The sequence below is a fragment of the Taurulus bubalis genome (assembly GCF_910589615.1).
Source record: "Taurulus bubalis genome assembly, chromosome: 9".
NCBI lineage: Eukaryota > Metazoa > Chordata > Actinopteri > Perciformes > Cottidae > Taurulus > Taurulus bubalis.
In genome coordinates, this window is record NC_136597.1 from 5,129,694 (window position 1) to 5,190,641 (window position 60,948).

The window sequence follows — 60,948 nt, forward strand, 5'->3', positions numbered from 1 at the left end:
AACAAACAAAAACGGTGCCAGACGGAGCGGCGTTAGACTCGCCAGTGGACCCGTTACCTAGCTATAAATTGGTGGAATCAAATATGTACAGTGTGTGTAAAAGAATGCTGATGTGAAATATTAGCAGTAAAAACAATCGGTTTGACTCAATCGGTCTAACTCGATCGGTCTAACACGGTGTAACGGTTCGTGCTATCGTCAGTGCAGCGGCCTTTCGCCTCTCCTAGAGCCGCCTTTCCCCCCAAGAGAGGCTTCAGGGGGGAGACCCGGGTTCGGAATCGAACCCGATGCTCTGATGTGAAAGGCAGGCGCACTAACCACTGAACCACAGCGTTAGACAAGAATCTATGTACCAATAGTGATATTTATATTTCATTTTTGGGTTTTCGCGCGACTCACTTAAAGTTCGTCACAGTAAACACAACTTTGCATACATGCAGCGTGGACTCTTGCCCTCCACCAGGGGCCGCTGCCTGCTGCTGATCTCAGGTCTGCTAAAACCCGATATGTTTTGGACATTTTACTGATGCAGCTGCACGGCCCCTTATAAAGGAAGGAAAGTCGTTGTGTTTTCATTTATTAATTAATTAATATTTTAGGGGTGGGGGGGATTAGTCGGCCCGCTATCTGTTCGCTGTCATTTTCACCATAGTTACACCAGAACGCGCCGCGCGAGCCGTTGTCTACCTGCTCAGACGCTTTCGTCAAGCCAGCCACTGCTAACCGAGACAAGACCGGAAGTTACGTAGTTTACCCGCGAAAACAACGTCCTGCCACTAAATGATTGAAGCCCGTTTACGGAACGAAACTATTTACTCTGAGTAGAAACACTGAGAGAGCTCTAGCTGTGAAATGGATGCTACAGACAACTTGGACTAAATGTTTGAATGTATAACATGTTTGTAGGGAAAAATATGCATTATGATATCATTATAATACGTGTAGGCCGACCCCAACCTCTGACCTCATGGTATCATGGCAAAATTATGAGAAGTTCAGAGAAGTGAAGCTCCACACATGATGGATACTACATTTCCCTTGATGCATATTAATAACAGTCTAAACATCCCTGTTTTTAAATTCAGTTTGGAACTGCTTTATTATAGAAATGTTTAGTCTCCACACCCTATAATAACCCTAATGACATCATCATGATCTTCCCAGACTAAAGAGCTGCTCAGTGCCACAGGCGACGTTATTCCCGTTGTTCTGTGAAAACAAGTCTTATTAGTCCTCTCTCCTCTCCGCTCCTCTCTTTTCATAACACTTTAATAAACGATCACGATCGACAGTGATGAAGCCGACATTACACTCACATTACGACCCAGTTTTCTACATTTTAAAAACATTTGAGAGTAATGAAATAGAGACACAGGCGCCCTTCAGTACCTCTACCAACCCAAAGCAGTTGCGCAACAGCTTCTGCTGCGGCTATTTAATATCTATTTATGCTTTTACCAATATACCAGGGCAAATTTGATTATAATATACATATTATTATCACTCAACAAAGTCACAACTATTTGCTGTCCTGGCTCCTCAATGATGGAATGAGCTCCACATTGACATCAGGGCAGCAGAAAGTCTCTACATCTTCCGCCTCAAACTAAAAACACATTGTTTTCGACTGTAGCTTGAATAAAGAAAATAGCACATCCATTCCCAGACAAATTCAACGCTTTTATTTTGAAGGCAGCACGAGCTGCTTTCCGGTATCGCATCTGCGTCTTGACGCAGCAGCCTGGCGCAGGCGAAGAGCGCTCTGCGGTCGCAGTAGGGACATCGGACTCCAAGCACAGAAACAGAGACGGGGAGACGCGGAGGGAACAATACAAATAGTAATAAAGGTGGTTGGTGTTGTAACTGTTGGACACCTCCAAGTCAGTACTGGTGTACCGATACGTTGATATCGATCCAATTATCAAGTGAATAGATCAATACGCATCATCTTTAGGAAACGCCTTTATTTTGAAATTCCAATTCGTCCGAGCCTTCCAGTGATAAAGCAGTCAAATCATATTTCAGATTCTTCCTGCAACTTGACAAAACTTTAACAGATTGTGTCTTATGGACATATTATATATATAATTTTAAACCCAGGCCAACCATGAAATAAATCCAAGCAAAATCGTGTCGTGGCAGACAGTGATAAAGAAAATGCATCGTTTGTCCAAAGAATCAGTCGAATAATATCATATTGTGAGAAAAAAGAAATCAAGAAGCAATAATTCACTCTCGACAGGCAGACTTCATCTAAATAAAAATCATTTATTTGTCATTAATATTATCATCATTCTATCTAGCGAGAGTCCACCATGCCACTGTCAGAACTGGAGTAGTGCTAAGACGTCCGTCTGACATGTCTGTCGGGGGAGAGGACTTGGACAGGCTCACATCGTGTTCATTCTCCATGCTGATGCAAACAGACAGGGGAAGATATAAAGGAGGGACAATACAGAGAGAGAGAGAGAGAGAGAGAGAAAGAGAGAGAGAGAGAGAGAGAAAGAAGAGAAGGGAACGAATTGTCTTTAAGAGTTAGTTTGTCCTTGTCGACCTACATGACACTGAGCTGGGGGCTGCTGGACAGGGAATCAGGACAAGCCAATCACTGATACAGAGGAGGGTGTGTGTGTGTGTGTGTGTGTGTGTGTGTGTGTGTGTGTGTGTGTGTGTGTGTGTGTGTGTGTGTGTGTGTGTGTGTGTGTGTGTCAGAGTTACTTTGATCCATTGTCACTGTACACCTGTCAAAAAGTTACTGCCACAACCGGATACAAAGCTGAGGAATCAAATAGCTTCGTTTTCTTCTTCTTCTTCTTCTTCCACATCTGGAGAGAGAAAAAGAAGGTACACCATTAAAAAAATTAAATAATCGGGACATTTAACATTACTTTTTTTCTTCTTTTTTTTTCTTGTCTCAGACAAAACAGGCCGGTGACGATTTGCTCGTGTGACACAGATCGGATTCCTGAGCATTGGGAAAGACTGAATCATTTTAGGGATTCTACCACCTAAATGTGCAAGTTGTCAAATGAAGTATACATTTTTCCAACGGTTACCTGTGTTTCATCGCGTCGTAGTGTTGCCACTGGATACCATGTTGTTGTCAGAGTTTGACAGAGACTGCTCCTTAATTACAGGGTCTGCAGAAGGAGAGAGAGGATCGGACATGTAGATTCTAAAATAGCTACAAGTGGCCAGCAGAGCGGTTATGAATGGAGGACCGGACCGAGGGGGTGAGAGAGAGTGTGTGTGTGTGTGTGTGTGTGTGTGTGTGTGTGTGTGTGTGTGTCTTGCTTACAGAAGTAAGGGTGCTCCATGGCCTCTGTGGCGGTCAGCCTCTGTTGGTGGTCGTAGCGTAGCAGCTTGTCCAGCAGGTCCAGAGCTTCAGGACTCACCAGGTGCTGGTTCTCCGTCTGCACAAACTGCTCCCAGCGCTTCCTGCTCTGCCTGCAGAGACACGGCGACAACCACCACCGCTGAGGGGACGTCTACTGAAGGCGCTGACCAATGTGAGCTCCTGTTCAGTTTTGTATTTTATCTATCTGGTTAATTAAAACGAGGTGATTTGCAGACATTCAGTGGCCGCAATCCAGTCTGTGTGAATTTTCCCGTCAATGGTTAGAGGGGAAAATCGACAGCGTACCTTTAAGAGTTTCCCTCCCAAGTTTCCCCTCATCACATTCCAAGGAAAAGGTGGACTAATGTTTGTTACTGCCACTGTGGTGCAGTTTAAACCCCACAGGCAGCGTCGTTGAGGATCTCATGATTTCATATTGTTCAAACCGATTTGTTCGGTACTAAAAGATCATTTCAAAATGCCATTTTCCAGAGTCAGAGGAGGTCACATGCAGCACTGAAAAATAACTGATTTAGGCGCTTACATTGTGTGACTTAGGGACTTTAGCGGGACCGGACACTTCTGATATTCGCGCCACGTCACTTTGCTGCCCCTCGGGATGTTTGTGCGAGAGCGTGATAGGAAAGTGGGAGTGGACTTACTGTCCCAGCAGGTCTTTGAAGCGCGGGTCCAGCTCAATGTGGTATTTGCGCAGGTAGCCGAACAGCTCGTCCGTCCCCAGGACTTTGGCAATTCGCACCAGCTATAAAAAAAAAAAAATTATAATAAAAAAGGAAACAAAAACACACAACGGATTAAACTCAAGAGTTCCACCTTGAAATATAATGAAATCGTTGTCACATTATGCAACATACTACACAGGAGGCTGAGAAGCCAGGCAGACATTTGGATTGGTTTTGTGTTTTTCCAGGAGGTGTAAAAAAAGAAATCAGTGATCTTCGCTCATCTGTCTCCTTCCACGTGAATGCTGCTGCCATCATTAGTGTCCAGGAGCCAGTCGGGGTGTAAAAAAGAAGTATCGAGGCATTATGGTCTGTGATGCGGAAGCGATTCACAGAAACACTTTGAGTTTTAGTTCACTGAAACTTGACTAAATCAAATTGGCTGGGGATGACTAAATATAATTCTTTTAAACCAATAACTCAACAGGACAATTGGCAAATGACTAAGACTAAAAAATATCAATTAAAAGGCTGACAAAACCAACACCAGTCGGAGCTGCAGGTGTGTGCCGGACGCACCTGGTCGTAGTTGTCTTGTCCATGGAAGAAAGGCTCTTTCTGAAAGATCATACTGGCCAGCATACAGCCCAAGCTCCACATGTCGAGGCTGTAATCATACATCTGAAACACAAGATCATCAAACAGCACTGCCGATGATGAAAACACAGACGTCAGAATTATCCATGTGTGCTGACAAACGTTCTCTCAAATGTAACTGGCAACGGGTTTTCTTAAACACACGCGTGTTTTTCTAGTGAAAGGTGTTTAAAGATGGGCTGGTTCAAAGTGTAGGGGGGTGTGTGTGTGTGTGTGTGTGTGTGTGTGTGTGTGTGTGTGTGTGTGTGTGTGTGTGTGTGTGTGTGTGTGTGTTACCTGGTAGTCCACCAGGAGTTCGGGGCCTTTGAAGTACCGTGATGCCACTCTGACGTTGTATTCCTGGGACGGGTGGTAGAACTCTGCTAAACCCCAGTCTATAAGGCGGAGCTAGAGAAACACACAATTCATCCTCATTCAAATTCACACAACATAAAACAATAATAATAATAATAATGTAGAGTGTTGTAATGTAAAGTGTAGCTTAACAGGTGAAACCTACCACCACGTTTGGTGAGAGAAACATGCAGTTAAAGGTGTGTGCGTGCGTGTGTGTGTGAAGCAGTCTGCAGGGTTAATCCACGTTTTAGCCTCATGCCCTCTGCTGGCTAAGGCTGGACGTGCACAAGGCTTTCTTGGCCAAGGTAACTGTATTTGGTGCCATATTTGGTAAAAAAAAAAGAATCTACAGCAATACTGCCCACCAGTTATAGTAACAGCCAGTCGTTATGGCTACTAGCATGGATGGAAATTATTCTGACTGTACTCGAACATTCCAGCGCCACCACATAAGAGCCAATGCTGAGGCATTACCAAGAAACCAAAACCTCCTCTTCAAATCGGGGAGAGTAAGGAAACTCTCTATTCTATTGTGAATAGAGCGCTGGGTGAGAGTGTGTGGGTTTGTGAAGACAAAAATAAACTATATGGGGCACCACCTACCGTTCTCAACTGGTGGTCGATCATCACATTGTGGGGTTTGACGTCACGGTGCATGATTCCCATACTGTGACAGTAGTCCAGAGCCTGGCAGACACACACACAGACACACACACATTATTAGACAAATATATAAAAGTGTGTGCGGTACACAGTATTTTTTTATTCCCAGGACCTTGCCAAAAATAGAGACTAATTGGGAAAATGTCTGATTCATGAGACTCAACTCTTTTTTTCCCTTAAAGAGGGGGGGGGGGGATCAATCTCAATTGGTCTCACCTTTAGTAGTTCATACATATAGAAACGGATATCATAATCCGTCAACTTCTGATACAACTCCTGTGGGAAAACCACATTTGTCAGAATTTAGGTTGAAATTAGAAATGAAAATATATATAAATGATTAAGCCACTACAACATGGGACGCCACAATCCCCCCAGGAAGCATGCAGAAGAGAGGCGATCCTTTCACCTTGAAGTCTGTGTTATTGATGCATTCAAAGACGAGCGCTGGAGTTCTGGACTGTGTCGCCACCACAGAGAGACCGAGAGGGAAGGGAGACGAGAAACAGTCAAACGAAACCAGCAAGAAAGCCCATTGGTAAAACTCTGTAAACTACATGGCAGAGAAATACACTTTAATGTCAGAGAAGACACTGTGGTCATTTTATTATGGATGCACAGAAACAATACATTAAAGTACGGGAGCCAAATAAAAAAATATTTGGAAAGAAAATAATAACAAACATCTTTACAAATGTCTTATGAGGAAGGAAATGCATTCAGCGTGTTTGTTGAACCTCAATACACAACAACCAGACAGCCGTTAGTGAGCCTACCACGGGGTCTTTGACCGTGTCCACCAGCCGGATGATGTTGGTGCCGCCTCGCAGGTTCTCCAGGATCTTGATCTCTCGCTTGATCTTCTTCTTCTTGACCGGCTAAAAAAAAATAAAAAAAAAAATAACATCAAGATGTAAATTCAGGGAGGTTTGTCCATGTGCTACACATCCTGACGTCATGTTCAAGGAACCTGCAGTTCACCGACATCTCATTTTGTAGTCATTTTTGTGCTCAATCCCAAAAAATGAATATGCTCAGTTTACCGGAAGACTAGACAGCGAATTGAACACTTGACCCCATTTACAGGTGGACACACACACACACACACACACACACACCTTCAGGATCTTGACCACCACCTTCTCGTTGTTGGTGATGTTGATGGCCTCAAACACCTCGCTGTACTTCCCTCTGCCCAGCTTGCGGACCAGCTGGTAGTCCTCCTGGTTGCTATGGGGACGGACAGAGACAACAGCGAGAGAGGACCAGTCACTCAGTGATGGGAGGAGAGAGGACCAGTCACTCAGTGATGGGAGCTGCTGCTGAGGTGCAATCACAGCTAGACGAACACTAACAGACACCAGTCTGGTCCCTCTGGTCACATGCACCCAGTAGCCGCGGTGGTCAGACGTCACATGCATGCAATGGGACAGAAATGTCCTCACTTCCAGTTGGGCACGTGGGCCTCGTAGTCCCAGTACTCCCGGCTCTTCAGGGTGTTGACGTCTGCGTACACACGGGACTTGCTACCGGCCACCGGACCCGGCATGGCGAGACCCGTGGCTGTGTCTGCTGGGGGAGGGAGTGGGGAGGGTCGACCGGTAACTGGATTTTGGCTGACCGGAGGAACACGGTGGGAAGGAAGGGGGGCTGAGAGAAGAAAAAAGGGGTGGAGAAAGGTGTCCGCCGGGGTTCGCCGCAATCACTGCCCGCCGCGCAGCGCCCCGTGGTCGGCGTGTCAGAAGCAGCAGCAGCTGGGAGACATCGGGGTGATGACGTGAAGAGCAAATGGACCCCTAAAAGTCCACCGAGGAGGAGGAGGAGGATGAAAGGGTGTCGGTGATTTAATTAAATATCACGGGTTAGAACTCTGATATAACGGTCGTTTCGGGCCCTAAATCCAAAACGTTAGGGGTCCAGAGTGAGCTATCAGTCAGCAGTTGAGACGGATCGGTAGCGGGGATGAGGATGAAGATGATGAATGAGGAGTGATGTTGTTAGCTAACGTTAGCCAGCGATGCTACTTCAGCACGGAGGTGTCGCACCGACGGGGAGCGCTGGGCGCCGCGCACCACCATCAGCGGAGCCCGCGTCATGTGCGACCGGCGGTGCGGGGGAGTGGCGACTCGTTGGGGGTAAAGGTGGGGTAGGAGGGCCCGGGACCGGTACTGGTACCGGTCGGACAGGGGCCCGGGGTCCTGGGGGTTCCTCTGCAGCCACAGACCTCCCCGGTGGTCGAGAGCGCAGGGGGAGGGAAGCGGATCGCGATTGAAGAGGAGCGAGCGAGCCGCCCGGATGTGAAGCCGCTGGCTGCCGGGGCGGAGAGGAGCGATGTCGCGCTGAGCCGCGACACAGCGACCCCTAGCGGGGAGGATGTGCGGGCGGAAATTGAAGGATTTATTTCTGAAAAGTGGTTTCTTTTTTGTGCGTTAAAAAATTAAATGTATTGTTATTATAAAAAGATTTGCCTGTTTTATCCATATTCTACTTTAATATTTCCCAAAACCATGACATAAACAAAAACATTGGATATTAGATTAGATACATATTACATGGTAATATGACGTATTGATCATTACAGTGCATTTAGAAACACTGTTCCAGATGTGTTTTTGTAAACATTTGTATTATTATTATTAATACATATTATAGACATTTTTAAAAATAACTAATTTTAACACTCAAAAGAACCACGTCATTTCTGCTTAAATAACCTCATAACTCGTGTTGGTTTATAAATGAAAAAAGGTTTTATTTGTTAGTGCTGTGTGTAATCGAATGCTACATACATACAGATAATCTTAGCATGAATGTACACAAACTGTACGTCGCCACAAAGTTTTTTTTCAGTTTTTTTTTTAGTTTTTCCCCCAACATCATTCACATAAACTACAGTACAATTTGAAAATTTAAAAAGTTTAAAAAAAAATTAAAAGCTATAAGAGGGAACAGTGCTGTGAAGAGGGGGGCATGAACAGAACACAGGAACTAACACAGCAAGCATGCAGAGAGCAAGAGACACCGGGGTCTGACGGGTTTATTCATGGGAACCGAGGATGTCAGTCAGGACTGCACCGAAACTGCCCACCGCCCCTGAAATCCCCAGTTAAAATGCCGATGGGGTGGGTTTATTGTATTTGTGCTTATACAGGAGATTTTCCTCTCCTTTCCCTGACTGCGTGTTGGACGTGGGATTTGAGCTTTTGAACCCAGAATTGATCCTCACCGTCCGTCAATGTTTCTCTGTAAAAAACACACAGGACAATCGCATTACTGACTGCTTTTTTGTTGTTGTTTTATATCATGCACATCAGATGCTGTATCAGCACCGATTGACAAGTCAAAAGTCCTTGAGCACTTGTCGTTCTTGGCAAATATGAACCCGCCGTTATTGATTCTGTGCGTGCCTTTGTCCTATTATTTAGCTTTCACGCCACCGCCCCACATAATTATTTATGTGGGGACTTCACTTCCTCTGCGAGTTGGCTTTACAAACCATGGGACCTTGTGAAAGCGGAGCAAAAAAAAAAAAAAAACACGGCCATCTGCCCCCTCCTCCCTCAATCCCAACCCAAGGCCCTGGTCTCTCCAACAAGGAATACAGATTTTCATATCAATTTATAGATTAACAATAATAAAAACTAATATATATATAAAAAACAAATGTGAAAACATAAAAATAAAAACACAGACAGTACTTCCTTAAATTGTTCTCAGATATAATGCCAGATTCAGAAGAAAATAATAATAAAAAAAAAAAAAACTGTGATGGCTGACCAACCACCCGGTGTGATGACGATGACGACGGAGTGAGACAGAAAGCAGGAGAGGAGGAAGAGGCAGAGAGGCTTTAAGGCTAAAACAAAAAGAAGTGCAAGCCAGAATAAGAAGAAATACGTCAGTCAGTCCCCCCCCTCATGCGCAACTACAATCTCTCGGCATTCGAAGGAGAGGAAGGTGTCATTCACTCCGGTAGAAAAACCCACTGCGACGGACGCAGCGTCACGCTCAACGCAACAAGAAACGGTATTCAGATTTCTTCCAAGACGTGGGAAATATTGAACACAGGCTCTCCCAGCAAAAACAGCTGAATGAAAAAGAAAAAAGGAAGAAAAAAAAAAAAAAAAAGGGTGCAGGTCTGCGTAAACATTTCTAATACAATTCTCTACAGTCTGAATTTCCCTGTTTGACAGAACACCGTTTACATTCACACACTCACACACGCATGCAGAGGGTGCTCTTTGAGATTCCCTGCAACAAATCGATACAATCACTACATGGACTACAAAAAAAAAAGGACTTTTCTTTTTCAAAACATTTCACGTGGTAGAAAGTAGCAAGAATACAAAAACAGTTCTCACATATTGTTTTTAAGAAAGACACGTTCTGACATTTCCAACTTGTCGGACTACGCACACACACGCACAGTATGTACAGGCTGAGCGATGGAGTGTAATGTTCCAAATTGGACATACTCAGTTCAAAGAAGTCTGCAGGAATATGACCATTATATTAGTCTGAAATATATATATATATATATATATTTTTGTTTAATATTTTTCTATACTGAAGGGTGAGATTAGCATCAATCATTAGGGTTTTTATTGATGGTTAACATCAGCTGGCTGGTTTGTTGACACTTTTGGGATCGCCTGCTGCTTCATACTGGTTTCGGTAATAACGGGAGCAGCCATAAAAAGCATGGCCCACACATACAGTCAGACATTTTATCATTGGAATTACTTCACTATGGGACAATAAATCCTCCCCCACCGTTTCCTTCACATACGTCGAGGAGTGTACTGACTACCGTATAAATAATATGTTCAAAAAGGTGCTAAATTGAAAAATTTAGATCTTATCATTTGCCTCCACGTGGCTCTCAACATGGCGGCGGCTTGCAGCCGACGGTGTTAACAGCGCAAACAGTGCCGACAGAGCTAATAGTGTTAACCCGAGGGGCCGGAGGGTGGGCGCTACGATTCCACGAGTTTGGAATGTTGCGGTCAGCTGTAACTGCCATACAGGTTCATTACTCCAGTATATCTTTATATCGCAAATAGTTGTTCGTTGCTATATTAACGCTTACAATTTTGAATTGAGCACCTTTCTAGAAATATTTGATTACTATTTAAAAAAGCAATGGCTTCGGTTTGGGCCCAAAAAGAGTCTTCACCCCGTCTCTGTATTACTGTGGGGAGATGAGAAACCAAAAAGCGTTTAGAAATCATCCTTCGGACGAAAGACAAATTAATGCAAGTACACGTGTGTCTGAGGGGTTTAGTCAAAACGTCCCCCAGTCTTCTGATACTGAAGCAGGAAGAGGAGGAAGCAAAAGAAAGCAAAGATGAGAGAATGACTGAGCGAGGGAGAAACTGAAGTGATGGGAGGAGACGTCATCAGAGATGAAGAGGGAGGAAAGAAAAACAAGGGAATGATGCCCCTCTAGTAGAACCCAGCAGCAAAGACAGTCCCTGGCCAAGTCAGTTCAGATGGATACTCAACGCTATTCATTCATTCAGTGAAAATTAAGGGTGGAAATGAGGAGGGATTGAATGCAATGTCAATAGCCTGGACTGTCCTGCAAAACGCGGAGATAGTTCGGCTGAATAAATAGCCTACGGTAGGGCGGCCCAGAGGACAGCGGTTTGGGGGGAGGACTTGTCTGTTCAAAAGTCTTGGAGGATTTATAAGCACTGGGGCACTGGGTAGCCCCCTCCCTCGGCGGTGTGCTGCACTGTGTGGTCCTGTAAAGAGCCCAAGTCGCTGAAGCGCTCGCCGCACCAGACACACTTGAACTGGCCCTCCCTGGAGTGCGTGTTCTGGTGTTTGATCATGTGCTCGCGCTGTTTGAAGCCCTTGTTGCAGTGGTCGCACTTGTACGGCTTCTCCCCGCTGTGCACGCGCCGGTGCCGGTTCAGGTCCGACGAGTATTTGAAGCGCTTCTCGCATTCGGGACACTTGAGCGGCTTTTCCCGCGACGGGTCGCAGCGGTGCTGGACGAACTCCGAGGAGGACAGGAAGCGTCGGTCGCACAGCGAGCACTTGAGGGGCTTCTCTTGGCAGTGGGAGTTCTGGTGACGCTGCAGCGTGGAGCTCTTCTTGTAGCCCTTGCCGCAGACATCGCACTTGTACGGCTTGTCCGGCGAGGAGTTGGTCGACTCGCCGCACTTGTGCCGGAGCAGCTCTCCCGACTGGCTGAACTCCTTCTGGCAAGAGGCGCACTTGAACAGATTGTCCATGCCGTGGACGTGCTGGTGGTAGAGGAGGTGAGACGGCTGCATGAAGCCCTTGTCGCACAGATTGCATTTGAACGGCCGGTCGGAGGGTTCTTTGTGCGTGCGTCGGTGACGCACTAGTGCGTACTGCTGCTTGAAGCTCATCTGACACTCGTCGCAGTGGAAGGGCCGCTCCTCCGAGTGCGTGCGCTCGTGCTGCCGGAGGTCTGACGGCCGCTTGAAGCCCTTACCGCACGTGGCGCAGCGGAACGGCCGGGAACCCTGCGGGTGGCAGGGGTGGTGGAGGAGCTCGGACGACTCCTTGAAGTGCAGCTCGCACAGGTTGCACTTGAACAGGTGCTCGCCGGAGTGCACGTACATGTGGCGCACCAGGTGGGAGCGGTGCTTGAAGCTCTTCTCGCAGACGGCGCACTTGAACGGGCGCTCGCTGCTATGCGTCCGCTGGTGGTGCTGCAGGTGGGACGACTGGCTGAAGGCCTTGTCGCACGTGTCGCACTTGAATGGCTTCTCGCCTGTGTGCACCCTCTCGTGCCGCGTGAGTTCGGACAGGTGCCTGAAGCCCTTCTGGCAGACGGAGCATTTGTACGGCCGGTCCCGTGCCGACGGGAAGGGCAGGATGGAGGAGCTGCTGCTCGCCGATGCCCCGTCGCTGCTGGGCTGCTGGGCGTTATTTGAGTTGGGTGTGACGTTGCCGGAGGAGCCGGGTCGGTAGGTCTTCTCACATATTGAACACTTCATTGGGTTGGTGCTGTTGTGGGACGTGTGGTGCTGGGCTAAAGAGGTGAGCAGGGAGAAGCCCATCTTGCACACCCCACACACGAACGGCTTCTGCTCCACCTGCACACACTGGTGTTCCAGCAAGTCCGTCGCCTGGTGGAAAATCTTCATGCACTGCGTGCACTGGAACGAGCGGTCCTGGTTCACCATGCACTGGTGCTCGTGCGGGTTGGCCAGGTGGGAGATGTCATGCCCACAGGCCCCACACTTGTGTCCCCCCTCTGCCGCGACCTGGAGGGAGGTGGGCTGGGCCTGGGCGGGGTGCTGCTGCTGGCTGTGCTGCGCGCCCCCGTGCTGCGGAGTCCCGCTGTGTTGCGGGCCATGCTGCCCGTGCTGGCTCTGCTGTAAAGACGTGGCGTCTGGCTGCAGGACGATGCCATACACGGCACACCCCAGCGCGCTCTCAGCCCCCGGGGGGAGATTGTGAACAACCGCAGGTGGAGCGACCGCATGCTGCTGCCAGGCCTCGGACATGCGGGCTCGGGTGTAGGGGTTCAGTTTGGCAGCTGGCGTGGCCCAACTGCAGTGAGAAAGGTAGATCGTAGGATATTTAAGTAAATGGGCTGAAGGCTTCAGAGAGTGTTGTAGAAGAAAAAAAACTAATGAAAAAAAAAAAACTCACTCCATTATAGCAAGTGGCGCTGAAGAACTGGCGAAGGGGTCTGTGACGGAGAGATTTGAAGATGGGCAGATGTGAACGGCTGCGTGGAGGTCAGACTCAGAACATCACCGCCTTTCGGGCCACTTGCCGACTTCAATCGGTATCTGTGTGAGGAAAAAAGAGAATCAAAGCAAGTCAATATATCAATGGGCAGTAAGGGGGTTACTCATTAACCGTGTAGCATCTCCAACATCTGCTGATCCAACACAGACCAACCTGGCTGGGAGAAGAAGAAAAAAAAAGGATATTTGTGTAGAAAGAAGCTTTTGAAAACAACAAAAAATGTGAACAGATTGCACATTTTCTTTTGCAGTTTTGCTCCACCGGCTCCAGCAGAGAGTTGTGATTTGTCTGTTAAAACTTGCAATATTAGCAGGTGCCAGACTATGCAGGCAGCTTCCCTTTCACCCAAAAAAAAAACACCGCGCACTCTCCCCCCCCATCCACTCAGCGTGTTTACAATCGATCCTATTGATCACCCCAAAAAGGTACAGTCACGTAAAACACCACCGACAGTATGTAAACGTTACCGCACGTCGACATCGCCAATGTCGTCCCAGTTTGAACAAAACGTAAACAACTTTGGGAGACGTGCACCGTGAGCGCAAGTGATCGTTCATTAACAGAGTTCAGACACAAAACACCGGACGCAGAGTCGGATATGTAAATCGTTATTGTATTGGTTATCTAGTTCCAATTTTAGTTTATGCAGGAATCCCAAAACGCTCAACGATTCTCGTTGTTGTTTTTTTTGAAGAAAAAAAAATAGAAAAACGGAAGACAGCGTCTGCGCATCGTAGCGTTTTTCGTCTCCGTGCAAAGATCACTGTAATCAGGGTTAGCTAGCTAGCTAGCCTAGCAACATGCTAACGCTAGCGTACTAGCCTTATAACGCCTCGGAGCTGCAGCGACACCTTTGTTAGTGAGCGGCGCGTGTAAACAGTTACGAGCAAACCCTCGCATTCGCATACCCGGAGTCCAAGTCCGCCAGTGTTTCCCGGTAGATGCCAGTCCGCCGTAGGTTAGCTAGCCGTTACTCCCCCGGATAACAGTGGGTCCCTTCTTCACATCCGCAAACGGTGATCGGGCGCCTCTTGTTCGAGCGCTGTGGCTCCAGGGGCCGGAAAAAATATATTTGGGGGGGTTTGCGGGTCATTAAAATGGGCGAGAATTCTCCCGCGGTTTCCCTAATCACTCCCACGAACCTTATCGCTTCACGTGGACATGTATGTGAACCCTATGGTTTCCTCCCGGCTGGCGAGAACACATGCATTTTGATATAAATTGCTAGCTAGCTATCGGGTAGCTTCTGAGCCCCTGCCCGCGCACGGGAACATGAATAAGCTAAGAGTTAATTGGCATGCTCACAACACACACACACACACACACACACACACACGTACGCATACACACTCGGAACTGTGTATGACGCTTTAATGTAACAAACCGTTTTTTCACCAGGTCTAGTCCCGTTGTCCAAAAGAATAAATGTGTCAGTGACGGTTTATGAAGTCAAAACTATTATGTAAACATAATAGGACATCCCTCCAGTTTCATCTGAACCCGTCACCTCTTTCAAATGTCATGGCATTAAATGCATTTGAGGGAATATTTCGGGCCTCTTCATCGACGCGCCGTCCGCGCACTGTGGCAAGCGTCTTGAAGGGGGGACGTCTTTCCAGGCGGGTCTGCGTTTCACTGGGACGCATATTATCGTTACACCAGGTTGTTTACATCGGAAGCGAAGGACTTCGTTGAAGATACGCCGGCTGTTTAGTTCGAAAATGCGTATTTGAAGCCGAGCCAACATGTCTATTCTTCTTATAGTTAAATATCTACGTTGATTTAATGCCCGCATACGTCACGTCGCACGATGTTGGTCGGCTACAGCAGCAGCTCGGAGGACGAAAGCGAGGCGGCGACTGACCGAAACAAAGGTTTTTATAGAAAGTGTTTAGATGAAGATGGTGGCGACCACGCCAGCCCAGCGAGGAAGAAACACAAAATTGAGGAAGAACAGGTTGCTAAAACAAGGTGTGTGTGTGTGTGTGTGTGTGTGTGTGTGTTGTCGCCTGAGTATAACCAGCTGCGTTAAGAAAGAGGATGTGACAATAAAACACAATTGGTGTGATTGCAGCGCGTGGGCAAGAGTAGTCATTACACTTTGTGTTAAATCCTAAAATGTACTCGTAGTCCCGGCCAGCCCATGGTGACAATGAACCTTTTGAAACTGCTAAACGGGTAATGTGTTTCCATTAGGCTGCCTGTTCCTGGGTGCCTGTTGGACATGTTTCCAGAGGACGTGAGCTCACAGATGGAGGAAAGCTCTCTTCATGGTGGACGCGTCCGCTCCTTCAAACATGAGCAAGGCAACTGGGCCACCTATGTTTATTTGCCATGTAAGACCACCAACACTGTGATGAGTTGACGGATCGTTGGCCAATTATTTAAACCTGATTTTGATTATTGTGTGCATATTTCTCCCCCTGTGTCTCTGCGCATCAGACCACCCTGAGGAGGAGTTCAAGGAGCTGTTGGAGGATCTGCTCTCATTGGCCAGGGCCCACGGTGCCGCTTGGACCCCGCAGGAGGAGTTCCACCTCAGCCTGTCTCAGACGGTGGTGCTCAGACACCACTGGATCCAGCCCTTCAACCACAGCCTCAGGGCAGGCCTGGTGCACTGCAAGAGGTTCGCTCAAATAAACCCAGACACAGGAAGAAAACAAATATGTTGTCTACATGTACATGTTTTATATATTAGAAAAAGGGTTGCACTGTATGAATTACATTTAAAAAAAACACAAAAAACAATGCAAGATGGGATGACAAAGGGGAATCAACAATGAAGAGAGTGCAGTCATTCGTATATAATCAATACACATATACCATAATTATGATAACTCTGTAATGATAATATCTCAAAGCAAGGTGAGTAAAACTGCGTTTGCAGCAGCATCCTAGAGGATTGCTTTCACTGGAGTAGGTGGAATAGTGAAAATCGTTTTAAGAAATATGTAAAAGTTACATGAGACGGTTACGATTGGTGGAATGTTTTATTCTAGCCGTATTTCTTGTTGCCAGGTTTGTGTGCTCGGCAGGGAGGCTGAGGGTCTACTGTAACGCTGAGAGGACAAGGTACAGTCACGGTCATTGTCTCTCTCTGTCTGTCTACATACAAACATGCATATAAATGGTTTAATGTCTGTTGTCCCCTCCAGGACATTTCTGGGGATGGAAGTGTCTACTGGGGATGCTCAGCTGTCGGAGCTGGTCCAAGCAGTGGACAGAACAATGACGGAGTTTCGCCTGGAGACTTTCTATCAGGTCACCAATCGACACATTGTCACACTCAAATAGGTTTTCTCCATTGAGGTCTATAGCTGGACCTGTTTGTGTTTAGTCTGTATCTGCTGTTGAATTGGTGATACCTGGCTAAATACAGTAACTCTGCGGGGTCAAAATGAGTTAATGTTGTCGCAACTATTTCATTCTCATTTTGAGTTCAGCGAAAAGGACCGGTGTGTTCTCGCATTAAAACCCAGCACGATGGTCCCTGTGATTTATTGTAGAACTAATTATCAAGTCAATGAATGATTGTAAATCTGTGAACGTATATAAATAGTGAAGTAGCGCTCACAGTAAGGTTCCATCTGCTGTGTTTTTCTAGGATCCATCTTTCCACGTGAGTCTGGCCTGGTGTGTCGGGGACCTGACAGCCCAGATGGGGGAGTGCATTCAGGAGATGCAGGTACTGGGACATCTCGACTATTGCTTCCATTTCAAAGTGCCTCAGTGCCTTCCACCCATGTATTGGCAGTTTATCGCAGCTGTATCAGTCTTATGTAGGCCAGCAACAAAAGGCAGTTAAGAAAATGAAAATCTGCTGAACCATTGGACTCAGTTACATGGGCTTTGCCCGAATGACGTTCACAGAATTTACCAGCTGATATCTGTTCATAAGTCTCTGATTTTTATCTTTACTGCCTAGAGTCTGATTGATGACCACGAAGAAGGAGCATTTCTGCTGAGGTTGGACTGCGTGGAGCTGCGCCTCAGGACGGGAAACAAGACCTTCCACTTCCCTCTGAAGACCTAAAATGTGAAACCCTGACCACTCGACCTTTACCGCTGTGGGAATGTGCAGTGGTTTAAAGCACAAACGAGCTGGAAACAAACACAATCAATGTGGAAGAATAATTTTAAAACTATGAATTGTATTTTATTACTGTATATAAATAAAGTTGCAGTTGGTTTTCTACTTTTGCACGGGACAATACGAATGCTATGTGATCAGTGTGCAGATAGGTTTTTAGAGCATTACGGCACACGTGGAGTGACATGCAAAAGCCTCAATAACAGGAAGTTGTTGACTTTAAATCAGTATTGAAACGTTGCAGTGGCTCAATTCGTTTAATTTACCTCGCTGGCATTAGTACAGAAGAGGGAATTGGCCACGTCAGTAAAAATGACTTGTGTTCAATCTCAAGGCTCCAGCATCCTCTAGGTCTAAAAGCTGAATTTACTGCAACAAACAAAGACCAACCAAAATGTAACGTTTGAAATATTTTACTGTATAGAAGGCCACACATGTTTATGACACTTATGATAGTTCACAGCAGATATGTTTTGGTCTGGCCCAGTGAGGGCTGGATGGCGCTGTACAATCACTCAGGGCAGAGAGATTCTGACGACATGTTTAGTAGAGTTTCAACCTCTAAAGTAAAAAAAAAAAATGTATACCATAAAACAAAGTCCCATAATTTCCATCTTTGAAAAGCCAATGCTTTAGGGAACCTCCTTCCTGGCTTTTTAATAATAATCTAACATTTATAAATTCTAAAACACCAAGAAATAGACCACTTAAATTAGGAGCAGAATTTCAAATTAGTTTGGAGTCCGAAACGAAGTACTAAAGTAAAAGAGCGGTGCTTTCACCTCCATTGCATCTCCTCTCAGGACAACCAAGTTATCGCCACAACTGAGCCAACTAATTACTGATGAAGACCATGAGAAGCAGCTGAAAGCCCCGGGGGAAAAAGCTAGAAATTAGACCTTGAGTTGAGAGTTTGATGAAACATTTTTCTTTTCTGGAGCTCTCAACTGCACCACTGGTCTTCATCAATGAACAGCGTAAACTCACTGAATGGAACTGGTTTTCTTTCATTGATTTAAACTGGGAGATGCTAGTAAATGGACTTTAAGTTACGCTTTCAACCATTTAATCTCGTTTGATCTTCGTGTGGCTTCAATGTGACAAAAATCAACTTCCATATGGAAGGTGTGGTTCCGGTCCTTCAGCACACACACACACTCACGACTCGTGTAAAAATGCAAAACACAATTAAAACAAAGCCCTCAGACCATCAGCGACTTAATAATAATAATAATAATAATAATGTAACATAATAATAATGAAGCAAATCTTCTGAAACATGTGACCTGTTGCACTGAGAAAGACACAAACACCGTATGTACTGTTTAGCATAATAAACAGAATCTAAAAACACTTTAACATTAATAAAAAAGATCTGACTTTGATTAATAACTCAGAAAAGTGGCACACACAGTACATCCCTGTTTGTTTTTGACTTGTGCATACACACGTCCTTTGTCATCATATCCTGGATTAAGTAGGTAGATTCACAGGTTGATCAAAAGCTAAGACCAATATGAAAGTTTCTTTGTGTTCAGGCTAAACAACCTGACAGTAAACAACCTGACAGTAACATCAGTTGTATAACAGCTATAAAAATGTCTTTAAAATTAACTTAATTCTGCAAAAATTAAAATACTTCTTCCTAAGCAACGGGGGACGAACGGGGCAATGTTGGCAGTAAGTGTTGAGAGAGACAGGTGAGAAGAGTCGGCCCCCGTCTGTCCTTCATGTGTGTGTCTGTGTTTCGTTTAACTATCTTAGTGTGGGTGAGTGTGGACAAAGCCTCTGAGCGGTGCCGTCACGGCGGGAACAGCACGCTCTTGATGTAGGCCACGGTCGTGAAGTTCAACAGCATGTTCACGTGTTCGTTGCCGGGCAGCTCCTTCAGCGTCACGGGCTGCTTCTGCTTCCCCACCCACCGCCCGCACTGGACGGCGCTCCGCAGGTTCACCGTCCCGTCGCCGTCGCCGAACAAGACCGTGGGCTCCACGTCGGGGAACTTGTCCGAGTACTGGAAGGCCTCGGCCGTGTCGACGCCGCTGCCGTACAGGCAGTGGACGGCCACGCCGGGCGGCGTGAGGTCGGCCACCAGCGACTCCGTGTCCTGCCGCATCAGCCAGCCGTCCTCGAAACCGATGTCGGCGTAGAGGCGCTTGTAGTCCTGCACAGTGTAGTTGGCGGTGGGCGTCTGCACCAAGATCTGGTGATGGATAGGGAAAGAAAAAAAAGGGGGTTATTTTTCTTTTGCCGAATGCTTAAGAAGAACACGCCGTCTTCACTCCAACTCTATTTCGTTTTTTTCTCCATCCTGGAGTTTCTAAAGATGGATAAATGTTTCATCCTAATAAAACAACCTTTAAAAAATATATATTAATTCAGCATGCTGCGATTTATATTGATAATCGACACCGCTGTTGGCTGGTAGTGCATTATGTGGGTTCAACAGGTTCACCTTTCATTCATATTTATTTTAAGCTGCATTAATTTATTTGTGTTACCTTGTAAAAAAAAGTTGTTTTGGCTATCACGAGAATCATTTTTTTTGTCTACTTGACGAATGTAGGTGCAATATTCACTCTCCCTTCAGCTCCATTTTGGTCTCCAGCAACTCTCGAGGGAAATATGCGTCTCCTAAGCTGCCAATTGCTCCACTACGTTCACCGGCTAGTTGCTAACTTTGTCAGTGTGCTGTGTGGCAGGGTTGTCAGAGCTTTTTCGACTGACAAAAAAGGATGCCCACTGCAGCCAATTACAAAGTTGATGACAGTGAAGCGCTCGCTGTGATAACTCCAAAAAAAGAAGCTACTTCATAGAGCTCGGGGGAGCTACGGAGTGATGATGCTGATGAGAAGCTCAAACTGGCCTTTAGAGTTTTGTCCCAAAGTGAGGACCGGCCATAATGTCGTCACTTTCCAAAAATCTGTTGATTGGTCCTCACAAAGATAGCTGTAAAAGCACACACACACACACACACACACCTGGTCTTGGGGCCAGGTGTGGGCATAGGGGAGCAGCCAGGAAGTAGAGATAGCCGTACGCTGCTGGGCGCGAATCTTCAGCGAGCTGATCACTGGGATGCGGTTATTGTCACCTGTAGCGACAAAAGAAGAACCAGTGACAGAGAAATGAAACCCAGCTGAGAATTTCCAGCCACAGACAGAAAAAAACAACAGACGAGGAGTTTCACTCTTACCAGAGGTGATCACGCGGAGGGTCTTGGCCACGCCTGCCCACGGCGGCCCCAGGGAGATGAAGGCTTTGATGTACCGGTCTTTCCAGGCCTGCGGCTGCTGGTTGAGGAAGTACAAGGTGTACATGTTGCCCATGCTGTGAGCGATGAGCACCACGGGCCCGCCGGCCTTCTCCGCCATCTCTTCAATCATCGTCTGCAGATTCAGGAAGTACTCCTTATTCTCATCTGGCAGAGGATGAAAGAGCAACACACCTTTCAAAACACACCTTTCAAAATAAAAGACCACAAATTCCATGACTTGCAAGGATGCCGTTTAACCCAAAAGCTGAATGTCTTCAAATCACACCAAAACTACCTAGACTGATAAACGGCACTACAAGTCGACAGATAGTGAATTTTTTAAAGGTTGATTTAATAACAATAGCCCGAATATTTGGAGGAGAGAACGCCAAATTGGCACGTCACCTAAAGGAACAGCTGGCTGATTTATGAGACTCCCTGCCTTCATGCCTCATATCGTGGACAAAGAGCCGAGTGTCGCGTTATGCATTTGAGAGATCATTTTTGGGGGAGAAATAAGCGGAGGATATTTATTTATTCATCAAATATTTTCAATTTGTCATTGAAGCTTTCTTTACAAAAACGAGTCACTAGATTATTTGAAATTACCTCTCATTTTGTGAGGAAAAAGTATCAAATAAATATTGGGATTGAGTCATTATTTAGACAAAGGTCATCCTCCACTTTGTGAAAAACATCTTTCACACATTATTCTGGCAATAGGGTTAGAAATGTGAGCTAAAACTTTGCAGTCCCCTGTTAACAGCTGACATGTGGCATTTGTGTCATATCACATTATTTTTCCCGACAAACGCTTTCTGTCAAATACATAACGCAACACTCTCAGCGCTTATCAGCCGATTAATCGCCTTTTAGCTTTTTACCCCGTTCAAAACAACCCTTATTACATGGGCCTTTAAAAAGCCACCTTGGTTTTAGATTAGTATTTGAGAGGTGAACTGTCCCTTTAAATGCAGAATCAAAAACAGAAATGCAGCCGTTTCTACGTGTCCCATGTTGTAAATGTTCCAGTACTTGTCCTGGTGAGAGGAGCAGCTACAGGAATGTAGTAGTGACATCATCTTACGAGACTCGTGAAAACAGGAAGAAATGAACTGCTGTATTTTGGGGCTTCACGGGCGAGGGCTTGTCATTCATGAATGACAACGGCTCAGGGGTGTGTGTGTGTGTGTGTGTGTGCGCTTACTGGGGGCTTTCCTCCAATCATAGGGAGCTCCTTTGACGTCAACGTCTCTGGTGTAGCCCCACTCGACCAGCGCCTGCACTATAGTGAAGAAATACATGCCTAGGAGACACAAAAAGAGAACGACACATAAGCGGCGTCCCGTTTGTCCATCTTTGTGAGGACCTTGAGCTAGTGAAGACAGCTTGCTCTCACTCCTCTAAAGAGTGGTTTGGTTTTGAGGGCCTTTTAACTCACCCACACTGCGTTTGCTGGGGTCCAGATACTCCACCGAGAAGGTCTTCCCGAACCCCGGCACCTGGATGTCCACACCCGGTGGGGCCGAGGTGCTGTGTGTGGTCCTGTTGTAGATCAGCCTGCAGACACACACACACACACACAAACACATAAATTGTCACAAGGATAATTTGATCAGTGTCAGTTCTGCATCCGAGGTGAACCACAAACACACGCCACACTCACAGATACATCTTACTACGTGGTAACAGAACCACTTCCCATTTGAAATCCCCATCATCCAACTGCGACTTCCCTAAATCGAGTGAAAACTGAAAATACTTTCAAACGACAAAAAGGTTGATGGATATGTTCTCTAACTGGATCTTGGCTATTTATTTTAAAATACTAAATGATAGAAATGATTTAGGTGCAAAGGGGTAAAGCGGAGGGAAGAGAAATTACACATTTTCAGAGTCATAAGTCGAGTCAATTTATTACACTAAACAACTAAAACGTAGAAAACGTTCTATACACTTAAACTATTGATTTTAAATTGGAGTTTTAAATTCCTGAACTTTTCTGAAAGATGGTCGTACAGCCTAATCTCTGGTTTCATCCTACCGTAATAGCAAAGTTGCTTTTCTGAGCTCTAAATGAACCATCTTGTGTGGTTTGTGGCCACGATGCCATGCTGGCTGCTCATGTGACTGAAGCCAGTCCGACACATTGATTGCTGATGGCGACATTAAAGGAACGCTATCAGACCCCATGTCTCCTTCCATACCTTCCTGATACACGGAGGCTCCGAAGGTCAGCGTTCCCAATGTACGTTGATAACTGTTCACACATAGTCAACCAGGTCATTGATCCCGATCTACCCAAATCCCTTATCCTGCGGACAGCACCTCCAGGAATTTGCACTTTTGGAATTTGCACCGCAGATTGATTGTTGTTTTTTTTTTCTTAGAAAAATCAAGCGCCCCCCACAAAAAAAAACACTCACCTTTATCTCAAAATAATAATAAATAATCTCCTTTAGAGAGAAAAAAATTTAGAAATGAAATTTAAAACATCACATAGCGATAAGATTTGAAGAACAAAAAAGCATTAGAAACTCATGTTATTGATTATTGTTATTATACCTGATGTTGTCCACCCAACAGTCAATGGCTACGGGGACCAGCAGCTCCATGTTGAGCCACAGAGTGAAGAAGGTGTCGGTCTTCTTATAGCAGATGTAATGGACCACACTGGGTTTGTCCAGCTTCGCCTCCAACTGGTTGCCCAGATCCCCCGGAACTGCAACATTAGCAATGAGATGCATGTCGGCAACGTGTCCAAAATTACATACTGTTAACGCAGACATGTATATGGAACAATAGCAGTAACACATTTAGCACACTCTTGGTGCTGTTGCACTTTATCTCATCCAATGTTTTTTACGCTTTAAAAATCCTTTTATGGACTTTATTTTTGTACCGCATGTGTGTTCCGATTTAGTCTAGAATGGTAAATATCTATTGGTTATGGTAGTTTATAGGACTAAATGCAAGTTTTGTATGTCATTTTGCTCCTAATGCCAATGACATCTGGCTAAAGACGGATGTAAAGAGAAGTAACACGTAGCTCTAAATCCAGATCTGTGTGTGTGTGTGTGTGTGTGTGTGTGTGTGTGTGTGTGTGTCAATCCACTATCTTAGCCACTGTTAATTAATCAGCAAGGCCTTGATTAGTAGCAGCAGCCCTATGATGTTGAGTAGTCACTTTGTTTTTCTCACACACACACACACACACACACACACACACACACACACACACACACACACACACACACACACACACACACACACACACACACACACACACACCTCCGTAGAGGTCACTATGGGTCAAGCAGCTATACACAGACTCCCATTACAGAGCCGTAACTCGGCCAGAAACACAGAAAAGACTCCACTAAACCAAAGAGTCATTAAATAATGCAGTGTGAAGAAGATGCAGATATAGAAACATTATGTTATATCTCACAACCTGGACTGTGACTTGAAATTAATATAAAAAGTTAACAAAACTTTGTTTTTAGGATTAACCTGTCTAGAAAAGTCGAGATGTCAGTATCCTGGGGACTTGGTTGAGTCTTTCTCCGTTACTAATAGTCATATGATCCGGGTAGTTATAGCCCTCTGGCTGTCAACAATAGACCTACACACACACAAACAACACACAACACACACACACACACCATGTTTACTCATGTCGTGTGACAACACTGGTGTGGTAATAATATACATTTGTTTTCTTTCCCCCTTTTTAAGTCATCGATATCCGAGTGTCTGCCAAACTCCTTCCACAAACAGAGCACATTTTAAACGCCTTCATTAATAGCTAAATAAAATCCTCAACAGACGATGACCAAACACATTTTCGTTATCGACTGGAGCCCGTTTTAAATTCGGCCCAAACAGATCACTCAGGCGCGGTCTTATTAATACACAATTCGACATAAAACCCTGACACACACACACACACTCACACACTCACTCACACACACTCACACACACTCTCTCTGCAACGAGCGGCGGAGCGTTTTGGTGGAAGACAACAACAGGACCGTCGGGCCAAACATTTAGGAAAAAGTTGAAATATAAACCATGAAGGCACAAATTCGATGAGTATTTTATAGCCGAATTGTCAAAAATACTATCCTTCTTTGAAAGGCGCTAATATCCCCTTTAAACCCGCTGTATCGTACCCTGACATGCAAGGAGAAGTTCAATCCGTTAAACTCTGACGGGAGTTTGGCGCCTCTTGAACATCGCCCACCTAGCTAGCTGTTGACGGCAATAAGTTACGCAATTATTTAGCAACGGACAGTGGGGTTGACCAACAGCGCGAAACACCGAAGAGAAGAACAAACACTTACTGAGAACCACGGGGGGCTTCCGGGGCTGACAGGCCTTGTCGCCGGGACATGAGTCCATCGGTCTCCCGCTGCTCCGAGCCGACAGCAACAACAACAACACGCCGACGCGGAGCAGCGCAGAGGGGGCGACTATGCGTTGCCAAGCCGCCATGGCTCCATGTCTCATAGTAACGCCGCCATGGTGTCCTCCTCGGTGTTGTGCGCGTGGGTTTGAGCGGAGTCCTCCTGGGGTTGCTCTTTAATACCTCTGATCAGACGAAACCGCTGATGAGGATGATCGATCAACAGCAAGGCGCCGATCACGAGGTCTAGATTACGGAGCGATCCCAACCCCGGCAACGCAACTTCCGCAATCAAGTCAAAAGCCATCGACCGCAGATGGAGATAATAGTTTGACAACACGGTGTTGGATTTCAACTTTATACTGGAAATCATTTCACGCGAGACCTTTTTGTGAAATGAGATGCTTTATTTATAAGCGGAAACATTCAAATACAGGTGGCCTTCACACCACGGGATTCATTCACATCGCTAGTTTAATCTGCATATATGAACTACTGCACTTATGATATTTTATTCAACAATATTTCATACAGATACAAATATATAAATCCTAATAGAAACATTAGTTACATCCTATACAAAACAAAAGAAGGGGGTGACTGGTGAGACCCCTATCATTTTTTCTTTATTCACACTCTAATACCCATGGAATATGATAAATATGTGTCATTGTGGGCAAATCATAAGGAAGTGATCATCCATCAAAAGTACAAAGCAGGATTGGGTATTTTTTAATGAAGGTGAACTATGTAACGCTATTTGAAGTTGCCCGAATGGACCGTGAGGAAAATACAACAGTAGATGAATCATCATTAAAAACAAAAACTATTATATTTGTAATTATTGTGCTTGGATATTGAAATAATCAAATCAGGGTCAAAGAGATGAGGGGATCAGACATTGGGCCCAGACGGGTTTAGAACTGTTACGTGGCTTAAGAGCGGACGTGCTAAAACATGTTGCACGTATGTGAAATGTGTTTTTTCACTCGACAGTCAGCTATGTAAAGAATCCAGCAATCCCATGTGTTTTTTGTTGTTGTTGTTGTTGTTTTTACTTCTACTGAGTCCCAAATCGGACATCAATCTCGCTGGGCGTGTCGGATTTGCCCTCCATGATATTGTGGATCTGGTTGAGCACCTGCTCGCTGAACACTATGTCCAGGTGGGCCAGCCCGCGGTACTCGGTGACGTGGACCGGCTTCTCCTGCTGCCCCTCCCAGCGTTTGCACAGGCTCATGCTGAAGCTGTCCACCGTGTCGTCCCCGTCGGCGTAGACGAAGTCCACCGGGTCCACGTTGGGAAACTCGTCGTCGTAAATGTATGTCACCGGAGTCGGAAGGCCCACGCCGTACATGCACCACACCTCGACGCCGGGAGGATGGAGAGCACCGGTCAGGTTCTTGGTGTCCTCCCACATGTGCCTGGAACCAACGAGAGAGGGGTGGGGTTGTGAAATGGGAAAGGGTACGAAAACCAAACGCTTTAAAGCAATTCTAATCAACGTTTTCATATGAATAGTGGGTCACATGGCTACTCGTGAAAGGGTTGGCTTGTCGTGGTGAACCCTCAGAGGATTAAAACCTGACTGTGCAGCGTCCCTCAGCTCCTCTATGGAACTTCATGGCAACCCTTGCTGAAAAAAACTCAGATTGGTCGGCGTATTCTGGCCTTTTGTGCTGTCGCCGTCTTCGCCGAGTCACTGCAGTCAGGGACTCACTGAGTGTGTGTGTGTGTGTGTGTGTGTGTGTGTCTTACGGAAGTCCTGACGGCTCATTTAAAGGCACAGTTTCTGAATACGGGCTGTGGGCATTTCTCCATGGATTAAGCATTTCGATACATCCACAGTATTTATCTACACCTGCTTTATAATCAAAGAGAAATGTCATGATCACTTTCTACAATGTGGGGTTTTTAATAGTTTCTATCATTACCAGTTATTTCTCTCAATGCTGTGTCGACACAAATGCAACCTCAAGGAAAGACTGCTGCGTGCTGTGCGTTGTCTATCGTGAACGAGGAACATGCAGTGTCGACTCTCCATCCAACGCTGTCCTTTACATAATTGACTAGGTTCTTGTGTGTCTGCTGTTATGAAATCCCCTTTCGGTAAATCATAAAAATTCCCAGAGAAGTTGGATTGTCAGGAATATAGCGCGCATAAAATGGAGGCGGGTGATTGATGGGCTGTGTTAGAACATGGAGGCTGTTAGGTTACCAGCCGTCCTCATAGTCGATGTCCGTGAAGAGGCGCTGGTAGTCCTGGTTGGTGTAGTTGAAGGTCGGCGTGGAGATGAACACGTGGTCCTTTGGCCAGGCCGAGTCAGAGGGCAGCATCCAGGGATTAGTCGTGGCCATCCGCTGCTCCTCTCGGATCTTGATGTTGGAAATCATCGGGATGCCGTCATTTTCCCCTGCAAGGTCACAATAAAAAGATATTGGAGACAGTCATGTAGATAACAACAACTCTGAAACGCCAGCAGCCTCTTCTACTGTACTGCATTCTAGTGTAAGTGCTTTGCCGGTACCTGACGACAGAACTCTCAGTGGCTTGACAGCGCCCCCCCATGGAGCCGCCAGGGAGATCAAGCCCCTAATGTACTTGTCCTTCCAGGCCTGGGGCTGGTGGTTGAGGAAGTAGAGGACGTAGTGGCAGCCCATGCTGTGTCCCAGCAGGTAGACGGGCTTCTGGTACTGCTCGTACATCTCCTCAACCAGGTTCTGCAGCTTCGTGAAATACTCCGCATTCTCATCTGTTGGAGGAGGAGGGTGACAGCGCTGAGTGCATGCGTTACGTGTGCGTAATCAACATACATGTGATCCGATCAGTATGAAGTATTACAACCGTATATATAAAGTTGTTTGTGGCCTCCTGAATCGGGGGGGGGGGGGGGGATAATTTGTCTTTCTTTACCACTAAAAAATAGGTACAGAAAAAATTGACTCGGGTTGCTAATTATCTGTGGGTTTGGCAGGCACAATGGTGGCGAATAGCTGGTGATCATATGGAGCATAAAGAGTCCTCGGGAGTCGGTGGTGGCCAAAAGAGAGAGAGTATAAGACTTATGTTATAGATCAGGAGGCCAAACGCGATTCCAAATGATTTTACCAACATGTGCGCCATGATAACTTGACATATGGAGATGATGCAGTACCCCAGCATTTGGGTTTAGCGCTGGTTCTGCTGCCCCCAAGTGGCCAAAGAAGTGGATGCAGCTTTGATATAAACAATATGATCACTGGAACGTTAAATTAGTCCTTTATGAGTCACACACATATTTGTGTTTTACTTCATTCTGTTGTTCAAGCCATACATATCATCGGGAAAGGGAGCCCCGATAGCGACATTATTCCTTAACAATGACAAGCCGAGTTGGTCTGCAGGCCCCTTGTCCCTGCACAAGTCTCTTTGAATCAGCCACCTACTGTGTGAATATGCATGTGAGGGTGCACATGTGGTTTTGCTACTTACTAGGAGCTAACCTCCAATCGTACGGAGCTCCTCGGACGGTCTCGTTTCGGGTGTATCCCATGTTGACCAAATGTTGCACCATAGTGAAAAAATAACCTGCAAAAAAACAGCAGCAGACTCAGTCAATGACACCAGACGGCTGACTCAGCATTGCTCGCTGCAAAGTGCACATGAGATATTCAAAAGAATCCAGTGTAAGAATTACAGCCTGTTGGATGAATTCCGAGGCAACGTTGCTTCAATGAAATCCTTTTCTGATTTCTGGATCATTCAACAAAGAAATGAACACAGATGCATTTTTTTTCCCTCACCAGCCAGTTTGTTAGTGTCTAGAAACTCAATGGGATATGTCTGCCCGAATCCTGGCACGCGCACCTGCACCCCAGGCGAGTTGGATGAACGCCGAGTCGTCCTGTTGTAAACAAGTCTGTGGCACGCAAAGGGACATTCATGTCAGTCCAGTGGGCGAAAACACTTGCCAATGTGACTCTAATAAAATAAAAAGAACAAAAACATTGGGCTTTCCCCCGCTTTAATTGTCCCGGCTGGTCAAGCTGGATTCTTTTCTTTTTCAGGCGTTATCGTGGTCACATTTGGGAATGTTTGGTAGTGACTGCTTCGACCAGACAGGAATATTTAAGGCGGGAGATGTGTCGAGACAATGCTTTCAAGGTGATACATAACACAGACATGAGAGGGCATTCAGCGTTACCTGATGTTATCGATCCAGCAGTCTACACCTATAGGCATGAACATGTTGAGGTCAATCCACAGCGGGAACCAGTGCTCGGTTTTCTTGTAGCACATCCAGCTGACCAGCGCCGGCTTGTCTAGCTTAGCTTCCAGGCGGTTCCCCAAGTTCCCAGGCACTGGACGGACACACACACACACACACAAATGATGATATCGTCAGGCTATATGGATACAAACAGGATGAAGTCAACATGATCAAGAAGTGTAGTTTGTTTCGGGTTTTCAAACTCCAAAACTGCTTCATAGTAATGAAATATATAATCCATTAGTGGAAAATGGATCCTGCTACAGGTCTGGACCACTCGTGAATTGTGTTTGTGTCAAAGAGAAAATACAAAATACAGATATGTGAATGCGGAAAGTCTTTCTAAATCACTTGTATAAGCCACTCCAGATAGACTCCGTTTGTACTCTTGTTTTATCTATTTTTCTATAAAATGGGGGTGTTTTGTTTTTGTGAAATAATGGGGATGTGTTCCTCTTCAGGCCACTGTCAAGTATTTAAATGAAACAAATAAAAGCTCAGAGGAGGAAAGTCCTCTTTGACATATATGCAAGCTGCGACAAAGGTTGCAAGCTGAAACGGTTGTTAACCGTCGCTGTAGGTCACAGGTCACAGGTCACGGAGGTCGATACACAACTTTGGTTCCCAAAAATGTTTGGGATGGCTATGCAAGTAGGAACTGAATGCACAATCTGATCTTTGGTCCCTTCATAACACTCTGAATCTGAAGATTCTGGCCAATATTCTAATTCTACACAATATCGTATAGAATGTATGACCCTGCATGGTTCTAAGAAGATGTAAAGTGTGTGGTAAATGTTTATTTTGACTAAACAGTTTTCTCTGACTGCGTTTCATCAGATTCTCAGCTTTACAACACATGCAGGACTGGGAATTCCTCTGCAGTAGACGGCTGGATCCCAGATTTGGACAACGACCTTCTGACTGCAAACAATGAGTCACAAGAGGTGGGAAGAGAAACGGTCCTGCAGTTTCCTAATAACGGCATTGTACACTTTCGTGAATGACAAATCAGTTTAATCTCTGACTAATACTATACGTTAATCATATAATCAATGATTAACAACAACTATTGCGTATCTTTTTTTGTGTGTGCATAGTATACCATTTTGGTTGTTAGCCTCAGAATTGTTACATTTATTATTTCTGAGAATAAAGTCACAATTAACCTTAGAATTCTGACTTTAATCCAGAATGAACGTTCATAGCAGACAATGGTGGACAGCTTCGTAACGTCCACTTTGCTCTGTCATATATTTGTAAAAATAAGATTTTATGATTCTTAAGAATTGTTTTGTCACATAAGGTTGCCACTGGTTACCATGGTTACGTGTATCAAACCGGCAAGGAGGTTCTCAGGAAGTGACGAAGAGATTATAGGTCAGTACTGTTTATTCAGCCTATTGAGAATACTTTTTTAATTGTTGTAATCTCAGAATAAATTAACCAGAATTCTGACTTTAATCTCTTATTTTATTCTCTAAATTCAGACCTCCAATGTACGGAATGATATTTCAACACCTCAATTGTTACAGACGAGTAGAAGAAGACCTACATATATCACTGATAGTGTGACTCACAGTCCACTCAATGTTGTGGCTTCAAAAAGTGATGTAATGACACAAGATCAAAAATAAAAAATAAAGGAAATAAAGGCTGAATCATGATGGTGGGAAGAGGGAGACATATATCATTACACGTGTCGACCAGAAATTGGTTAAAAGTTAAATTCATGTTCTCTCTAGTTAAAGCATGACCTCTGGATCAGGTTCTGAACTGTAAAAGCCTCAATAAGCACAAACAGTAAAGCACGGGGTCAAATGTACACAGTGCCGTGTGCACAGATAGCGTGGGCATCAATACATGGACACAACAAGATGCCCTCTGCTTTTCACCTATACTCTATATATGATGGAACACCACACCAATAATTTGATTAAAAATTAAAAAAAAGTACAGTCACAAATAACACAAGTACAGAACCATAAATAAGAACGTATTTGAACTTCAAAGCCCATGTCAGAAATGGATTTGTAATACTTAAACCATTGACATGTATCATTTCCATAACACTCCCGACGCTTACCGATGATGAGCGGAGGGGTGCTGTTGCTCGACAGGCTGGGTTTGGCGTTTGGCGGGAAGACGACGTTGACGATCCAGAATCCCGAGCAGAGCCGGAGGACCAGCAGACCCAGGACCAGCAGCACCGAGCAGACGCCTCCTGCGGACCCCATGCTTCTCTCTAACTGCTGCGGCGCGGCACGGGGCTTTGGCTCGGTGTGTGTGGGAGGGAGAGGCGGGTCGGGCAGAAACAGTTTGTTCAGACCAGTGGAAACGTTCACATTTCCTGGACCGACTTTATAGACACACAAAACAAACAACAGATACTATGAAACTACTCTGAAAACTCCTGGTTTACGTGAAGTATCCCGCCGTCAACAGCCCGCACGCGCGCGCACTCGCACAGGCAATCAAATAAAACACGTGTACAGCGTCCCATTGCCCTATTGATTCTCCCGATGACATATTTATTTACACAACATAATGTAGATGATTGATAAGGGGCAGGAGCGTCGTTAGACCTGTTTTAGGGGGGCTCAAGCCCCCTCAAATAATTTGGCTTGAAAAAGAAAAACAACTTTTTATTTTGGTGATGTCATTAAATTAAACTAGTGTTTCTCACATTGACAAGTTATTTATCACTCTAACATGCTACATATGTGTGTGCATTCTGGTTTGTATGTTTTCTCCCCCTTCAAAATACAATCCAATAGCCTATCGTCATACTTTAGTGCACTAGGACCTTGGGGAGGCTGCTGCCGCTGGCTTAGCTCAAAGTAAACTATACCAAGGAGTTTAGCTCAAAGTAAACTACACCAAGCAGTTTAGCTCGAAGTAAACTTGATTATAGTGAATGCGTTGGGTGTCTTCCATTTCAGCCCATCATACAATAGGCTCGTTCGAGATGAGCCAGTTCTGCGCAGAATCGATCGGCGCGCAATGCATGCCGGTTAGATTTGTGTCCGACTTGGTCCGGACTTGCTCTGGCGTCATGCACACGTGGTCAACGATACTCTCACGAGACCAAGCCGGCTGTCGATTTCAGAGTCAGTCGCCGCAGTTGCTCTCAAACGACTGCTTGGCCCAGTGCATGATGGGAAACGCCCTGCTCTCGCCACACCAGAGAGCTGATTGGCTCTTTGATCTGACAGCAAACACCACGTGTTGTAGAAAATCCTTATTTTATGTGTAGTTGTAATACTTAACCCTCGATTATTGACTATTTGTCTCATGTTTAATCTAAAAACACATCTTGTGTGGTTGATAATACAAAATCGTATTTTCATAACACATATCTAAACCAGTAGTAATGTATTTCACAGGCAGACATACAAATACCAAAGGATGCAGCTACACAGTCATTTCTACATAAATATATATATTTATAAACACATATAATAAATCCAAACGTGATCTGTAAACTACAAGTAAACAAAAGTTAGGAACTAACAGGAAGTACTTTCTTCTGTGACTTCCTGTGTATGCTTTGAAAGCAGCTGACAACTGTCCGACTTGATTGCAGTTTTTTGTCAACGCCTCCTGCTGCGGCCGCCTGCTCTCGTCTGGATTCCAGGCGAGGCGCAGCTCTAACAAACGAGCCTAATATTTATCATTCCATAATCAATGTTAAAAAAAAGAAGAAAAAAAATTATACATGTTTTTTTCTCTATTGAATGGTATATTTGACACTGAACTAGTTAATCTTTATCTCAGTGATAGTGTCCAAATAAGCATAAAATATCAGTGGTTTGTAAACATTACACGGACAACAAAATAGATGTAAATGTTGATCAAAATCTATATATATATATATATATATATATATATATATATATATATATATATATATATCCAGCCGGTTGGAAGTATAGGTGTTGTCTTTCTTTCACTCATGGTTACTGGCTGTGAAGGCTTTCCGGTCAACTGGTGCAGCGTTCATGCTCCGCGTAAACTCCAGACCTTGAAGACTTTTTTTGTGTGTGGAATTGATAACAATTGGAACAAATATAGTCTTAAATTATCGCATCATTATAATCAAACAACACGTTGCGCCTTGATATATATGTATATATATATATATATATATCACTTTTTAGACAATGTGTTTGCGCTGCATAGACAGAATTAGGATGGGGGAAAGAAGAAAAAAAGTCTAATATGTTTCCACACAGCATACCCATTAAAACCATGAATTGTTGCCAAATAGTTTTTCCTGTTTTTTTTCCTCCTAAAACAACATTTCAAAAATCACTTAATATAATGTTCCCCAAACTTTCTGAAAACAACGTTCCAAACACAACCTTCCGAAAACAACATTAAGATAATGTTAAGAATACGTTCCCCAAACGTTCCGAAAACAATGTTCCTAAAACAAGCTTCCAAAAACAACAATAAGAAAACAACGTTCCGGAAATAGAGTTCCATAAACAACCTTCTGCATAAACAACCTTCTGAAAACATTGTTTAGATAATGTTAGGAATACAAGGTTCCCCAAGCGTTCCGAAAACAACGTTCTGAAATGATCAACAGTGGAAAATGGGGGGAGGGGTCCTTCCTGCAAAAAATAGCTGAACAGCAGTCCACTAATCACAGATGCAGACACAGGGAGAAACTGATTAGGTCTAATCAGCTGATGCGAATCCCCATTGTGTTTCTGTATGCCGGGTCATTGTTGGACATGACTGGTGATAATACGCAGAAGGTACTTCCACAACGAGACACTCTCAGTCAAAAGTTTGTTGTAACCCTGAAATATCTTCATTTTGAGCATCCCACGACTTTTCTAATGATGTAGACATGTCCTCTGTGTAAATAAAGTAAAACAAGTCTTAGCTGAAAGTATGCATAGGTAGTTATGAGTCCAAAAATCAGATCTTGACTTTTCTGGTGTGTGTCATGTCGTTGCTCTGAACCATCGAGACGTGAGGTAAAACGTTCCCTGCTGAGCTGCCGTTATCGCTTTAACTATTTCACAGCTAAGAGAGGAGTGATGTAACTAAGAGAGTATTCACATCAACAGAGAAGAAAAGGGAGAGGAAAAGTGAGACCCAAAATTCTGAATAGCTATTTACAGACCATGTGAGCTAAAACACACAAGACACCTACGATATTTCACCACGTGTTTACTATTCGGAAGGCAAACTCATATGTAATAAAAAATTGCAATAATTAAGCATTTATTGGACATCTATTAAAAAGACTATTCATAACAATGTTATGACATCATTAAATGGGCTGGTTAAGGCCCCTGCAAACTGAAATATATTGTCAGTTGAGAGTGAATTAGACTCCTGCGCAGGTTGAAGGTTGAGAGAACTGGACTAGACTTTATGTGTGGACAGAACTGTGTCCCGATTTCATACATACTTATTCAAAGCAAATATTGCGTTCACTCTGAAGGCTTTCCCTATAAGTGGCAGCATGCATGTAAAATCTATTTGATATACAAAAGAAAATAAATGAAAATACATCACAGATGAAATTGAGAAGCTAATACACTAAAACATTTTTTTGGGAGAATTTTCGCCTGGCTTTCTCTTCGTGAAGTTACATTGCCATTGCTGTTCTGTATTGATATACAGCTGGTGCTGGTGGTTCTGCTAGAAATCAATGAATCACATTCTGTACCGGGTGGAGTAATTGGGGGACGCAGTAATGAGGACAGTATTGGAACATGGCAGAAAGTTCAAATAAAGAAAACCAAATAATTACGTGGGAGATGCCACTAGAGGTCAGAATAATACTGTATAGAAGTAGAAGCCTATAGTCAGAAGCACGCAGTAGGCCACCCAACAACAACATCCTTTTATGGGAATGTTGAGAGCAACGAAGAGAAAAATGTATGGGTTGAGTGAGTTGGCAACGTGCCGGTGCTAAAGTGAGGTGAGTAATACTAGATGGTGGATGGTGTTCTTCATCTATATGTTCAAGGTGGACCACTTATCCAAGTAGCCTTTACTATTCCCAGTAAATACAGGGTGAAGTATTCGTTAGGACTAACATAATACACTGTTACCCAGTAAATACAGGTGTACCAATGGCTCCGTGGGTTCAGAACATCAGACATGAACATATTAAATAGTCTGGGAGGTCTATTCTGGCACTGCAGTGTGTTAGAGAACCAGGGACTGTCGTAATATGGCTCGACATGTTCTAATAATAACATGGGGGTCGAGTGTTTTATCTCCCAGGAGAATCGCAAGAGACTGCCCCAATCCAGCCGAGTTGCCACAATTCGCCAGTAGAGGGCGCTAGTCCGACAGCGCCCGCAGAAGCGATGGAGAAACCCGGAAGTGGGCGGCACTTTGGTTCTGAAGAAGAAGAAGAAGAAGAAGAAGCTCTCGGTGCCGCAGGCTCTGGTTCTGTCTCTAGCCGATCAACATGGTCCAACTAGTTGGTTCCCTCCGAAAAGAGCTGTCTGACACCCTCTCCACCTGCCAGGTGCTGGTGGTGGGAGCGGGAGGGATCGGCTGCGAGCTGCTGAAGAACCTCGTCCTCACCGGCTTCAAAAACATCGAAGTGGTCCGTCACACTTATGTTTGTGTGTGTGTGTCTGTTAGCTAGCTAGCTAGTATGCTAAGTCTTTGTGCTGCACAGGCTGCGCCTGTCGGGGGTGGGGGTGTGCGGGCTCGGGCTCATTCCCGGGAGCGGATATTTTGAGAAGTAAAACACACGAGTGTGAGTGTTTTTTTGACCCCACTCTCTCCCTCTGTAACTGGGTGCATCGTTAAATGAGCGGGCCCGACATTGAAGTCGGGAAAATGTGAGAGCTGCTGCTGGAGCGTTTGGCGCCATCGGCTCCTCTGAGTTAGCTCCGACAACTTATGCGAAACGAGACGGCGAACCGGCACAGACACACTTCCCCTTCTGTTTCACTGTGTCACGTTGTGTCATGCCATTTTTTTAGAACGATTAATTATAGTAAAGTAAATTATTATTATTAGTTTTAGTATTATTAGGTTTGTTTTTGTTTTGTTTTCGAGTGTTAGCCCGCAGGGTGTGTGAAGCTGAGAATCACTGGATCCCATTGAAGGGCTCAGAGACATCCAGCTCTGGTTAAAGGATGGAGAAGTAGATTGAGACTCGTCAATATTTAGTTCCTTTCGAAAAGGAACAGAACATGCATGATGACAAACAACCTGCACAAGTAAACTAGTACGACATAAATGAATATGAAGGGTTGATACACATTAGATATTAGGGATTTAAAGTCTTTCTGTAGCTCTACTCTATTTAGCATGTACCTGAAACTAGTAAAACATTTGTTTGATTGTGTTTTGTAGTCAAGTGAGAGAAGGCGTTTTTGAGGTAGTCCGTGGTTTCACAGTTGTGTGACCTTCACTCTGCTGCTTTTACAATCTTTAACAAAAGCCACGAGACAGGATATTGGAGCAAACTCCTCCTGAACTACCTGATTAATCCTTAACGATTCAATCCAAGTAAAGGACTGGATATTACCACAGAGGGAGATCAGATCGGTATTTGTATGGAGAACACCGTCATTATATACTATATTATATATGCACAGGCAGACATAAAACAAAAAGCAAAATTGTGTTCTAAATACACTGCTACGATTGTGTTACATTAAATGTATACGGGACTGACTCTTCCACCCTATCGACATATCGGCAGATCGACTTGGACACGATCGACGTCAGCAACCTGAACCGCCAGTTCCTCTTCCAGAAGAAGCATGTTGGCAAGTCCAAAGCACAGGTAAACGCAAATATCATCATTAACCTCCGTAGCGTTGTTTTTGAACCTGTCGAACACCCCATGCCACGTGCAACGTGCACACGTTCACGTGCTTTGTCTGTTGTTTTTTTTTTGCAGGTGGCCAAGGAGAGCGTCTTGCAGTTTTGTCCCACTGTAAACATCACTGCCTACCATGACAGCATCATGAGGTGTGTTTCTTTCTGTTTATTGCTCATTTGAGTCACTGAATACATTCAGCGTTTTGTCCTTGTGTGTGGAACTTATTGTGTTTTTTTTGTTTCTTTTTTCCCCCAACAGTCCTGACTACAATGTGGAGTTCTTCAGAAAGTTCATGTTGGTGATGAATGCTCTGGATAACAGAGGTATTCTCTCGTGGCATTTTGTGCGACTCCTAGCTAGCGCTGGGTGATAATTTAACAAAATAATAGATCGCTATGAAACTGAGATGCATCGTCTAAATTGATGATAACAACAAGCACATACAAATTTTTCAGGAAATGTTTTTTAATTGACTCGTGTAGTGTCTTAATCAGTTTACTGTGTGCATGTATGTAAATATAGTCTGGGTATAGTTTAAAATATGAAAACGCATTGAAATGATGAGGAAAACACTTTCTGTCTCCGCAGCGGCCCGTAACCACGTGAACAGGATGTGTTTGGCAGCAGACATCCCTCTGATCGAGAGCGGCACTGCCGGTTACCTGGGACAAGTCACCGTCATCAAGAAGGTAAAGACGCGCACGCCAACATGTTGTCCGTGGCGTAACATCCGTGGCGTAGATTTATTTGTTCTCCTATCCAGTAGCGGGTGGATGAACGGCGATTTACACCTTCTCTCATCGTGTCTCTTTATTCCCTCCTGCTCCCCTCGTTCCCCAGGGACTGACAGAGTGCTACGAGTGTCAACCAAAGCCCACCCAGAAGACCTTCCCAGGATGCACCATCCGAAACACACCGTCTGAGCCCATTCATTGTATCGTCTGGGCCAAGTACCTCTTCAAGTAAGGCAACATTCTCGTCATACGAGCATCGTTCAAGTTGACGACACGGTAAAAACTATGGAGGCTGGCGTGCTGTGTGCTAATGGTCAACGTTTGTCTGTTGCCGCTATAGTCAGCTATTTGGGGAGGAGGACGCGGATCAAGAGGTGTCCCCCGACACAGCAGACCCGGAGGCTGCATGTGAGTGAGGCTGCTTTCCTTTTGTTTTTTTGGCTCTTATATTTGCAGCACTTTGTAACTTTTGCATTTGCTTGTCGGCGACACAGTTTAGAAATACACAAGCGCCGTACGCTGTAAAATGTGCGTGTGTTCTGTAAACAGGGAATTCAGAGAACACGGCAGCTCGCGCCACAGCCTCAGAAAAGGACGGGGACATCAAGCGAGTCTCCACCAAGGAGTGGGCTCGCTCCACGGGATACGACGCCGTCAAACTCTTCCACAAGGTCAGAGACGGTCAGACACGTTGAATTCGTAGGACTCAGAATGTGCCCCCAAAAAAAACAAAAAACACGCATAAAGCTTTTATTTCCACTAGCGGTAGTGACACCGCGGCACGAGCCTCCACGGATGGCAGGAATTGTAAACCAAAGCAAACGCCGAGTAGGAATGGTACTGAACTGAAAACTCATATCTTATATTCATGGACTACTTTATTGCCTTTTTATATGCACCTCGTAAAGAATCAAGTGTTCCATGCACTGAAGAAGCGAAAGGTTGAATATCCTGAAGCGATGTATTTATTTGCGCTCGCTTCATCGTTCTTCATTTCACCTTTTCAGTACACAAGTCGCTGCCGTACCGCCGCTTCAGTCTCTTAGTTTGTTGTTGTGGGACTTTGTTTTTTTGTTTTTTTCAAGTGTTAGATTGGATTCAATGGGGTCTTGTGGCTTTGAAGAGAGCGTAGTTAACGACTTTAGTTCCTCGTTTGTAAAGGGCTGTCTGACCTCAAGGTAAAGCAGCCTTCTCTGTTTTGATCTGCCTTAGTTTTAGTATGGAGTGTGTCAGGTAGGAACTAAGAAAGCGCTTCCTCGGCTGTTGCAGCTCGCAGTGTGGGAGGGTTTCATGTTGACAGCAGAGACTCTGCCATCCTTCAAATTATGGGTCTTTCTTCTTTGACTTTTACATGTTGCAGTTGCAAATCTGTTTTAATTGGCGTCCTGCTGGAGACAAACCGTAGAGCCCAGGGGTTAAAGACTGCAAAAACAATGTGATCAATGATTCATTAAACCTAAGAGTGTATTGTTTCTAATAATGCCTCTTTGAAATTGAACACTTGGCAGTTTTTAGTGCTAAAAAAGTACTGCGTAAGTACATGACTACCAAAGGCATGCAGTAACAAGCTCTGTTTCGATTGGCTCCTCTCAAGCTTTTCAAAGATGACATCATGTACCTGCTGACCATGGACAAGCTGTGGAAGACGAGGAAAGCCCCTACACCTCTGGTCTGGAATCAGCTAGAGAAGAGTGGTATGTCTCTTTAAATATTTATGTCACTTTTAGCTTTTTGCTTAAATGGCGTTTGGGGACACGTTTGCTGCTTGTCTCCTCCCTGTTCCAGCAAAATTATCCCTACTGCCGTTAATAACGATGAGCATCAAATTGAGTTGGACACACACACACACACACACCGGAAACCCTCCTGTAACTCTAGTCTTATTATTCCGTATATGTTGGCCTGTTTACCCGTCTCTTTTGTTACGTGGTTGTTTATTAGTTTGTCATGTTGATCCACGCTTGTGTATCCCAGCGAGTCCTCAGAAGGTGTCCGTGGGTTCGGGTCTGAAGGACCAGCAGGTTCTGGGCGTTTGGGGTCTCTGCCAGCTGTTCCAGCACAGCGTGGAGACCCTCCGCTCACAGCTGCAGAAGATGGGAGAAGGAGCCGAGCTGGTGTGGGACAAGGTAATGCACAAACTGTGTGAATGTTTGCACACTTGAAGAACAATAACAAAAAAAGAAAAAGACATGTCTCTCTTTAATTGTAAGAACCTCAAGAAGCTTCAAGTATTGTATTTCCGCTATTCTTCAACGGAATACATAGCCATAGTGTAAATGTTACGCACTGTGTTTTTTATGGCTCACATGTCCCCATTTGTTCTCAGGACGACACCCCATCCATGGACTTTGTCACGGCAGCAGCTAACCTGCGTATGCACATCTTCAGCATGAACATGAAGAGTCGCTTCGACGTGAAGTGTAAGTTGCTGCATCATGTCCTTTTGACCTTTTGGTCATACTGCAAACTACCGTATAGAATTTGCTGAATTTCGTATTTACCAACATTTTGTACATGATGTAAATTAATTACGTCATACACTTTTTGTTTCTTAATTAAGAGTTTAAATTTGTCTATTTGTTTGTTTTCAGCCATGGCTGGGAACATCATCCCAGCTATTGCTACGACCAACGCGGTCATCGCCGGGCTCATCGTGCTGCAGGGTTTGCAGATCCTGTCTGGGGAACTGGAATCCTGTCGTACGGTTAGTACCAAGCGTCCATGACTGGACAGCAGCACTTGATAGTTTCTCCCCTTTTTGCCTGCAGTCTCTCACATGGGTCACAGTGTTTACAAGTCTGTCTGAAAGCTATAGTCAGGTTCCCATATGGAATATTTTCAAACAAGTTTTCCTCACTGTAATAATTCCTCCTGTTGCCGTGAAAAGGTCATAATCGATATGATTGATGGCGGGACAACATCTAAAATCAAAGTCCTCACTCTGCAACAATGTGTTCCAAAGTCGGTGCTTTAGGGAAGGATCTTTGTCTGGTGGGAACAGGAGGAGTAGAGGGGAGAGTTGATAAATCCTTTAGGGCATTCATTCAGATAAACTCTTGACACCCCTGTTTCAATAAGTAGAATAATTTTCTGCCAGCTCTCGTTGCTTCATGCCGTTTGCCCTTTTCCTGCAGATCTTCCTGAACAAGTGTCCCAACCTCAGGAAGAAGCTGCTGGTCCCGTGCGTCCTGGATCCGCCCAGCGCCAACTGCTACGTCTGCGCCAGCAAACCCGAAGTCACGGTCAAGGTCAACGTCCACAAGACCACGGTCCTCGCGCTGCAGGACAGGGTAAGATGACGAGCTTGGTTTTGCACATACACCAACCTGCCTCAGTCACCTGGGTCACAAACGGCCCTGGAAAAGCCAACTCTTTGAGTTATTAAATCTATTTAAACGGGCGTAATGGAGCGCCACAGCTTCGGTTAAAACGTAAATAGGTCATTACGTCGACACTGCACTGTTGTTCAATCAGAAAATATGATTTGCACCCAGATATTCTAATTCTTTATGACCTGGTGGCACCATGGTGCGTGGCATAAGCAGCCTGTATTTCATGGACCATATGAACTACAGCACAGTAATTGGTGAGGGGCGGACATTGCTGTGGAATTGCAAAACATTGAATCGAGACGTTCACTACGGCCTCACTTACTTTGTTGTTGACCCGATTTGTTTCCGTATGCTCTGTGATCAGATCCTGAAGGAGAGGTTTGGCATGGTGGCTCCAGATGTTCAGATAGAGGATGGAAAAGGGACCATCCTTATCTCCTCGGAGGAAGGAGAGACAGAAAGTAAGCAAGTGGAGGGGATGGAAATCAAATGCAATGCATTTCAGTCTGTGATTCTATATTCGCACAGAGGAGGGCGCTGTAGCAGCATCTGTCCATCAGGCCTTAGCAAAAAAACTGTCTAGACAGGAGGGGATTAATGAAGCATGATTAGTGCTTTTGCAAGGGTTTGGAATTGTAGAGTTGGAAATTGGAATTTTGGGATTGTGTATACATGTATATTTATTTTTGGTCTTAAAAACATTTTTTTTGGAGATGTTGGGGGAAGAGTTATTAATTAAATGATTGTCCCCTCAAACACATTAACTGTGTGTGACTCCCACAGCAAACAACAGCAAATTTCTTGCTGATTTTGGGATCCGTAACGGCAGCCGTCTCCAAGTCGACGACTTCCTCCAAGACTACACGCTCACCGTTAATGTCCTGCACACGTATGTACCTCCATTCATTCGATCGCGTGGATAAAACACTTTACTCTACTGTTTGTTTAATGGTGACTTTTTAGGGAACAAAACTACAAAAGGCTGTATTTGTTTGCATCTTCATTGGCAGCGAGGAGCTGGAGCGGGATGTGGAGTTTGAGGTTGTGGGTGAGGCCCCAGACAAAGCTCCGCCTCCTCAGACGACCCCGGAAGATGTGAACAGCGTCACCAACGGCAACAAGGACTCCGCCCAGCCGTCCACCTCCAAAGGTCAAACGTTTTTATTTATTTTTACGTAGTTCACATCTGTTTAGTCCGGTCTCTCTAACGACACTGAGTAGGGAGGTTTGTGCTTCCTCCAAAAGAGTAGATCGTAAAGATAATCGATCTGCAACGGCACAAAACCGCGACTCTTTTGATCCCAACTGACCGTTTGAACTTAATAAAGACTCAATTTGGAACGAGTTGTTCATTTGTTGTGCGTTTTCTGTGAACGGATAAACTAATTTGTAACCATTTGTTAATTTTCTCCCCCCCCACCTGTGAACGCTGCTGCCACCTTTCAGCTCCAGAAGAGGCCGATGATGTCATGATCGTTAACTCTGATGATGACGAGGAGGAGGAAGGGGCGTCGTCCAGCACAGCAGCAGCAGCGACGAGCAGCAGCAAGAGGAAGCACTCGGACGCAGAAACTGGCGAGACCTCCACCAAGCGCCCGCGGACGACCCTATCGAGTGCAACCGCGGCTCCCGCCGACAATGACGACGACGACGATGACATCATCGCTCTGGACTAACCCCCTCCCCGAAGGACTGAGAACTCTCTGAAGGCTTTTTGTTTTTGAGTCGAGACTGCCAGTAGGTTTAAATAAAACACCTCTTTAATGAAGAACAATCGACTGCCCGGCTCCGCCTCCCGTCACGTCCTCCCCTCCAGCTCTGTGTTTGTGCTTTCATACTCTCCCCCACTCTGACATGATGCTGTAAATAGATTCTACATTTTAAAACATTTTGGTAAGGCGCAAGTTTGGTTATTGTTATTGGTTTCCGGGCCCCTATAAAATGCCTCTCGGTGGTTTCAAAGAAGAAGAAAAAGTTCCTTTTGTTGTTGTTTTTTGTATTATTTTTTTTATAAACGTAATGTATTTCTCATGCTACACTAGTCGGGGGGGTTGTTGTTTTGGGTAACAAGATGTCAAAAAAAAAAAAAAATTCAAGGGTTATAATATTGATCTCAGTAGTTTGTGCTGGGACGGTAACGGACAGGGCGAGGAGCCTGCAGCTCGTGGTTCTCTGGTGCTTCTTATGTCCGTGTTTGGCCACGTTGTGGGGTGGGGGATTTGCTAACTCTTTTCTACGAGTTCTGGCTGCAAATTCATAACCAGGCCCTCAGTGACGGCTCCTTGTGGAACGGCACTGCGTCCCGGCTAAGAACGAGCGGCAGATTTCCAGGCTGGTCGTTCAACGGCAACGCGTTAAGGTTTTTATTGCTAGGACTGTTGCGCTTTGAGCAAAGAGGTAAATTTGTTTGACAACCTCGGACCTGAGCCAGAGATGGGAGTTTGGCGCGTCATCCTTTTTTACACCGCAAAGGTCAATCGGACCTCGTGCACCGACGCGACGCCAGAACCTCTCGCACAAAGCGCAGCCGTTGAGCTCCTGCCGTCACACTGTCCATAATTTCATATTTCCTTGTGGTCTTGACTTGTTTGTTGAAAGGCTACAAGAGCCATTTGGACAATAAACGCAACAAAGGCACAGGCTGCTTGTCTTATTTTATTTGTCTCTTCCATATTGATAACAATATATATAATTAATAAATACAATGATTGTGCATGTCTTGAATACATTACATATCTATCCCCTTTTATTATAAAGACTGTAGAGGGGAAATAACCCTGAACAGGCGGTTTGTGCATGGGGCCAGTTTCTATTGTTGGAAGGTTTGAACAATGATTTAGTTATTTTGAGAGCCTCTGTTCTGGTTCAGAAAGTGACCTGAAGTGAACTCACTAAAACTTCATGCAGATGTCTGCTAGATCCTGTTTGTTTTGTTTTTGTTTACCAGAGTGGGATCACATGAACCTGTGTTTTCTTGACGTTCTGAATAGATTTGTTTGTTCGCTACAGGGGTTAAAGTCTTAACAGTCATGCGGTCTGCTCCGTACAGAGTGACGTTCTTTGAGAAGAGTAACCATGATGCAACACCAACGCACACGGACGGCCCTTTATTTTCGACTAGATTGATTTTCTAAATGTTTGATTTGATGAAACGTCAATGCTCTGACTGACGATGAGTCAGGATAGTCAATTTGCTATTGACTCTTGTTTGGGGGATTGAAGTCTATCGGTAACAAGGAAGAAACAAAACATATTGGCAATTTTCTTTAGTAATTTAACAAACAGAACCATACACAACCACAACAGCCTGGCCTTCCACTCCTCAAGCAAGATTTGTCGCAAGTCAGCCAACGTGGTTGTGTTGGTCACTCTAGCACGGACAGCACCTCCAAGCTGATCAACAAGTGTTCAGCTGGTTGAGGTCAGGACAGCTGGAGGCCAATTCATTCTCTCTATTCCCAAACTCTGGAAGTAGTCTCTGATGAACCCGCTCTGTGAGGGCGAGCGCTGACATCTTGGAGGATGGAGTTCAGTCCCAGACTGTGGAGCAATGGGATTGCTGCTGGTTGCAGAATCTCATCTCGATATCTCTCTGCATTGAGATTGCCTCCAATGAAGCACCTTCAGGGTACTGGAAGCTCAAAACAACAGTCACTAGCAACAGCAGAATAAGCTGTTTAGCATTTAGCACATTTTTCATAGGCGCAACCCACATACTCAGCTGCTCATCCCACCAATGCGTTTAAAAGGGAAATAAACAGGCTTTCCAACGGTATACAATGTATTGCCAAAAAGCATTGTTACAACAGACAGGGTTCATACACATTTTGACCAATGGATTTCCATGACCAAACATTTTGTGAATTCTCTGTGTATACATGAAAAGTGAGAAAATGTAGTATTTAAACTAACAATGAGAATTACAAAGTATACAGTATACCTTAAATGACACAAATGAATGAGACAATAGTTTTATTAAAAGAATAAACATTTATAGATATACTCACCGTATGCCATTATTTTGAGCATCTTTCTTTTAAAAGCATATTCATTATTTTAAACTCAGCGTAAATTAACGTCATGAACACATGAACGTAACAAATTTCCATGACTTTTCCAAAACCTTTTGGATTTTATTTATTTCAAGGACTTTTCCAGGCCTGGAAATAAACATTTTAAAATTCCATGACCGTAAGAACCCTGAACAGAGAATTAATCTACCAAACACACATTTCTGAACTTTTTTTTTGATGGTGACATACAAATATCTATATCTATATAGATATAGATATCTACATCTATATCTATATAGATATATATATATCTATATATATAGATATCTATATCTATATACACACTAAAATAATTAATTTGTATAAAAAAAAAAACACAATCTCTATTTCCATCATCATCACTAACGCCCCTCAGTGGAGGCCTCTGATTGGTCAGTTGGCCCCGCCCCTGCAGAGCAAACCGTTTCCCCACACCGACCCCGTATCTTCTCATCTATCGATCTTCTAACCGGTTTCAGTTGACGCAATAGCTTCAAGGGAAACGGTTGTTGTTGATGTTTTCATTTTTTTTTGCGGTCCCATTTTGAATGTGTGTAAAGCGAAAAACCTGCCCCTTCCCCCGCCTCCAGGCGAACGATAGGAAGGCGGAGACGAGAGGAGAGCAGCCAGACGATAGTTTTTGTTTTGAACGGGGCTCCGCGCCGAGAGCTAGGCTAACTTTCTGTTGCAGTTAAAACGAGTAAAGCTAACCGCTAGCCGCGAATAAAATACTACGCGCGAGCCTTTTTTTCTTTCTTTCTCGTCGCGCGCTGTGAAGCCGTTGACGTTCGCTTTTATCACCATGTTGACTTTTTCGTCCGTAGTGAGACCTCTCGCTTCCCAGCTCCGCCGACAGCTCGTCAGACACGCCAAGAGTCACCGAGTAACGCCCGCCAGGAGATGCAACCTCACGGCGTGCTCGAGCAAATATGTGCTGTCACCGAGTGAGTACCGCTTCCGTCCTCCTACAGTGTTTATCGCGTCTGTCCACGGCGGCTCGCTGTCACGGCGGGTGTGGGGGCCATGTTTTAACCCTCCGACATAACCGCCAACAGTGGCAGTGCGTGTGTCTGTGTGTGTCTGTTTGGGTTTGGGTTTAGGGGTCTCATTGAGGATGAAAGGGCCCGTCATTGTGGGTCACCCGCAGCATCAGTTTATGGTCACTTTTGTTGTCATCCATAAAAACGTGCATTGAAAGCAGCGGGAAAGCCTGGGCCGGATCTCCCCCCATCACTGGATGTGGATCAGGCGCGCTCAGTTGACTGGGCTGTGTTTGAGACGGTCCTCGAGCTCCGGGTTTTCCAAACTAGTCTTTCCGTCCCTATAGGGGGGGCACCTGAAGCCCTTTGGCCTACATGTTACATAATGTTGTGTTAGGGGTGTTGTGATGCACACAGGGCATTTAGAGCTGGGGTTTGCCCCCAAAAAAGCATCATTGGAAAATAATACCATAGCCTTTCATTATTTTGTGCACATATAGAATGCTGCAGGGTTCACACTTTTTTTGTGGTCGACCCACCCGGAAGTTGGCATCGCACTGGTCCCCTCAACAAAAAGCCAATGGGATTTATTCTTCGGAATTTTGGATTATTGGCACAACAAAAAAAAACATAACCCTTTTCTGAAATTTTCAACTGCTGTTTTGAAAACACAAGTGGGCTATTCACTGACTCATTTCATGTCGTGGATCAAAACGTTAGCATCTTTTATGCTTGTGTGAACCACATAACTTGTTTCAGGTATTTAACCTAAAATAAAACATAAAACTCCCATTGAACTGGAAGTGCAGGCTCATTTCTGGTACCACCCTACAGCATCTAGATGGATCACGTGATAGACAGAACATAACCTTAAAATGTGAAACAAAATGAATAGTGCATTTATAGGAGAGTGTTTATTTTCTTTACACGTTAGAACTCTGGTTATGAGTCATTTGCCTTCATATTAATGGGAAACTGTAGACACCCAAACTCGTCTGACAGGTCCCAACAACTTTCTCATCACACGCGACAACATAACCCATGTCTTGTTCACTGTCTCGTGCCAACAACAACCTCAGAGTCACCATGCAAAAACAGTTGAACATGGAAAAGTAGGACGGTGCAGTAGAACTTTTATGTTCAGCCGTGATGATAAAAGAGAGTTCATATTTAACTTTAACAAGCTTGTTGTAATGAGCACAGTCAGTCCAAAAACTTTATGGGAGGACTTTTGATAAGCCTTTGAAGTGGTCCACTGCAACTGAGGTATCTTGTCCGTCCAGTGGCCTGCCCCTTTGATCTGTCCTCATGCAAATTTCTTTTTAAAGAGACATCTCTGGATACGCTTTCATTTGAGTCAGAGTTTTTTTTTTACCTGAGGAACGAGGGAAAACAGTCTGTGCTTCTCTGAAGTAGGAAGGCACACTGCCGTCATTTCAGCATGCGAGCCTCTCTCAAAAAGGTTCCTCCTTTAGTGGGTTTGGCAGACCCAACACCGTTTCCTTCACAGTCAATAACCTAAAAACTCTTGGGTAAAAAAAACAATCTTACTTTCCACTTACTCTTTCCATGCAGGCAGTTTTTGTTTTTCATCTGCCTTTGCAGTGTAACTTCTCACAGTTAAACAACTTAATTGTTGTCTCTAATGATGCCTGTGTGAGTAAACGTGCCAACTCACAATACGTGTAATGTTTTGATATTTAAATATCGCTAATGCAACAGAATTGAAAGTGTATTTAATTGGGGGTGCACGTTTTGCTGCCCTTTTATTTATTTTTTACCACTGATTGCAACCAAAGGCCAAGAATTGGTACCAATTTCCCAAAATGTTTTCCAAATGCAACCTGGCACCTCTCACTGTCGCGCCCTGCGTTTATACAACACAATTGCGAAGTAATGTAAATGTGAATGACTCGTCCTTCAAGCCAAAGCCGTTTAACTAACTGGCTCAGCATATTTGTGTCCGTGCTTGCATCAGACAAAAGAGCTCTTTCTTACAGGCTGCTCGGCTCTCTACCGTTTGTATCTTCTGCCCGAATCTCTGCGTTTCCAAAACTATGCTCAAGTTCATACTTTCAGGCTGCATTTGAATCGGGCGCGGTGGATCGTCAGCAGAGCTGAGGCGGGCCAGGGGGCCTAGCAGAGCGGGCAGCTAGTCGCTAGCGACCTGAGACGGCAGCCGCCTGTCACTCAAATTGGCCACTCCCTTATATGATGAAGAAGCAAAAAAGAAAAACGTGGCCACTTGGTATTAACAGGCCTTGCGGGAGAAAAAAAATGCAACCTCTAGATATTAACCTCCGCTTTCCAACAGTCCTTTCGAATCTGAGTTAAATAACTGCTCATGCAAAACCACCATTTCCTAATGATGTTGCTGAACACTAAAGTTCTTCCTCCTGTTTATTGTGAAGCAGCAAATAGACGTTCAATGTATCCATCATCCAACATGTCACCAAGATAATTGTTTATCAAGCCGTGCTGTCCAGTGGAGAACCATATGTCAGCATGAGTAGTTGCAGGTCTGATAATGGCTGGTAGAAACTGCTTTTGTTTTTTTCATCCGTCATCCTGACTAAATTGAGTGAGCGAGCATCTTGCACACAGACACAACCACAGGACCAAAGTGCATCGCAGGAATCGGGCTACCGTTGCAGTAGCCGCAGCTGGCGTTTCAGAGCTCCTCACACACACGTCATTTTCCGATTCGGGACATCTGGCGATCACGTGACACTCTATTCAGGAGCTGTACAGAGGCAGAAGAACTTCACAGCTGACACGGTTACTCAGTGAATGAGCACGACCGGCTTCGCGAGCAGTTATCAACAAGAGTCCGCTGAAATCTGATGACGGTGAAGGTCATCTCCCAGTCAGACCTGTTCGGCTCTCAGCGGAAACCTTAAGCCCCGTGCTGGATGACTGGAGAGGGATAAACAATAGACAGCGCTGCTTTTGTGCCCTTTGACAACAGCACTCAAAAGATTTCTTTCTATAGCTAACGGTTTGTCAGGAGAGGGAGCGAAACGATCCTTTTCAAACTGAGCTATTTTTTTTTTGTACAACATTTTAATAAGTGGAGTGGATGTTTTTTTGGGTGGATTTCAAGAGTAAATAAGAAGGACAGAGGTAGGGAGTTTGGGGTAATTAGAAGTCAGGTCCGTTGACGTTGGCCAGAGCTGCCGGTCTGACCGGCCAGAGGTCCTGGTCAGATTTCCCCGCTGTGTAGGGGAGCTGGGGGCGTGCCAGAACATTCCGTGTGTCACTTTCTGTACAGCCAGCCCACTTCTCTCTTTATTTTGTAATATCCTAGTAGGAAAAAAAAAAAAGACTACAAGGAAGTACTATTGCTCACTTGCTCCTTTTTCATTCGGTTCCTTCAAACGGCTTAAGGAAGAAGGAAGGCTTGTGTGTGTCAGTCCAGCACCGACACTGTGTAGTTTATGTGTTTAGTTTAATGTGGCCACTCTGGCTGCTTTTGATTGAAAATGGACTGTCTTACAATGCAGGAAGCAGCCGAGTACTGCATGAAAAGTAGGTGTCAGCATTTCTGAATTCAGTTTTTTCTTTTTTTTTTACCTTTTCACGAGGAGTTTGAAGTCTTGTTTTTTGCTTTTACATGTTAAAATTCTCTTTTGTTCACTTTCTCCCCTCTTCTCCTCCTCCAGTGCATCCCATGTGGCAGGGACCCCTCGCTGTACCAGGAGGCGATCGCCAATCCCCCATCGACATAGTTGTACGAAAGAGCGTCTTCGACTCGAAGCTGAATCCCCTGGTCACCGACTACGACCCACAGACCTGCCAACAGATCTGGAACAACGGCTACTCCTTCCTTGTCGAGTATGATGACACTACAGACAAGTCCAGTAAGTTATTCTACATTGTCTTAAAAAAAAAAACACACAAAAACCTGAATATGTATTAAAAGTAAAATAATAGTTTGTTCCGTAGAAGTTCCTCACTATTGACCACTTGATTGGGAGTAAGTCCTATTTTCCTTTTTTAAATCTGAATGGATTTAAATGGAAACTCGGCAACAGGAATGCCTGTTCTGATCTCCACAAGAGGCTTATCCCCCCTCCCTCTTTAAGAACCCTCTGTCTGTAGGAAAATCCTGTAATCAATGCTACACTTAAAGCTGCGGATGAAAACCACAACCATCACGTGAGTCTGGTGATAGTGCGTCGTGTGATAGTGCGTTTCCTGACCTCCAACAACTGCCATGTGGCAGTTGTTGGAGGTCAGGACACGCACGGTTTGAAAAGTGTTGGTCATTTTTGGCTCCACCTACTCACTACAGTAACATTATTGTCGCTTTCCAAACCCTCAAAAACAAATTCCAAATGCTTCAAAACAAGCCACCTCACGTGCCCGTCGGAGCCTCGTCTGCTGCAGAGAGAACAAAAACAGGTTCATATTGAAACGGAGAAATGTTGGGAACGGTGTTTTATTACCTGTAAAAGGAAACTGTGTAATCGAAGCACGACTGCAGGTACTGTAACTCCAGATGCAGTCTGCAAATTGACGACTACAACAACAGCATTGTCTCCTCCTCCTTGTTATTGCTGTCTATTAACAGTTAACAGGCGTAATAAAAAAGTCACTGCTGCTAAAACAATAGATTCCTGGATGTTTTTAGGTCATTGTTACCGCTTGAACAACCTGCCCTTAGTGTGGGATCGTTTCCTCCTTTTTTTGGAAGGAGGAAACGAACACCAGACGTTGGTATGATGCATTTCCTTTTGAAAAGGACTGTGAAAGTCAAGGTGCACTGATCTATATGTCCTTCTACTTTGCGGCGCAGCGCTGAAAGGAGGACCCCTGCAAGACACATTCCGGTTGTGCCAGTTCCACTTCCACTGGGGTGAGAGCAACGCCTGGGGGTCAGAGCACACGGTGGACAGGAGGCTGTTCCCCGCAGAGGTACTGTGCTCTGATGTGCACGCACTAGCCATACATCCATCCTGCAGGGACACCGAGACGCTGCGTATTCTGTTTCTTGTATCGATGACGTAGAAAAAGGACATTTTAAATGAAAGCAGACTGGATATTATTAATGATATCGTTCTGATGGCATCGTTCATCTTTTGGGAAGTTATTTTATCTACCTCATAATATTGCGAGAGTGTACAGTGGGTGGAGCGACATCCCTATAAAATAACATCGGAATGTTTTTAGTGATTCATCCTCTCCCATGGCTTGACCTTTTTTAGAGATAATATCTGATCATTTAACACAAACTGAGAGCGCAGATCTGTGCTGAAGAGGAACGACATAGTGCTCAGCTTTATTAATTCATATTGTGAAGTAATTGTAGGTAGGTTAGACTCATGGTGCTGCACAGGTGTCTCATTACATGTAACAGCAGTATCTTGGCATCTTTGGCTATGTAGCTTTATAAGAACAGCGTGTCTTGCCTGCTGCTGCAATAGTGTAGCATGTTAAGCACAGAGGCGACACAGTCACATGTCTGGCAGGTGTGTGTGTGTGTGTGACTGTTCAGTGGAAAAAGACATATGTAGTGCTCAAGAAAGCAGGGTGTTAAAAGAGAGAGAGAGCAGCTTGTCCTCTGCAGTTAATTTTCCCACGACCAAACGGTCTCTTGAGAGTTAAAAGGAGAAATGGAAGAAAATGAATGTAACACTGCACTGTTTAAACATCGTAAATGTTGACTTACTTTTGCAGACCCATTTGTTTTTTTCTATTCACATGCCCTCCTTGAAATCCCTGGAAAAGTACTGAGAGCATTGTATCTGGGGGATCGGTGAAAGCTTGGAGCGGAACAATCGTTTATCCCGCTCCGTCTACACTATTTCCATGGCGTCTCATTAACTTTAGCGCACATGTGCAACAACAGGTTCCACTGACTTTGTGCACTTGTGTCCTCTCTGTGTCTCCTTGTTGTTGAGAACCTGTCCATGTCATTGTTGTCATCACTCAGCAGTCTTTGTGTGTGTGTGTGTGCGTGTATGTGCAGAGGTTCAAGTTACAGCTCTGACGGGGTTTTCCACAAGGCTATGGAGTAGCCTGCTAGCTCGAGGGGAGGGCACACACATTCTCACGCCACTAATCCATCGTACACGCTGATCTTAATTATTGGGGAAGTGCCCTGTTGATTCAATCCATGCAATTTCTGAATGTTTTGTCACCAACTATTTTTCTCACATTTGTCAAACACAGAAGACGACTCGACCTTTCAGCTGAGCACGCGCACACACATTCTGTATGAATGAGTATAGATGAATGGACAGGCTCTATGTTAACGAGCATGTGTGTGTGTGTGTGTGTGTGTGTAGGGGGTGGGGGCTACTCTAGTCGGTGTTGCTGTGTGAATGATTTAAAGCTGTGGGGAAATCTACATTGTGAATAATATATTAACATGTGTTGTCCATACCGGATCTTAGTTTTCTGAGCTGACCGGTAGTTTTGAATATGCACCAAAAAAACCTCTGCTCCTCCCACACGCCCTGAGTTTTACCTCCATTTACGGTATTTTAAGTGAGTTTGGATCCAAAAATAAATAAAAGTCCACAGACAAAGTTTAGTCAAGTTCCTACAACTAACATACAGGAGCTATCCATGTCTTCATCCACAACGATTGCATAGTTTGCAGCACTACTGCCCTTTATCTCTGTATCTATTCTACTTTCTTTTTTTTCTAAGTTAACAATATTTTTTTTTCTTCTCTTTTTTTCTAAATGAGTTGGTTGAAAGAATAAACTCTTACTTTTGAAAAGAAGGAATTAGTGGGTCATCTGGAGTACAGAAGGAGTGGGCCGGGGATCAGGGTCGAAGGCATGAAAAAGATCACGATTAAGGTTCACACAAACACAGGCAGGCGCGCACAGGCAGGCGCGCGCACACACACACACACACACACACACACACACACACACACACACACACACACACACACACACACACACACACACACACACACACACACACACACACACACACACACACACACACACACACACACACACACACACACACACAGACACACAGACAGACAGGCCCCTGATGTGTATTTACGCTTTGTGTGTTCTCAGCTCCACTTAGTCCACTGGAACTCTGACAAGTACAGTTTGTTCGAGGAGGCCGTGATGGAGGACAACGGGCTGGCTGTCATTGGAGTCTTTCTTAAGGTACAACACACTTTGTACACTTTTGGAAGTGCCTGCAATAATTGGAGCAGACGCATTGGCTATATGTGCTCGGACACGTTTCAGTTTGGCTTGTTGACACCGTCACGTGCACATTCTTCAGTTCGTTGACGAGGCCACGCTGCATACGTTACGTGGTGTGTGTGTGTGTGTGTGTGTGTGTGTGTGTGTGTGTGTGTTGTGTATGCAGTTTAGACTGTGACCGCAATCCAGATTAATGTCTAATCCTTTGTGTAGGTGGGGAAGCGACACGAGGGGCTGCAGAAACTGGTCGACGCTCTGCCGGCTATCAGACACAAGGTTAGTACACACACTGATCCCTAAAGTGTGCCCTGTAGTCTCTATTGACCCTTTTTATAAAACCATTTAAAATCTGCTAATGATTGGTAAAGACACTTTAGTGGTAGGTAAATACTGGCGCCCTCTAGTGGGTGAGTAGAGACACCACAGGACTTTCTGAAGTCTGAACCAAATCTCAAGCTTAAAAATATGTTTGTAAGTACTGGGAAGTGGGAACTTTTAAGTACTGGGAAGTGGGAACTTTTAAGTACTGGGAGGTGCCAAAGATTTACTTCCTACGTTTTACATCATTTATTACTCACGAATTGGCCACTTTAGAATAAACACTTCTTAATGCTAAAACGGTGCACATCCTATTAGTTATTAATGTAAGTTATATAAAGATAGTCTTTAATAACAAAACGTCTATATATTTTGACATGTTGTACATGTTTAAGCTGACTGACTGACTGGAGGTCAAAGCTTCCCCGTCTTTCACATCACCGCTACCGTTCCGCTTATCGCGAATAATGTCTGATAAGGTCGGTGTTTGTCCATTAAGAGGATATGCGGCTGCTGTATAACACTCATTGTGTTGGACTCGCGTGACATATTTTATAATGGACCGTGATTAGATAATGATGGCTGTAGTATTTAGATAACAGCGGCAGTCTTCTGTCATTATATCAGTCTTTACTGTAATGATACTGAAGTCCCGGTAACAGATTGGGATTATGAATATTTGAATTATTTTACCAATTGTGTTATATTTTATTATATAGTAATATTATTTAAATATTAGAACCTTTTGTGTTAAAAGCTATGATCTTGCTTGTCTCTTTCCCCGTATTATTAAAATAATTAATTTTACATAACTGTGTGTGTTTTTTTCCCCCCGTGTTCCTGTCTGCAGGACAGTGTAGTGGAGTTTGACAGATTCGACCCTGCCTGCCTGTTACCCGCCAACACCGACGACTACTGGACCTACCACGGCTCTCTGACCACGCCCCCTTTGACAGAGTCCGTCTCCTGGATCGTCATGAAGCAGCACATAGAAGTCAGCCACGACCAGGTGCGCCATATCCCCGTTCCCATTCACAAATTCTGAGGCTTGTGATCAGATGTTGCTCTGCTGCCTCCAAGTGCCCAAAAGAAATCCGTTGAATCCCAACCAACCACGAGAGGGCTCCTGTTGTCTTTCGGAGTCAAACGGAGCCGATGCTTTTTTCTTTCAGCAGCAGTCATGCTTTCAAGGTGCAAGTCGATCCTCTTACAGTAACATGGCACACACGCGTGGCGTTCCCGATCCTTTCAGGGCGTGTCCAACAGTGTGTCCAAAGCTGCACCGAGCTGGGCCAACCTGCATAGTAGCATTTTTTTTTTTTAGGCATGAAACCTCTGCACATCTTGTTCTTCACCTGAACTCGGGCTCATTTTGTAACACCGCCTCCGTTTAAAGGTGGAAGTACGATTACTTTCTTTGGCGTCTTTAAGCTTTTTTTTAAAGGCTGGTAATAAGTTGTAGTAATTATTTTAGGCGAGATGCAACCATTTAGATTCTCAATATTTAATCAGTTTATATAAAAATTTACACTGACTCAAAAATAACAAAGCCACCAATTTGGGAGGCAGACTGATGGGTTGGGTTGATATTGCCTGATATTTATACATTTCTCTTTTTCCTACCCGTCTGGCAGTGAGAGGAATGAATAAAAACACTGTCCACGTGGGCTTTTGTGTGCCGAGTCCCACCAGCGACACCATCTTCCCCGAGAGACGCTGATTACAGTAATAAAAAATGTCCTTGCATGTGATTTCAGGCTATTTTTTCCGTACTTGTCCTCCCAGTCACTGACTGATGTGGTCCTGAGAAACCATTGATCGCCGCAGTGTTGCTGCTGAATGTTCCCAAATATCTTTCATTGTTAACCGGAAAAGCGAAAACAGCCGCTTCCTTAATTGATTAGCGTACTTTGGAAACCTACGTCGGTGCTTTCTGCTCACGACTGAGTGGGCGTTTCCATTGGAAAAAACAAGGAAAGAATAATTAAGTAAATAAATAAATAAGAACACCGATTTGAATAATTTGAAATAACAAAATAACAAGGGGCCTTTAATTTTGAATAATTCATATTTATTTAAATGTGTTAATTGGCAAAATAGTGGGGCTTTGCGAGCGATAATATGAACAAGTTCCAATAAAAACTAGTCACAGAAAACAGCCACGTTTTTTACCTGCCGTACAGTGTGATGGGGGGAACACATGCAGACCAAATAAAGGGGGGGACTTTTACTGTAAAGACTTTGTAAGAAAGACATTTCACCCGCCGCTAACCTGTCTCTTTTTTTATTTTGTATTTCTGACCGTCTCTTCTGCCCCCTTTCTAGCTGGCGGTCTTCCGGAGCCTCCTCTTCACCTCTGCTGAGGAGGACGTACAGAAGAGCATGGTGAACAACTTCCGCGTGCAGCAGTCCCTCTCCGGCCGCACCGTCCGCTCTTCCTTCACTCCTTTCCTCCAGGAGGCTGAAGGAGACAAGCACACCCACTGACGCTTCTGGAGCCAGTACTCCCAGTCACTCGGCTCCGCACAGAGGCCAAAACTACCTTTTTACTCTGTGAGCGACTCTCCACACTCCTTTTTATGAAAAACTCTTTTTGCTATGTTTCCCCAGAGGATCTTCAGTGATACTTATTGCTGTTTTTCTTTCAAGGAGTGAAATATTTTTCTTTTATTGCAAACCAGTTGTTCATGGGGGATGCTGGGATACTTTGGATTTTTCAGATTTTGGTTTGAGTAATAGAAGAACATCAACCAATAAGGGACGGTTGCTGTGGAAATATGTATCTTAAATAACTTTATTATTAACAGGAATTGGGTTTTATTATACAGGGACAGTTCATTCAGTTACTATGAGGTTATGAGGGTTCATACCTGCAACGGCGGGGGTGAAAACTCCACAGCACAGTGTGCTGGTCACAGCCGGTACTACAGCAGAGTCTGCTCTGTCTTCCTCAATACGTTGTTATCTCTAGGAGGCTGCAGCTGCTGCTAGTTTACAGGAGAAACTATTTGAACAGACTACACAACACATAACATATGTCGAATATCAGCAAGGGCTTTTTTTTAAACGAAAACAAATCATCTGTGTTGGGTTTTATTAACTTTGTCATCTATACATTAATAAGATGATTTAGAATGTATGTTTTTTTTGATCTGTTACAAAGATACACGTTCCGAAACCTCGTTGACAGTTTAAAAGGAACTCTTACCCTTAGCCCTGGGCCTAATACTCAGAACTATTAACATGTTAATATTACTCACACACATGCCAGGTCACAGTAGTACAAACACTTACATGCATTTTTCAGATTGAAATTAGCGTGACGTTTTTTTTCTTCTTTTGCACTTTCATCTACCGTAACCACAGTGCCTTAAACCGGTAACCGACGGGACTTTCAGGTTGGCTGATTGAATCAAGTCTCTATCGGTCCGTCTGGTTTGGTTAGTTTTCATTTGGGCTGGCTGATGTTAATCTAAAATAAGATTAATTTTAATGTCACTATTTTGGTTTGAGGATAAGGGCCGAAAGAGTTGTAGTACTGTAACGAGTCCAAACTGATTTTATGTATTTTCCATCTGAATGTCAAGGACGCTGCCATGTGGTGGGGCTGGATGGAGAGGTGACTAGAGTGGGACCACAGCAGCCTCTCGCTGGTGTCTACAGATATGGGTTTATAGTGGCGCTCACCGCCTGTAACTCGCTCAGGACGTCTTTCTGAGAAACAGTGAAGCGTGTTGCTGGGGTTTAACAGTCATAATGCGCCACGGTCAAATTGTCATCTATTGCGGCAGCTGCTGTTAGAAAATTGGGAACCTTTGTGATTTTAGTTCTGCCAAACAACTTTGGAAGCACCGGGAAAACTACGGCTCCCGAAGAAAATTTAAAAGGGCAGCAACAGAAGTACTTGGCGTCGTTGTTTTTTCCATCTGGAATCTCTCTTCCCCGCCACCCCCCAGTTTGATAGCTGTAACCTTTGCCGTCTAAAAAAAATCTTCTACAGCATTCATTGTTATTCCAGACTTCCTTATATGGTGAATAACAGAAATACTGTTTCGGACGAGGAAACTATAATTGCACTAAAAGCTGCGTGTATCTGACCTCTTCTACGTTTATGATCTACTCGTGAACGCACAGTTGGGTTGAGAGCTCCCGGCTGTCTGTATAATCCCCCCCAAAAAAGAACAATGCAACTGGCCCTTCACCGCTTTAGAAATAGCCGTTGCTCGCTTCCTGCATGGACGCTCATATCAGGCATACCCACCCAGCAGGAAGCCGTCGACACACACACACACACACACACACACACACACACGCTGAATAGACTTAACTGGATATGCGTCGAAAAGGATTTGCGATGCGCTCCGAGTGACGCCAAGCCGTCGCGAAAGGCTGCAGATTCGACCCCAAAGACGCCGAAGGAGTGTGAAGTGTAGAGTGTGGAAGAAGTGTGTGAGGCCACTTCTGGGAATGTTGCACGGTTGCCTTTCTTTTAACTTTTCTTTAATTTTATGATGCAATACCGAATCTATGTTCAATGCGTTTGACTAACATGGAGACAAGGGACCCGGCACTGCCTTCATCTTGTACACCATGATCATCATGTGCCTTCATGTTTCATAGCATTTTACTCGTGTTTAAAAAAACTACTTTTAATGCAATGTATGTCAATATATTCCAGTACAAATATTCAATCTGTAGGAAAATGTTTGTCTGCGTGGCCTTTTTCCGTCAAAAGCTGGAAAGCATCAGAAATCAATTTAACATGAGTTTGGTCATCGATGGTTCAATATACGTGGTGTTTTTGTAAAAAGAAATGTAACGTGTTTAACATCTCCTTACTCTTCCGAATTTGTTTTCTTTCTTTCTCTGCTTCTCTAAACATGAACGTGTTGCACCTCGGGTACAGCTTTCCTTGCCGCCTGTAGCTCCGTGTGATGTTTTAGCAGGTGTACACAGTATGCAGTGTATATTTTAACTGTTTGTTTGTATAGCGGGCAGCCCACATTCCTGCCCCGCAGGGCTTCACCAGGGGCCCCATCTCCCCTCCCAGCATGCTTTGCTCCACCTGGATGACTCTTTTACAGGCCCCGTCCAGCTGAGCAACCAGGATGTGTTTTGCTCCCAGAGACCCCTGCTCCTGGGGTGGGAGGGGGACACATGATATAGATGAAAAGATAGAAAGTGATATATTAATAGGGTGGTATTTAACAATAAAGTAACAAGTGATGTCAAAAGCATGTGTATCTGTGTCCTTTTGTTGTTATTAGCAGAAATGAAGTCAACTTATAACCACACCTGAAACGCTGGAAAACACCAAGCATCAGTCTGAGGCCTTCAAAAGGTGCCGTCTGTCTCAGGAATGTATACGTCCCTCCCGCCCCGTTGTTCCCTCCCACAGGACCACCTGACCCGACTCCTCTCTGAGCCTGAACTGGGCCAGGAACTAGTTCGAAAATAGAAAGACCCGCCGACCACTCTGTCCTCCCCACCCTCTCCCCGGCGATACCTTTGAAGCCCCCTGACTCCGAGAGGGGATGTTTGGTGGCCCCCGCCCAGACGCCTGGGGTCCCCAGGTTGGGTTGTTTATGCACCGTTACCACGGCCTGGGCGGCGGGGAGAGAGGGTTTTGGTCTCCACCTGATTCAAACCAAAGATACGACGATGGAAGCCGACCTCTCGTTGTGCGTTTATTGTGCTTGGCGTGCCTGAGTGTACAGGGAAGCACCAGTCGGTCTCTACTGGGCTTCCCTTTATTGTACGAATGCACAGACTCACTGGAGACCCCCGCAGCTTTGAACTGCACAATGTGTGTGACTCTAAGCATGCGTCTTTGGAGGAGGTGAATGAGCAAAAAAATTAAATGTAGCTCTGTTGTCCTGTTGGAGGTGAGGACAGGCAGGTTGATAAGGCACTGCTGTCAAGAAACTTGATCCATTTTGTATTGCAACACAATCCATTAGATGACATCATCATAAAATGTTACTATGTTTTCTTTCTTATAAGCCAACAATGCACTAGTCTGCCTTGGAATGCTTTCTGAATTCCTCAATCCTGCCTGTGGCCCTGAAGCGGTAAATCTTTTCACACAACATATTATCAGCTGGGCTCTGCAGTTAAACAGTTTGTTGCTTAAATGTTCTTTATATGATATTTAGAGCAATATGGCATCCAATAACTATTGGCCGTGTAAAGATATAGTTACCCGAGCAGGAAATGAAGTCGCCCTCTATGGGGGTTTCGAATCTTTTATCTTGTGTGCCTTTAAGTACCCGTCACCGTGAGCGCGCCCCACCGGCTAGCTAACGGCCGTCGCGCTTGCACCGCTCCTATATGGCGGTTACAGCCGATGGCGACGCCCCTACCAACTGCGTTGCTCATTAGCATAGCGGCCACCCACCGGTTCCCCCTTCAGGTAAACACCGTTAGCTCTTTTGCTGTTAGCACCCGCAGCCATCGCCATGTTGAGAGCCGTGTGAAGGCATAAAAGATTTGCGCTCTAGCGGTTAGTTACAGCAGCAGGTTGGTTCCACGTGTGATTGAGACAATGTAATATATATTGCTAACTGTTGCGATATTCGTTGAGATATTTCATAGATTGCTGTGATATTTTGTACTGATATGCGTAGTCCCCGTGGGATGAATCTTAAATACTTTCCTGGTGCCTTAACGTGGCGTCGTCAGCCTCAGCTGCACTTTGGATTTTTGCGCTAACTAGCAAATGTCAACATACACAACCAAGATGGTTAACAATGGTTTAAAAATAGTCAACCAGCAACAATGTCTCCGTTCTGATGTGTTTGTAGGATGTTGCTGTTGAATGTTGAACAACCATCTGCATTGGTAGATACCACCTTAAAGTATTTCACGTGTACGTGAAATCTCCGCGACCTCGTCCAGCAGCGAGATGAAAAGGAGAGGACGAAGGCGGCCAGGTTCTAATTAGAGAAGTCGTCTTCCTGCTGTCCTTTCTGTTCTCTGCTTGAGGGGAACTCGTTTTAGATCAACAATCCAAGAACACCTCCAGTTCTCCATACAGGCGGGGATTCAAACAGGAACACACCATTGAGGGGCCCTTTTCCCTCTGAAGTCCAAGCCAGATGCTCTTC

At 44.8% G+C, this 60,948-nt stretch overlaps 5 protein-coding genes across 6 annotated transcripts; 3 read left to right on the plus strand and 2 right to left on the minus strand.

Annotated features, from left to right (window-relative positions):
* The first annotated feature begins 15,123 nt into the window (after nt 1-15,123).
* usb1 (U6 snRNA biogenesis 1) lies at nt 15,124-17,617 on the plus strand. Of its 2 annotated transcripts, none has more exons than XM_079223071.1 (7): nt 15,124-15,387; nt 15,613-15,752; nt 15,859-16,042; nt 16,435-16,488; nt 16,572-16,677; nt 17,021-17,101; nt 17,342-17,617. In XM_079223071.1, exons 1-7 carry the CDS (start codon nt 15,227-15,229, stop codon nt 17,447-17,449), a joined length of 834 nt encoding a protein of 277 aa, XP_079079197.1. In that variant the 5' UTR covers nt 15,124-15,226; the 3' UTR covers nt 17,450-17,617. The 2 variants fall into 2 exon arrangements, with proteins under 2 accessions (XP_079079197.1, XP_079079198.1); XM_079223072.1 differs by having other exon boundaries at nt 15,209-15,290.
* Nucleotides 17,618-17,903: 286 nt separating this feature from the next.
* Nucleotides 17,904-25,269, minus strand: pla2g15 (phospholipase A2, group XV). Its single transcript, XM_079223904.1, has 7 exons — nt 25,109-25,269; nt 23,328-23,484; nt 22,204-22,322; nt 21,970-22,068; nt 20,703-20,927; nt 20,488-20,600; nt 17,904-19,709 (listed from the first exon to the last, which is right to left on the minus strand). Exons 1-7 carry the CDS (start codon nt 25,257-25,259, stop codon nt 19,308-19,310), a joined length of 1,266 nt encoding a protein of 421 aa, XP_079080030.1. The 5' UTR covers nt 25,260-25,269; the 3' UTR covers nt 17,904-19,307.
* Nucleotides 25,270-25,475: 206 nt separating this feature from the next.
* On the minus strand, nt 25,476-31,657 carry lcat (lecithin-cholesterol acyltransferase; the record flags this gene model as incomplete). Its single annotated transcript, XM_079223207.1, has 7 exons — nt 25,476-26,594; nt 27,389-27,584; nt 27,699-27,923; nt 28,643-28,738; nt 28,954-29,069; nt 29,355-29,511; nt 31,507-31,657. The coding sequence occupies 7 exons, from the start codon at nt 31,655-31,657 to the stop codon at nt 26,231-26,233; spliced, it is 1,305 nt and encodes a 434-aa protein (XP_079079333.1). The 3' UTR covers nt 25,476-26,230.
* A 4,208-nt stretch (nt 31,658-35,865) lies between these two features.
* Nucleotides 35,866-43,938, plus strand: uba2 (ubiquitin-like modifier activating enzyme 2; the record flags this gene model as incomplete). The annotated part of the gene is made up of 17 exons (XM_079223245.1): nt 35,866-36,006; nt 37,120-37,203; nt 37,321-37,391; nt 37,501-37,565; nt 37,831-37,931; nt 38,083-38,204; nt 38,317-38,384; nt 38,526-38,647; nt 39,571-39,670; nt 39,951-40,102; nt 40,303-40,396; nt 40,568-40,680; nt 41,111-41,266; nt 41,673-41,769; nt 42,092-42,197; nt 42,319-42,458; nt 42,755-43,938. The coding sequence occupies 17 exons, from the start codon at nt 35,866-35,868 to the stop codon at nt 42,982-42,984; spliced, it is 1,962 nt and encodes a 653-aa protein (XP_079079371.1). The 3' UTR covers nt 42,985-43,938.
* Nucleotides 43,939-46,162: 2,224 nt separating this feature from the next.
* ca5a (carbonic anhydrase Va) lies at nt 46,163-59,070 on the plus strand (the record flags this gene model as incomplete). Its single annotated transcript, XM_079223757.1, has 7 exons — nt 46,163-46,304; nt 50,003-50,200; nt 51,139-51,257; nt 53,387-53,482; nt 53,738-53,800; nt 54,693-54,851; nt 56,168-59,070. 7 exons carry the CDS (start codon nt 46,163-46,165, stop codon nt 56,327-56,329), a joined length of 939 nt encoding a protein of 312 aa, XP_079079883.1. The 3' UTR covers nt 56,330-59,070.
* Nucleotides 59,071-60,948: the final 1,878 nt, after the last annotated feature.

Excerpts from the sequence above, each read along its gene's own strand:
- pla2g15 (XM_079223904.1), bottom strand. The coding sequence starts at position 25,259 with ATGGCGGCTTGGCAACGCATAGTCGCCCCCTCTGCGCTGCTCCGCGTC. Across the intron at positions 23,485-25,108 it reads GAAGCCCCCCGTGGTTCTCA|TTCCGGGGGATCTGGGCAAC; the intron begins GTAAGTGTTTGT and ends CTAATGTTGCAG. Across the intron at positions 19,710-20,487 it reads ACACCTGGCCCCAAGACCAG|ATCTTGGTGCAGACGCCCAC; the intron begins GTGTGTGTGTGT and ends ATCCATCACCAG.
- usb1 (XM_079223071.1), top strand. The coding sequence starts at position 15,227 with ATGTTGGTCGGCTACAGCAGCAGCTCGGAGGACGAAAGCGAGGCGGCG. Across the intron at positions 16,489-16,571 it reads TGTAACGCTGAGAGGACAAG|GACATTTCTGGGGATGGAAG; the intron begins GTACAGTCACGG and ends TGTCCCCTCCAG. Across the intron at positions 17,102-17,341 it reads AGTGCATTCAGGAGATGCAG|AGTCTGATTGATGACCACGA; the intron begins GTACTGGGACAT and ends TTTACTGCCTAG.